The following is a 65,003-nucleotide window of genomic DNA, read 5'->3' as shown; positions in this document are numbered from 1 at the left end:
ACCAAACATGTTTCAGTTAGGATTTGCTTGGCCACAATGATTGGAGAAGATCATATTTCCAGACAGGAATGTCGTCGTAGTGGCAAATAAGATTTCAAACCCGAGTGGTGAATCCTTGTACAGGCCTCACAGCGCGTGTTACCTACTGCTGAAAGGCGCATGGAGTGTTCCGAGACCTAATCAAAGAAAACAGCAACCTTGTGACGGTTGAATAGAAGATACTGATGCCACCAAAGGATCTAACAGACGGTGACCGGGAATGAGAAGAAGTAACATATCTTCATATCCACAGCAAGCAGAGCTGCAATCACAAGCTCCCCATAAACAAATGATCCCTAAAACCATACATGATCATGACCAGTTTTATAGTCAAGTAGCATAGCATATGTATGTATTTGCGAGATTTCAATCTTACTTTTTTCTACCAAACTCCGGTATATTTTATTACATTCATCATATATGCTATACTTCTGAAGAGCCAAGCACATAATATGCCAGATAATAGAAAACGCAGCATCTGCCGAGCTCTTGTCTTAAATGCAAGGACATCCATTTTCAGTACCCTAAATATTCTGTACAAAGATACTTAATTGTGTTTCTCAAACAAAAGGCATAAGCGAGAGCATCATTCACGTATGACCTCTTAAGAATATTATGAAGTAGTATGTATCTTGCAAAAGGGTAAACTGAACAGTTAAATCAACGATAAAACTTTCGTTGAATTCCTAATTCGTAGATTATACGCCCTTTGGAAAGGGGTGAGAAAGCATGGAGTGTGGAAATTGGAGACTTGTGGTGGAATTTATGAGAAAGATTAGACGCTGTGAGAGAGATGTGAGAGAGAACCTAGCAAGAGTCACTGGAACCTACCAGGAAATTTCATATCTGATTAAGTACTTTTGTCATATTTAGGATGATATTCTCCCATCCGCTCCTTTCATCTTCGCGATTGGGGGTCAAAAAGAACACCTAGGAGCCCGTTATACATGCGTCACAGGGATTGAGAGGTTAGTACCTGTAGCCTTAAGACACTTACGAGCTGTGAGATGTAATACGTTATGCCATTGTGCCTACTCATCGTACTTGCAAAGATGATTACCTAAACGGTGTTAGAGAGAGGTGGCTTCTTGTGAATGCGACATGGATGCACTCACCTACTTGATCACGATGCCACTTAATCCATATCCAGCCAACAGGATTTTGGCGCGATTCCAGTTGGCGTGGATAAAAATCAAGGAAAGTTAAGGCCTTTTTCTCAATGGAAGCCTGTTAAAACGGATCGGAGATGGTGGTGGCAACGGATGTCGCGTCCCTATATCATCCTCTGTCAGGTTGGGAGAAGTTGGGCCATCGCTAAGTGCCCGCTTGGGCACTGACGGATGGCTCGAATCCGCGGATTCGCGAGCCCAGTTATCCAGCGTCGATCTTTCCTCGTCATCAACGTTTCTTTTGTGTAGGTGAGTTGCCGTTTTACTGTCGAAATTAGAGTACAGTAAGACTCGGATGTCCTCCCCGAAGTCACGGATCATTTCAGATACATGAATTGCTGTCTTGTAACGTCTAGACACCCTGCGATGCCCGGAAATACCATTGCAACTACACTTCAAATAAAAAAATCAAGTTAGCAGTGGATTTTACCATATGCAATGAGGGTATACGAGAAGCATCCTTACGTGTACTTCCACACTTCTTTACCTTCCTCGCTACTCTGTATTTCGGCCGCCATTACATCGTGTTTAGCGCAAAAATGAAGAAGAAGAAAACCGAAAATTTTCCTGGAAAGTTTAACGAGAATTTCACAAAAATAAAAAACCGACAAGCGACTTTGCACAATACAACAGGCCTTTGGAAGAGTCTTTTAGTTCGACAGTGATGACGCTCAGGAGGGGTGTTCCGCCACTACACCTATCTCGAAATTCAACCTCACTGGCTAAAAATTTCACTTACTTTGATTATTTATATAATATGAATTAATTCTCCGTTCCTTTGTTTTGATAAAGGCCAGGCTGCTGGTTCGTTTCTTTGATTGGGTGTCGCGGAGCTCAAAGAGACCGACAAAGAAGAACGACCACCAGCTTGCGCTTGGATACAGAGAAATCATATACCGATACCACCAAATAATTCAAGAAGCAGCGGTCAAGAGCAAAATGAAAAACATCTTCAATACCTTTAGTATGTGGAACTACAAGGACGAAACTCTCAAAAGAGAACTCTTTGTATGGATATGCCGGGTCCTGGAAAAAACTTCGATGACGGCAGTTCTTGCAAGAATAACATGACGTAAATATGTAGAGGGCTCCTCAGCTACCAAATGTTGAAATCTTGGGCTTCGCCTATGACAATTTTGAATCTTTAAAGCCCTGCGATAGTTCTAAAGATATAGTGTTATAAATTGCGCGAGGAAGTAAAGGCTGAGACTTTGGTGTCAACCATTCCGCCACAAATGGTTCAACCTCAAATTCTAGACGTTACATACAACAAGAAAAGATATTTCCTGCTGTCAAATTCAACATAGCTTAGGAAATCACTGCCAATCGTACGCGGCATGACTGCATGTGAGAGGCTTGTTGTGGGGTGCAGACCTCTTCATCTACGGCCAATGGTACGGTAAGAATATTGCCTAAAATTCTCAAATATCGGTTCAATGGCATTACCAGAACAGGTTAACCATAATGATTCATGCCAAATCATCCACAAAACCCTGAGAGAAACTTCCAGCAGCGGCCTAATGCCGGCTCATTCGAGCCTACATGCGGCTAGGTCATCGGGTGGTCGCGACTGACCTTGCAGATCTGGGGTGCGTCCGGCTGAGGAGATGCAGATTAGCCTACCAATCGCAAATCTAGAATTCAGCACCTCTATGCTGCTAAATTTGCTGAGATGTTACATTATAGTTGCTCTTTGCTACTTTACCCATAAATGCATCCGGCCTTATTAGTATACGGCTAAAATTGTACTGCCCGTCAGCCAACCTAACTTTCGGTTTATTGAGGAAGATAGACGTAATGAGGCCTGTATTAGATAATATGGAAACATTAGCACAGCTGGTTGGAATATTGGGAGTAGCTTAGCCGATATAGAGAAAGCTTGTTTGCATATTCTAAATTATATGAAATGAATCTTTGCAAAAAAAATAAAAAAATAAAAAAAAAAATCACTGGGTATATCTTTATGCTACTGTGAAGTTTTTAGAAGAGATACCAATACCTACCTAGTAAGTTCAGTAACATGTGTATACAATTAAGTGGTTAAGGTGATGTCTCTTTTCAGGTATTGTAAACAACTATTCCCCTCAATCACCTCTGTACCAAGCCGCAATTCTAAGGGCGTTCCTAGCCAGTGTTTCGCGTGTTGATTGCAATTTCCACTAGTGATGGCATTACTTGAAAAGAGTTGGAAATACGATCCCTGCTGCGAAATATTTAGTCGGTCTTCTTATGGGGATATTGCTTACTTGTCGCAAATAAAAACTCAAAGCCAGCATTTGGCGCATGCGCCTGCGTTAGCTCGGCAAAAAGCAGTGATTTCTCTGTAACTATTTAACAGAGGAATGGGGAGGCTGTTTGTCGGCTCCTCGGTTCAAAGGGTGCATTTACAAAGACTGTTGATGGATGAGCCCCCGCCCTCCTGCCCTTGACAATGCACCTTACATGTTGTTCTTGTTGCGTATTCCATATTTCAATCATATACAATCGCAAATTGAGAAGTCATTCTTAATTGCATGTGTAATACGCTTACTACCTATTTTGATAGCAAATAGAATACTCTAGAGGCCAAGTGTTGAATTAGGATACATGGCTACTATGAAAGTTGATTTAGCCTAATTCCGCTCACCAGTTTGCCATTGTACCTGTAAGGATGAATGGCTGGGGGAAGGGAATACAACGCTAACTAGAACGAATTTGGACTTGAGTATTGAATGATCTGAGAGCGAAGAGTAAAACGGGTGAATAATGTCAGTAATTGATGTCGACATGTATGGAGGGCCATATTCAGATACCCGATACTATATAATCTCCTATTTGCCCTGAACGTCATTCATCTCTTGAATGATCAGTATCTCGCATCTTTGGCTTCCACTTCCATAATCTACCTCTCTGTTGTAAGGTAAAAATGCCTTCAGTTAAGAACGCTCTCATCCTTTTACTTGGTCGAGCTCTTCTTGCCGCTGGTAACCCAGTGGATGGTGAGAGAGTTGTGAAGCGACAGTGCCCAGGTATTCATGTCTTCGGTGCTCGTGAAACGACTGTAGGCCCGGGATATGGCTCCTCCGCTACGGTTGTGAACTTGGTCATCGCCGCCCATCCCGGAACTACATCCGAGGCAATTAGCTACCCAGCTTGCGGCGGTCAGGCTTCTTGTGGTGGCATCAGCTATGCTAATTCAGTTGTGGCTGGTATCAACGCTGTGGTCACGGCGGTGAACAACTTCCACAACTCCTGCCCAGACACTCAGCTGGTGTTAGTTGGATACTCACAGGTTTGTCTATCTTTCTTTTTATCTCTCGCTCGCTCTCTCTCTCTATCCATATTACTAGATACTTACAAGTGATAAAAAGGGCGGCCAAATCTTTGATGACGCGCTTTGTGGAGGAGGCGACCCTGGTGAGGGTTACCCTAATACTGCTGTTCCGCTGTCTGCTGGAGCAGTCTCTGCCATCAAGGCTGCAATCTTTATGGGAGATCCTCGAAACATTCACGGACTGTCATATAATGTCGGAACCTGTACCGCTCAGGGTGTAAGTATTCACCGCATTACGAAACTCGTTAGCTTTGTAAACTATTGTTTTCTAATTTTACCATTCTTAACCAGTTCGACCCACGCCCAGCTGGCTTCGTTTGCCCTAGCGCGTCCAAAATCCAGTCATACTGTGATGCACCAGACCCATACTGCTGCAATGGAAACGACGCGAACACTCACCAAGGTTATGGCCAGGAGTATGGCCAGCAAGCCCTCGCTTTTATCAACAGCAAGCTCTCCTCGAGCGGTACTCCGAGTGGCACTCCGACCTCGAGACCCGTCGCCTCCAGCACTGGAAGCTCTCCCAGCGCAACTCAGACTCATTATGGACAGTGTGGTGGTATCGGATACGTTGGCCCCACGCAGTGTGCTGCCGGATTCACTTGCCAGGTCCTGAACTCATACTACTCTCAGTGCCTGTAAATGAGCGTTAGAGAGGGTGGTTTGTGATGCAATTTTTCAATGTTATAAGACATGGTACATACAGGTATCTTTAGCTGCGTTTAGGGTTGGCTTCATTGAGCCTACTTCTGATGATGATCATGCACGCTTCATGTTGTTTATATCAATGGAAATTCTCTGCGCATCGATTTTCTTCTAGTTTTGTTAGAGCAGTGTTGCTTCTAGGGTAGGCTCTTATAATAGAGGTGGCTTGGATAACTTTACAAAATCGGTTACATTCTCCACGTGAAAATCCAGCACCGCATAAGTCCTTTTCTTTGACAATGACTCGCTAAGCTCCCAATAGATTTTTCGGTAGGTGAAAAGCCATCAGCAATCTCGTTATTCATACCTCTGTACTTGTACCGAATACCATGAAATAGAAGCACCTATCTAGATACTTGAAGCAGTCAATCATGTCTGCTGAAAATTAAAGCGGACAATCTGGCCATCAACCGGATGCCAGCTGTCCCACCAACCACTGATATCCCCACCCAATCTAACATGCAACAGATCACACTCTCTCAAAGCAACGGTACTACGTGAGAGATCCAGGATAGCCTGGGTAATTGTGGAGGCTATAATTAGTAAATCCCAGGGCCTAGACCCCCACCCATATTAAGATAGGACACACCTCCATTTCAAAGAGAGTCTGCTACCCTGTTTGACTCGAACCATTTATGTTCCACAGCCCATCATCCATCATTATAAAGATGTGTTGGCCCCAGGCTGCGAATATCCACCCATATTTAAGGCACGTAGCCAGCAGCCAGGGAGGGGATATCGGATTCTTCTTGGGTTTGTTGCCTCACAGCATTTAATTTCGTCCGTAGTTCCATTACGGACTCGGGGTCCCCATCTTGAACAGGTTTATTGTAAGCAGCAGAAAAATTAAGATTAGTATTGATCTGCCTCGGAGACTCAGACATATCTTGTGGACCTATAAAGTATCGTTTGTATCTAATAAATGATCAAATAATTTCGGAAATAGATACTTGCATGAATCTTGCTATGTACGAGTACTATCGTTTCACGGTACAGGTACGCTACCACCGGAGCCTATGGGACCGCGAGTTTTGGCCTCCTCTAGAGCGTTTTCTAACAAGTCTTCCCGTTTAGTCTTGAGCTCAACTGCTAGTTCGGTGATGTTAGCCTTGTTTGCTGCCTCGGTGGCATCGGCGGCATCGGCGGTTCTGTGTATCTCTTCCAGGTGCGATTGGATATGTTCTGGTAGTAGTTGCCCCGCTAGCTGCCGTTAGAACATGCTTTTCATGAACACCAGCAGGGAAAGGGGGTTGGTTAGTACCGCTCTACTTTGTAACGGGCATTTATATTCTTCATTTTCTACTTTGGGCTTTTATTCTAAAGATGTTTGGTAAGGCCAGCTCGACTTGGGTTATACGAGAAATGTAAATTGATCCATAATGATGAAGCGGAGTCGATATCTTCATTCTAGGCGCACAAACATCTCATCGCTGTTTACGAATAGTGTTTACTTAATCAATTGATATTCAAAGACCAATAAAGTTCCATTTTCGCTTTAGTGTACATTTTGTGGCCAGCTGAAATGACAAATTACTGGCTTGAAGTTTCAAATTAGGCAAACATGGCTGGGCCAACTGCGATAGATTGATGACGTGGCACCCAAAAAGCCGTATCCCGAAGAAAGAAGTCTTGAAAGGGAATGGCGTAGCACAATTCCTCTTTCTCTACCGATCTGTGAAAAGGAGAAGTAGACGGTATTGTGTACCGGTTAGGACCAACAAGCTGCAGAATTGAGCCCCCATTCTTTGTAGGCGGTTCGATTTTAACCATTCATATTAACGGATAGAGCATTGCTGGAAGGTTTTTTGGACCAGGCTTTTTGACCAACCTCGTGATTAGTTTATTGTCAGGATCGCCGATTAAACTGAAGTCATCCGGCTTCCTGTCATCACAGCCAGCCGAACTATTTGCATCAAAATAACACCCGATGCCCCTAGCCCCATTCCAAGGGAATGCCACCACAGCTGCTAAAGCAAATGACTCCTTTTTATGACCAAGCGCATATATCGTCGCATCAATTGGCCTGCAGGGTAGGTAGGGTGTAAGAAGCATTGGCCATGGCCACCAATCAGAAAGGTGTTAACTTTTCAGTAAGCGAAGATATATACACTTCTCTACGCTTGTTTAGAATAGTTAGATAGCCAGCTGATATTTCCCCAATGAGATTGAATCTACTTGATACTTTTACCAGTTGGATGATAAGTATAGCCTGATTAAATGTATCCAGCCTGGCTTAGTGGTCAACTGGAATCAGAATATCAGATGTCCTGGTGCGAAGAGAGGAGTGGTGAATTCAAAGAGTGACTGAGCAGATAGCCAGCAATAGGTGTATAATATTAAATGTATTATCTATGACCTTTTCCAAAACAAAGGAATTGTCCTCTTCTTTTATAATGACTTATAATTCAAGCCACAAAAAACTAGCCGCAACCTAATGCTTCCCTTTCAGCCATCTTGCTTCTAGCCTCCTGATACAGAACGACGGATTGTCTATTGGAAATCCACATACAAACTAACATTTAGGTACACAGTCCGTTGATGATTTGTTTTCATACAATGGCCCTGAACTTGTTAGAGAAGTTACATTTTTGGTATAACGTTTGGTTTGAGTTGAGCAAGCTTATGTTCCGTAATATAATAGATATCAACACTTTATTCTAGCACTGTGACCATGCCAGTCTCATAGGTTAGTATAGGATAGGATACCTGTTTACAACAACAAAATAAAAAATAAAAATAACAATACACGCCCAGATTCAATTTTTTTGTTTTTGGCGGATCGATTAGGTCGGCTATGCCTAGTGCAATATGATGTAGCTAGTAGTCGTAACTTGTAAGCAAATTTTTAAGCTCATTGCTATATTAGTAACTGGTTATCTAAGCTACCTAAACAAGCGTACAGAAGCAAGCAAGATGCCTCCAATCGCCATCATCACCATCACTGAGCAAATTAAACTCGATGGCGCCAACGGAGGCGCTATTGGCTGCAATTGAAGATCTCCGTGTGGCTTCGTGGTTCCGGACCAGTCCATCTCGGCTCAGCCGTTTCGTCTTTCTACGAGAAAGAAAAACACATACGAGTATATAACTACTCTGACTCGCAAAGAAGCGGAGCACGGCAATCCCTTGCCTAGTCCGTCGCTAGTGTGAAGATGTATCAAAGCTTAGCTGATCTACTTCTTCGTAGTATTACTATTTGGCGTTATAAACCTACTAGTCGGTCCACAGCAGAGCGATGTGTTCCAGATCAGTCCAGGGGCTGTCTACACGTAGGGCGAACCGGACCCCTTTGTGGGGAGGTCCACCCTTAGCTCAACCAGAATCGATAGACGCATGTGGTTGCTGAAATAACGACTATCAATGGGGCTATCAACTGATCTCGACACTATTCTCTTGATAGCCTGGACACTACTCTCTCGATAGCCTCATGCAAGATGCCTCGGTAGCCTCATAAAGAATGCCTTGCCCCGTTTCAGGGTACCGCATCAGTCTCTTGCTCCGCGACTCATGGAATAGCCACTAACAGTCTCTTCCAGAGTCAACACCATATGCAGCGTCTTGTATCGACACTGCCTCTTCCTTTCCTAGATTCCACCGAGTGAAAGTCTTTACTGTAAATAATATCTGCTTGGGAATTACAAAGTACGTAGATACCGAGCATTCGTAGGTGCTCCTTATAATTTGTAATATTCCAACTAAAAACTGTATCCTCCGCCGCGAATCGACAAAGTGGTAAAGGAACGGCTACCGTTGATAGTATGTCGGTCTTATTTGACACTCTAGGAAGAAAGGCTCCGGCTTGCAATTCTGTTCTTCCTAAGATTGCACCTCTCACTGCATAATTATACGATAAACACTAGAAGGCAATAGTTCTGAGTCGAGACTGGACTGGAAAATTTCAGCTCAGCCACAATTTTCCATCACCAATAGCTAGCGCCCGCTTGACAGTACGGGTTCCTGGTCCAATATAGGTTTCCGGCCCATCCACACATCTCATTGGCCAAGGCGCAAACAATGGGACGTCAATGCCGAATCTTCGGATCCGTCGTGGTGTCGGGCCATAGACAATAGCTCGGCCGTGATGGGCTGACCTAGATACTCAGGCATCAGTTGGAGTGGAAGATAAGGCTCAAGCATCACGCGACGGAGGCGGGGGTCCATCTCGACTCCAGACTCTCCTTCAGGAAACACGTAGAAGTGATGACTGGGAAGGCCCTCAAAGCAGCGAATTTCCTTAAGTCACTCAACAAAACACAGAAGGGCTCTCCCCCAGACGCAGTCGCACTCGCAGCCAAGGCCTGCGTCGCCCCAGTAGCTCTATACAGCATAGAGGCCTAGTGGCCCAGAGACAAAAGACAAAGCGCATCCTACCCCTCCAGACAAATAACCACCGACACCTCAAACCTGGTGGAGAAAATGGACAAAGCCTTCAGAACGGCAGCCAGGGCGGTCCTCCCCGCCTGGAAGACAACCAACACAGCGGTCGTGCACAGAGAATCCGAAGTCCCCCCTGCGCCCGTGGCACTCACCCAGGTAAAACTCCGGACGTCAGCTAGGTTCACCAGCCTGGACAGGAATCACCCCGTCAGCAGACGCATCGATAAGAAGCTTCCGCCCAGACTCCCTATAACTAGACTACAACGTACGGCCTCTTTAATCAGTAAAACAGTTAAACCCTCCCTCTTCACCAAAAACAACAGAGCAGTCCTGGCAGAGCCAGACTTCCGCAGCCTGCCTAAAGCTAAAATAGCGGAAAAACACTTTAAGTTACTCAACGCCCTTCCCCAGACTACACTCCTGGCATACTCAGACGGGTCATAAAATAAGACGGAAAACACAGGATAGGGCACCGTCACGTACCACAACTACAAGTCTACCTTATCTTACGGTTACCTAGCAAACGCTAAAGTCTACAATACAGAAGCAGTCGGGGCCTTCAAAGCCATAAAACTCACCAAAACGCAAATCGCATCGAACCCAGACATTAAAGAAATACTCCTTTTCTTAGACAACTCCGCAGTAGTAGATAGGATCCTAGGGACTACACCAGCGTCATCACAAGGCGCATACATAGGCCTAAGAAAAATAGCTAAAGAACTACAGCCATACGTCACCACTAAAGTAACATAGGTTCCCAGGCATAAAGACATACTGGGCAACAAAAGAGCGGATAAACTAGCTAAGGAGGGTTTAGAACTCCTAAGACACACAAGCAGTTGCGCCACAATTACCCACATCAAAAGGTGGGCGAGGAAGGAACGGAGGCTAATACTAAAAGCCTACTGGGACGATAACTCCCCGTCATACTACAGACGCTAGCAGCTCAACGCCCTTACGATACCACCTGAGCTCCACCTTCCGCGCCCTATCCTCCACAGACTTCTGGCTGAGAGGTCCGGGTACGGTGACTTCATAAAATACCACGAGAGGTTCGGCCATGACACAAGACCTACTTGCAAGTGCGGCGAGCCCAGGACCCAGGGACACTTCGTGGAGTACCGGATGGTCGCACCCTTCCTCCCAAATATCCCGGAAAAAGACCTCCTATTCGGAGCCATACATCTTACGTACCTCCTAGGCTACAAAGGCTATAAGGAGTTCCAGAAACTAGTGGAGGAAACAAGCCCGTATGGCCCCCCTCCCGCAGATATAGACTAACACTTCCCCCCCTATTTCTTTTGTCAAATTGAAACGTAGCGAACGCAGGGTCTGAACAACCGCAGCTCCTACCGTCCTAGTGCCCAGATGAGGACTTATGTAACTAGTTTACTTAGTGGACGTTAATAATAAAACAAACAAACAAACAAACAAACAAACACGCGACGGAGGCAAGCAGACGGCCATAAATACGTGCTGCTCGCTACGCCTTTGTATTGTCTCCTCAGTGCACATTGCCTCCATCCCTCATTTTCTGCGTCTTGGGCATCGGACTTCATCCGAATAAGCCAAAATGCTGTCCCAAAATGTGCTGCTCCAGCTGCTCCCGCTGGTGGCCTTCGTCAGCGGCTCGCCTGTCAAGAAGGCTCCCGCCGACTGCTTCACTAAAGGATGGACCAACAATCACCTACTGTCCTCAATGATGAAGCCGGCCTATTCGCAGACAGCCCAGCAGATCTGCAGTGCCGTCTTGCTCAAGACAAAGACTGTTGATGTCACCCCAACATCCACCTTTGATGTCACCGTCGTCACGACGGACTACACGGCAACCTCGTACGTTGACGCCTATGTCACGTCGACTAAGGTGCTCTCGTCTACGACTACATCCACACCGAAGCCAACCACGATCAACGTTCCTAACATTGTCGCCACGAGGACGCTGACTCGCACCCACACCACCGTGGATCATGTGGTCGATGCCGTTACCGTCACCACCGCGACTGATGTTGTTGATGTTACCTACTCAACTAAGATCGTTGACCTGACTACACACACGGATACCGTTTACACCGCCACTGTTATCAACACTGCTTATACCACAGATGCTACTCGTGTGGCCACTGTCACTACCTCGACCGCTACTGAGCTTAAGACAGTTGCTACTGCAGTTGCAACTGATGTTGTTTCCACTGAGATTGACACTGTCATGCAAACCACCACAGTCATCGATTCAACCTCGTGGAGCCCATTCACAGTCTACACGTCCACGGCCACCGTCTCGGACGCCGTCAGCACTTACACCGACCTGGTCGTGACCGCAACCGATGATATCACTAGCTACACGGGCACTAGCATTATCCCCACGACCGTAGCAACTGATGTTATCACCACTACTACCACAACCGGCTACACTACGGACTACACCGGTGTAAGCACCATCATCACAGTTGTTGGAACAAACACCTTCACCACTACCGTGCAGACCAACACAGAGACTGTTTACACCGGCACCAGTGTTGTCCTGACTGCCGTCGAAACCGACGCGGCAACCGTTACCACAAGCACCGGTTACGCTACCGTCTACACTGGCACCGACGTGATTCTCCAGCCTGTTGAGACTGACATTGCTACTGTCACCACTGGCACCGATGTTGTCACCATCACCTCCATGTACACCTCCTTGGAGACGCTTACCACTCTGGAGACTGTCGACGTGCCTACCCCCGTCTATACTCCCGTCACTTCCACCATGACCGTCTTTGACAAGCGATCTGTTAAGCGGAACCAGGAGTCTGTCTGGGTCGACACATATGGTATGGCCGCTGTGAAGAGTGCTTGCGGCTGCGTCATCGGTGCTGCTCCCACCACCACTGTGACTAAGGCTGAGCCTGCTGTTACCGTTACTCAGACCGTCTCCAAGACTGTTGACGCGGTGAAGCATCTTACCACCCATGTGACTGTCCAGGTCACATCCACCTCTGTTCTGACCAAGACTGCTAAGCAGGTTACCAAGTACAAGGCAGTTCCTATCACTTTCACTAGCACAGTTATTGTTGACGCTACCAAGACTGCCACATCCTTCAGCACCGTTGGTGTCGACAGGACTATCGTGGAGTCCATCGTTGCCACTAACACTGTGGATGTGGATGCCACTGACTTCCTGGCTATGACCAAGACCACTGTGATTGACAAGACGGCGACCGTTGTCACGGGTGTTGTTGCTACCGCCGAGGTCGATGTTACTGCCACTTCTACCTACGATGCCACTATCACCAAGAGCGTCACAGACGTTAAGGTTGTGTCCACGGACGTCGTTAAGAGCACCGAGGTTGATCTCGTTGCCACTGTTACTGCCAGCTACACGGCCACTGTAACGGATGGTGTCGTCACCACGGTTACCGAGTTCAAGGAGTTCTACACCACTGTGCCAGTTACGGCCACAAGCATTGATGACGTTGCAGTTGTTTCGGTTGATTATGCCGAGTCTTACACGACCATTCCTACAATTGCCACTGCTACTGATGATGTTACCGCCACCGCCACTGTGTTGAAGGAATCATTCAAGACGGTGCCGACCACAATCACGACCACTCGGGATGTCGACGTTACTAAGACTGCTTGGCTCGAGGCCTCCGTCACCGTTGCTACCACCGTCACATCAACATTGGATGTAGACCTGCACAAGACTACTGTCGATGTCATCACTACTGTTGTGCCTAAGACTACCGTCACGACCTTCACCACCAAGAACACGCCCACCACCGTCACAACTACTGTTATGGAGACGGCTACTTGCACTTCAAAGCCGGTTGTGAACGGCGGCTTTGACACAGGCGCAATCGCTCCCTGGACTGCCCTGGGCAGCTCGGTCGGTGCCATCGTGTCGGGCGGATCTACCCTTGAGAAGCCCAAGTCCAAGTACTCATTCCAGTGCTCATCGTTCAACAAGAACAACAACTGTGGTGTCAAGCAGACCCTCACCACATGCGCTGGAGTGACCTACTCATGCCAGTACGACTTCTTCTTCAGCAGCGCCGATAGCTCCAACGGCGTCTCCCCAGCCGTTGGCGTCTACGTCAACCCCAAGACAAATGCTAATCCCGTGTCTGCTTCTGCCCCTACCATGTTCAATTCTGGCAAGTGGACACGCGGATCAACCTTCACATTCACTGGTACCGGAAAGGATGTGATTGAGTTCCAGGCCACAACGCCAAGCAAGACTGCTAACTCGTTTGCACTCGACAGCATTGTTTGCACTGCTGTGCAGTCAACTGCGCGTACACTGTGATCATTGAGGGCTAGTTATTCACAGAAAACTCGATGCGGCAGCGTGTGGCATTAGTATTAGAACACATTTTCTTCCCATGGTCTAAATATACTTGGACATAGTCATTCTTTTTTAATAATTTGTATTTGATTTGAAACATAATTAAAGCTACCTGAGGCCTCGCCAGAGCGCCGAAGGTGCTTTGGCATTGTGAAATGAGGTCTCTATATGTATTTAGCGATTACATAGTACTCTACATAGATATGGAGTGGCGTCACTTTGGCGCAGTCAATCGAATTCTTTCCTTTTTCGCACTTTTTTGCAAACTTCTTGTGTTACAGATGTCTTCGCCGAGTGTTTCAACCAGCCGCTTGGATGGGATGATGACTACATGTGCTGTGTCTGATTCCCCGTGCTTCGACAACAACGTCTGGTGCAAATCGAGGGGCATTGCGGCTGACTGCAAGGACCAGTTGAAATTTGGCCACCATTCCATATAATTAGACTAGCCGATAAGGGTTTGACAAGGGTTTGGACTGGCGGCATTTTGGCTTCTCTAAACTCCAAAAAGAGTGGCCAAAGCGTCCAAGTAACTCCCTTAGTTCTGTTGGCAATGCGAATTCAGTCTAAAAATGGAGCATGCTTGTTTCTGTTGACGAGGTCATGATAATGGTCAAGTTTCTGGCCACAAGTATGTTGAAGAGAGGACATGGAGCCAAGAGGAGATACTGAGGCTCGGGGTTACATGCTCTGAGCAGACTTTAATTCATGCCTTTGAACTACCTGTTTCATCAACTGCAGCACAATACCGCGGCAATTCATCTGATGAGAGGTTGAGTTTAACGTGTCGTCAATAACTTCATTAAGCCTAGTGTTTCGTCGCTGTCTTGGCAGATTTCATAGACGTCTTGGCAGATTTCCTAAATATGCCAAGACAGCCTAAGGTACCTACCCAGGTAACGATAGGCGCTATAATACTCCATACCTTGTTTTGGCATAGGGTCCGCACAAAAAGATATAAAGGGCTTCAACTACCCACTCTAGCACATACGACCATAGGTAGAGGAGAATTCGGGGTCCCGTCTGCTCCCCCATAGACAAGCCTCTAACCGGCAGATTAGTAGTTGAGTGGGTGACCATCAGCGAACACCGGCTGTTGTATGTTTTTGCTTTTTTGATATCCTCAGTCAAATTGTCCAGTTAAGCCGAATTACCCCTGTAATCGAGCACATACGACCATATCCATTAGAATATACGGGATCCCGTCCGCTCTCCCAGAGTCAAGCTAATGAGAGGCAGATTAGTAGTTGAGTGGGTGACCATCAGCGAACACCGGCTGTTGTATGTTTTTTTGGTTGTTTGTTCTCTTTTTATATGTGTATAAATGCTTGTGTTGTGATACACGGCCGTAGCAGGAGTCAGGTAGCCACTTCGTCTTGGTTTACTTTGTTGAAGTCACACTTGTGTTAAGCGTTAGGAAACATCGGGTCCATAATTCGCCTATTGAAAGAAAAAATCATTTCTTTCGACTGACAGTGTTGAGAGTGTGCGAGAACGAGATGTATCATGTTTCATTCGATAGGAGACTATTCTGAGTTGCCTACCAGAAGAACTCCTTTAGACGACTTCCTTGACCACTCATGTGAGTTCTTTCTAGGCCTATCGCCTGCTTCAAGCTATCTGTATACTAAAACAGATGATAGAATACTACATACGTCCAGTAGTATAGAGAAGCAGAAATAAGGAGTATGCGTTGACATGCTTAGAGGTTACACGGGCAAACGTGAACCTGATGCTAGCATACTAACTATCATCACTCTGCCTAAACTAGTGCCCAGAGCCATTGCAACTCCCGTTGGCGGCGTTTCTGGCGATATACAAGGCGATATACAAGGCGATATACAAGGCCACAGTAATGAGGCTGAAAGCTGGTATTCAGACGCAAGCCATAATATATTATGTTTACCCCATGTGATCCAACTGCTGTCGTCGCTCAAGCCGTACCATGCTGTCCTGCCATCTGAGAATCTTTAGCATTAGATGCGTGCTGGGACTGATTTTTAATCACCCTCTCATCGATTACAAGTTGGGCATCGGGCCGAGTCTCTATGTCTAATTCAATAAGACCTCCGTCAGTGTATAGGTACGAGGCGGTGTTGTCGAACGGCAGGGTTTTGAATGATGTGCCGACATGAAGAGTGTGCTGCTCTATCCCCGTCGTCGCATCCCAGACCCTTATCATGCTATCCTGTGACTCTGAAGCGAGATAACGGCCGTCCGCTGAAAAGGCAACCAAGTTGACCCAATCTCTATGACCTTTAAGGATCTGCTTCTCTTTGCCTGTCATTGTATCCCAGATTTTCACAGTACAGTCGTCTGATGCTGATGCAAGATAATGACCGTCACCTGAAAAGACAACTGAGTTAATCTAATACCAGTGACCCTCAAGAGTCTGCTTCTCTTTCCCAGTTTTTATATCCCATATTTCAACAGTGCAGTCATCTGATCCTGACGCGAGGTGATAACAATTCGCGGGGAAACGGCCAAATTTACTGAGCGTGTGTGGCCTTCCAGCGTATGTTGCTCTTTGTCTATTGTATCCCAGGTCTTACTTGTTTGATCGTGTGACCCTGATGCGAGATAATGACCACCTGTGGAAAAGCAAGCGAGATCACTAGGCTCCTAAGGCCCTCGATCATCTGCTTCTCCTTCAAAGGGATTCTTTTCAAAGAAGGACTAGCATTAATTAATCAAATAAGCCATAGTAATTTATTATTCGAAAATATATGAACAATTGTACTCCGTCCAAGAACATTACTGCCAGAGTAATCACAAGCTGTTTGTCTTTAAGAATTGGACCATCTTCTGGAAGCTATCCGGCCCACTCTTGTGGGCGGCAATAGAATGACCGGCACCCGTTGCGATGTACGTTTGACTTCCTTTCGGCGCCGCTGGATAGAATGTCGACATAGTCACGACATTTTGATCCGTCGGGTAGAGACAGTTGCCGCCGCAGAAGACGAGATCATGCTGACCGTTGACAATCTGTACTGGCCCAGTGAACTCTGTTGACGGCGCAACGATGCCTCCCAGCGTAAGCAGGACTCCCAGCGTATTCGTCTGCTTGTTAGCAACCTGTTTTCTGAACACATCCTCGTCATAGTTTGGGTACCGGTAGAAGGCAAACTGGATGCCGGCAGCCGACTGCTGCGTCAGGAAGCCCGCGGGCAAGTTTTTGAACTGGGGTGCCGGGTCTGTGGTTGCGTCAATGAAGTTGAAGGCTGAGACGGTTAGTGCGACCGAGGCAGCACTGGCGCTGGTGCCGGACAAGATTACGGCGTCGAAGTCCTGCGGATATTGCGTGGTGATGCCCTGGGTCAGCGTACTTCCTGCGCTGTGCCCGACACCTACGACGTTGTCGAAACTGTAACCGCCAAGTTTGGCCTGCCGGAGCAAACCAACCAGCTCGTGCGCGACGGCGACCTGGGCAGTTGCCTGCACAATCTGGATGGGATCTGGGTGATCGGAATTCCCCACGCCCAACTGGTCGTAGGAGAGCGTGGCGTATCCTGCTGCAGAAGCCACGTCGACGTAGCTGTAGCCTGGGGCTATGTCCCAGTAAGTGTGGTCGAGAGTGGCTCCGTGTGTCAACAGTTGGACTGTCTTGACCTGGGCCAACTTTTCTGGGTCTGTGGGTAGGCAGAGCTTGACGAAAATATTATAACGGCCGGATATAACACTGGGCCCACCAGCGATGACCTCGGAGATCCAGGCTGCGTCCGCCTGGAACAACTCCACAAATGACTCCGTTACGGCCCTCTGATCTTTAGGTGCCTCGTAAAGAATTTTGGTGCCGGTTGCATTGATAGATACCGCGACGTGACCAGAAATGCAAGTCGAGCCACCGCCGGACGATGGGCCAATGACAGGATTGGAGAAGCCATCGGTGCTGCAGGTGGCTGAGGTAAAGCCAAAGAACGGGTTGAATACATGTAGGAACGCCATTTGGAGCAAAGCAGAGGCGTTCATCTTGGTGGGAAGAAGATGGAGATGGAGTCAAGGTGAGCACACTTTGGAACACAATGGCTGTTTTTATACTAAAATTCTTGTCTTGAAGGCGGTGCTTTGAGGGCCTTCATATTGAACAATTACCTCGCATCCCAGGTGCAACTCCGCTTTCCCTTGCCAGAACGCGTAATGTGATACAACCAACAGCTTGCCAAGTCCTTAACACACTGAAATATGTCGTTAGGTCTGGAGGTCTGTCATTTTTCCGTAAGCAAGGAAGAATCCTTCGCGTTGAATTTATTAATAACTTACATAGAAAAAAGACGTGAAAATGCCTCAAAGTTATTTTTGACTTGTGGCAAGACCTATATCAAATTGAAGCTACATATTCACAATGTGAACTTACACACTAATGCCAGCGGCGATGGAGTCATTACTATTCAACCTTAAATTCAAGACCGCTACAAAGGCCCGGGCCGCTTTAAACGCTGCTGGTAAGACTATTAGCTAATATAGTTTTGTCATTTAAGAACCCCAGCATCAGCAGTGACATATCTCTGGTAGTCACCAGAGTGGGAGGTTCGAGTGCAATCCTATTTGGAGAATGTTGTTAGCAGCTATGAATCTCGCGGCGGCGTACCAAGCGGCTTCCCCAACCCTGTGTTTAAGATTTCATGGACCATCTCGTCACTGCTTGCAAGTGGTTTATGCTGCTGGCTCCTACAATTTATTGGCTGTTGAGTGTTTATGCTAATGGCTCGCTGAGAAATCTCGCTGCGGATGTCATCAAAATAGACGTACCTATTGTCCTCGCCCAGTTCCTCTGTCGTGTTCTTTGCGAACAACAAAACAATGCGTCGTGGGGAGACTCAGTCGAAGGAACTTCGTATGGGATTCTGCCGATCTCGTACGTTCTCAAACTGCCTTGGTCCCTTACCATCAGACAGCACGCCGAAACCGCCTTCTCCAAAACGAGTACATACTTAGCAGCTCACTTTGACGAGCTGGCAACTAACGACTCTTCAAAACCCACAACACCAAGATGGCAAAGATGGCCCAGCTCTTTAGCTAACTTCTTCAAGGACTCTCGGCAACAACCATGGCATTGGTTATTCATGAAGCAGCAATTTATTCAAGCCGTCTCAAGAAAGTAGGCCTTGATAGCTTCTTCCCGGAGACATGCCGATGTCAGCAGACAAATATCTCGCGTACATCCCAATCGTGTGGACAATTGTCAATACCGCGAACAGTTTCGGGCTATCTAGAGATGTGAGAGATGATGGTGATCCCGATGTTGAACTATCAAGTGGGTGAATACATGGAGTCAGTCGTCGCTCCATTCAGACACATCCCAGTGGACAGTTTCCAGCCCTCCGTCATCTGACTATGACTCACCTCGCAGCTCCCCGGCGTTTGAGGATCTCGAGAAATATCTGCTGGCGCACATGTCGAACAACGGAGAAGGCACCAGCATGATAGAGGCCGGGCACCGGTCGCCTGGCACGATCAAGTCCCCTACTATGATTGGGTCCGTAGGACCGGTGCCAACAGCACGAGTTGTCCATATGCATTCGCCTTCATTCGTCTTATTTTGCTGCCTCATAAGCACCATCAGCTCTCACTGCCTAGCCTGGATGGAGCAGAGGTACCTCGCAAGGGAGATGTGCTTGCATCATGCCACCTTTTACCGCCAGTACAATAACTACGACTCTATGAGGCGAGATGATGCGGAAGGCAACCTCAACAGTCTGCACTTCCATGAGTTCACAGGCGAAAATGAACAGAGCCTGTATTATCAACTAACAGTTGAAGACGGCAGAAGAGAGATACCTCTCAAGAAGGCGAAAGGATTTCTGATGAAGGTGGCTGGCGTAGAGAGAGCTATTATGCAGGTTTGCTGGGGCACGCTCTCGTCGAGCCTTGAGAAAGATGTAAGAGCTTAACCGAAGGTATTCATTGCTGTGACAGATCTGTTTGGCCAGATATATGCGGCACTAGATATTGCCAGCAAAATGCAGAGATAGTGGACACTGGAAATTGGTTCAATATCCATTGGATTATTGATCTCGAACAGACGCAAGGAGCAAGCAACTGGGAGTTTGCACTGTTATTGATAAGCTGGCCTATAACACTAATGGTCACATACGACCATAGGTAGAGGAGAATTCGGGGTCCCGTCTGCTCCCCCATAGACAAGCCTCTAACCGGCAGATTAGTAGTCAGGTGGGTGACCACTGGCGAACACCGGCTGTTGTATGTTTTTTGTCATTTTTTGCTGCCTTTGTTCAAATGGGTTGACACTTTTTTTTGTTTGTATTCACTGTCTTTTTTTCAGTCATGGGTGGGTGGTCAAAGTGGCCGGGCGTGCTTTTTTATTCCCGTTGCCATCATTTATTAGTGACTTTAGGCTAATCATGTAGGCTAAATCCGCCGCCGTTTCATTCACCATTATATCCTCCTTTCCGTTTGTGCTGCTTCGAAAATAATATGCAAGTAATACGCTATCCAAGAATATTGCCATCAGTAAACTGGGCGAGATATTCGATCATCGGGCACAAAGTGGACTGCAAATTTCGCATAAGCGAGCCCGTGGCATGTAGGCAGAGCATCTTGCGCCTTGACAGCAAAATAGCATTGATGTATAGCATGCTTCTTGCTGCTATTCTTTTATTAATTATTGCCAAAATACTTTGATCCAGTCTACCATGGCTCCATGGGTTACTTAAGTATACTCTTGTAACATACTCGGGATGTTCATAGCAATGAACCAGCTGGAAAAGACTGTTGGGCGTTATATGAACTTCGTAATATGTGAGCAATAACAGTGTCAAATAGGTATTCTTGAGATTACGGTGTGTTGGTCTAGTAATATTATGTTAGAGAAGTCACAAAATGCAGAAGGAAAATATCTACATCCAGATTTCTGCACTTTTTCCGTACTTACATTTTCCAATCGGGTAAAAGCTACAAGTCTTCCATGCCTTATGGTGAGTAGAGGCGGGATTGTTCTCGACTGGAATCGCCTTCACCGTCCACCATTATGGAGTTGAAACTCTCGACGCGGATTCTGAGCTTGCAGACAGTAGTTCATGTATCAGAGATGGCATATCCTGAAAAACTCCAGGAAGTTGCTTCATTGCCAGCCCAGCTGGGAGAATCCCTTTGGAGTTTTCATCCCGGGGTTGTTGGAGACCGCAATGCAAGTTTCTTTCCTGCTTGCATATTTCGATAGATTAGAGATGTATCTGCTTTCAAGGCTGCCCACAAATAATGCGTCTCTACACTGAGGGTTCGTGGCGTACATGCTGACCGCAGCCTAGACCTTCATAGCTGTATATACTGAGTCACCCATACCGACAAAGCCAAAGTGGTCGCTTAATCTGCTGAAGTCAGTTGTAAAGGAAGAGACGTATCTACCCTCAAAGCATGTGATAACTTGGATATATATAGCCATTGACAAATATTGCACATGTGTAAACACGTGCACCACCGTTTGGCAATGATTCAAGTCTTCCCACTGAGAACTGTCCAGGATTGTCTTTTGAAATGTGCAGCTGCCGCGACACCGTCCTTTCTCCTTTATTCGAGAAGACGTAATTGTGGCGATGGTTCGAAAAATTGCAATTGCCGTAGTTAGATACTAGAGAATACAGTGTACATTGGCCATGTAATTGATGGTAACGAATGACTACTCGTTGCCAATGGGCCTATTTTGTTATCCTCAATGAACATCGAGGTTAAGTTCACAATTACAGTCCGAATTCTCTAAAAGCATATCATCATTATTGTAATCTCGTTATATGTGTGTATTTATTATTCCCATACAATGACTTGTAGTTGTTTCGCTAGCTATAGTTACGTATAGTACAAACAGTGAGTTTTTAGCTTACAAGATGTCGACAAATAGAATATGCAAGTTAAATGTTGCTGCTATAAGCTTAATTGGCCCGGTACTCCTAGGCAAGCGGGAAAGTCTCCGGAGAACTACTCGGTATTATGGAGTTGGACTCTCTATTTCACGTTCCGGACGGTCACTTGTACTGCATCCAGCAGAGATACTTGTTTACAACTATATTCCTGCGTTAGCAATATTACGGATAACCTCAGGTTAGATAGGCCATATAGGTTCTTATCTACTACTCTATCCTTTATGTGCCCTTCTGAGGATGTTTTAGTAGGTTACTACATATGGAGAATCTCAGGATAACTCTGCCAGTTACCCGAGTTGGGTTTACTAACATCACTAAAAGTTATATATGCCTTTACCTATTTGGTAGTTATTTCCCCTTTTGTGTGTATTTCAATCTTACTCGAAGTCTGCTAGAGAAACCACAGTTTAAAAGTAGTTACATAGACCAAATATCCTATATCTTTGATGCAAAGGAAGAGAAAAGCTACAGAAAATAACAATTTCCAATTTTTTATTAAAAAGCATACCGAAAGATCTACCTACCAGGATCAACAAGGATCCTGCGCCAAGTAACTAACTTGATGTCGCTTTTAGTTTTCTCCTGACAGAGTCAGTCATGAATGAGATAGCCAAATCCTCAGAGACACAAGGCAATATCAAACGAGGTGGTAAAATTCAAAAAGTCAGTAGATGATTAGAGGTCTTGCATGCACTGTCATCAAGCCTCTTGTACGAGATGAGCATGCTCATTGGAGTATTAAAGCCGCCACTTGTAGACTCTGGGCACGCGCTCAATCCCATGTGGGGCCTTACGCATCACCAAGTATAGCAACTTGAGAACTTATAAATATTGGGCAAAGAACGTGCGAACAATGCGATACCCACGAAGATACTCCTCGTAGTTGTGGACATTGTTGAAATCGGCGCTGTTATTCTCTTCCATCAGCGTCGTCTTGTTGACGTGTACACACAAGGTTGCAGCTCAATTATTCTTGAATTTCAACACAGATTACGTACCGAGAAGTCATCCATCCATGAACTTGGTCAGTGAAATATTCCAAATAGCTGCCCGGGTTATTGGCTTGGAGGTGTCCAAACCATTCATCAATGAGCTAGTATTCCCATAAGCCTCTAGTGCAATGCTAACAGGCGCATCATAATTTGAACGTTACCTTGGGGACCTCGTCTTGGCTAGGCAATACGCACATAGGTACAGCCACTTTCTTCGCATCTTCTGTGTCAAGTAACGAAGGGTGACACTGTGCAGCAGCCTTAAATGCAGTGCCTTTCTGGCATACCAGAGAGGCTATCTTTCCTCCCCAACAAAATCCAACAATAGCCCATGACTTGATCTCCGGATGCTTTGCTTGGATATCGGCCAAAATGGGAGCAATTAACGGAACTGTCTTAGGAGGATATCCATATCCGTTCATGAAGTCGGAAATGGCTTTGAATTGCTTCGGTGTTTTGGGTGGGAAATTCTGCAAATCTTGTGGGTGGCTGCCAAAAAAGTCGGGCATGAAGACTTGAAATTTGCCCGCGCTATCAGGCAATTCATCGTAGTTATGTGCCAATATATCAGCACCCTTCAATGACTGAATATAGAGGCCAAAAACGTCATAGATGACGAATATTCCCCTCTTTGCACCACTGTCACCAGTCTCGTCTGTTGGATGGTAAGTTTTAACACCTTCAACTAAATAGCCCAGGTGAGCAGGGAAGAATAATACTAACAAGTTTTCAGACCGTTGTACTCCGTGTATCTTCCCTTAAGCTCATAGCTATCGTAGCCTCCGGTGAGAGTTACCGGCGGCCGGGTACAGCAAGCCTTGCTTTGAATATCCATTATAGAGCCGGCTCGTGAATTTACAATCCCGATCTCACATTTAATTGTGTCGCCCGGCTCGCAGTCTTTTATACAACGACGAACTAGTAATACTTCAGCCACCGCCATGTAACTCAGCGTTCATAGTTGACCCCGAAGAACTTGCGATCACAAGGTTATTTGATCGGCAGATGTTAAACGCCCGTTGCTCTGCCCCGCATCCGTAACACGAGCGACTGGTCGGGAACACCTATATTTACTTTTTATATGTGCGAGGCGGCAGCCATCTGTTTAACCCCACAAGTTGAACTCTATCGGCAGAGCAAGGCTATACATCCACGCTGTGTGCATCCAGTAAAACAACGACTGGAATATGCCTCGACCACAGATTGAACTTTATCGAACATCTGCGAAAGAGTTTTATCGGATAGCTCGGATCGCTTAACGCCAATAATTCATCACAGTGCGATACTGGGACGCGCAGATGAACTTCAAATCAGGCGGATAGATCGTTGTACCTGCAAAAACGGTAGGAGGGGGTTTTCATAAATTAATGCCAACTAGCCAACCTCTTTATAGGCAAGATAGAGACTAGTTTAAGAGGAGATAATAATATCTTAAAACTATTCACCTGCTGGTATTACCGTCAGTAATCTTCTTTGCGCTGCCAATCATCTGGCGGCTTTGCCAGGTCCAGGAAGACGACCCCCGCCCGGTCCCCAGGTATGGGAAAGAACCGCATGAAGAATATCGACGGAGGAGAGGTCCAGAGTAAGGCTATAGTTGCCAGCAGCGTCGCATTATCATAGCCGCATCACAAGGCTCTAGGGTATTGAATCGACTCTTTGCCACCCACACACACACACACACGCACACTTTATTACGCCCGGTGGAGTCTCCTCCAATAGGGCAACTATTAATTTGTGTTAAATAAATAGCTGCTAAGCTATAATATTTCCTTAAAATATCCCATATATTAGCACAATCTAGCTCCGGCTCTTTATTATTAATGTCCTGTCTCTCTACGATTTCTTGCGCATTAGGTATTAATTATCCGCAGGCTAGCTTAGAGTTATTTTTCTAAGTGTTTAACGTCCTATCTACAGCAGCTGAAGTAACGCCAGCTTAAAGTAGCATAAGGTGAAATAAAAGGTATTAGGGAAGGTAATGGGAGTTAGTTATCGAGACAGCCTGTGGCCATTATAAACATATTATTGCTTATACAGCTCTTATATCTAGCCTCTACTTAGGTCTGTCTAACAGTAATTTCCCTCCTAAGTAAAATAAGAGGTTTTCTCATAGTATATTCTTATACTAAGTCATTACTTCTTTGTATTTTATTCATTTACTATATCTAATAAAAATATACTACTACCTCTTATTCTCTACCGCAGCTGTATTAATCTAATACTAATCTTTTAATTTAATATAGATAATTGTTTAATAAAGATATAACTGTTCTTAGCTGGGCTAGAACGCTATGTTTTTTCTATAGAAGTTCGTCGTAAAGCAGCCAAGTGTAATTTCTAGTTAATGCTGCGTCTCTGTAGTCCCTAAACATTCCTTATCGGGCATTTCTGCGAGACTCCAGACAGACCCTTGAGTAGCGAACTTTATTAATGTGTCTCCTTTTTTATCATTGACAACAATACTCTTAGTGTCTACATATTCAAGCGAGCCTATTATGCATCTGACTAATACCCATGGATCTTCACTTGCTGACTGTGATATTCAATTTCAAGCTAGTCGTGATTCGAGTGCCGAACCAAGTCTTTCTGTGCGCCTATCATAGAAGTAAGTATAAACAGAGACCATAAGAGAAATTAAGTTGCGTGTACTAGTATTCTTGGTACATGATTTTCTGTTCATAATGCCAAGATTGCCAAAATATAATGAATTGTTCGTAGATATCAAGAAAAGGCGTCAAAAAAAAAAAAAGAGCGGGACTTCTCTCATACAATATGAATTAACCCTACCCCATAGGAGTATGGAAAGTTTCTTTATTCAAACGGTTGTACTATATAAGTAAACTCTAACTATCAAAAACAAGCCAGGGCTATACTTTATGAAGTCACCATCAGCTTTTAAGCAATAGGTTGGAGCTTAAAATTCCTTGAGCGTATTCTCAGTGAGACGTCAATATACATATTAACATGTAGTGAGGGCCATTTTCTCAATTGGAGCAAATATTAAGTTATCCACGAGGGCTAGGTATAATGTTCTGCGACTGCGAATTGTCAAACTCTTACCGGCCAGTCAAAAAATTGGCCCTCATATCTGGCACTTTGGAATTGCCACCAATTTATTTTCATCAACCCAACGGCAGACAAAAACAATTGACATCGGTCCATAGCACCATAGACGACTGTATCCTGACCATTCAGCAAATAGGCCCTCGTCCGAGCTGCTAAAATTACCAAGGGGCCAGCTATACAAGTAGGGCATGAAAGCATATAATCCGGGCAGCCTTAAATGAATCTCCTTTACTCCGTATTCCAGTCATATGTAGTTCCTCTTGTACTAAATATTTCTAGCTAGCTAATTGCTGCCTAATTCAGCCTCAATAATAAATATGTGCATGCATAGTGACCAATTAGATAAACGGCCCTTGTGCCACAAGCGGCAGCGAATCAGGAAAATGGCCCTCTTTTAAGCCTAATCCAGCAGTAGTGCGACCTATATCTACCGGTGACTTGTACCTATCTACCCTTTTCTACCCTTGAATCTCTGCTTTTTCACTCCGTTGTAGTGTCTCGGGGCTCGCCCTTCGTGGAGCTCGCCCTTCGTGGCTACCTTGGTGAGTCTAAATCTGATGTGCGCAAGTTGTCGATGGAAGAGAGAGGAATGTGCATTGTAACTTAATGGCTGTGCTTTGAATTATAGATGCTTAATTCGACTAATATCGCGACTCTCTAGCTTCTATAAATTTTCAAACAGCCTTCGGCTCCATGCCAGCGATATATGGAGCTGATCATTAAGATTCTTGATTTTTTTTCTTCTGCGCGTTCCTAAGCAGCCGGGCTCACCGGCTTGTGGAACATTCAGAGTCACAATGGCGATCACTCCACCAAGCGCGTATACGATGCCGATGAACACAATCTCAGATGGTACCTAGAAGACTTAGAAGTATATTCCGGAGACACCCCCAGATCTAACGAGTGGCATGACGCCGTCAAACCGTGGGGCAATTTATGCCAACTATGGCCTGCTGCCACCGAAGGCGACGTCTCCTCTGCTATTACACATGATGACGACCCCGACTTATCCTCACAGTCGTCCATTCCTATTATTAGTTCGTTCACTCTCAAAAGCGAAACTACAAGTTCGCTTGGACCAGATACATATACTTTGCTGTCAACAACTTCCACAAATCCAGATTTGCAAGTGGCATTGAATCTGAGTCCCACATCGCCTACAACACCAATTCAAACGCTGTCACCTGGACAGTTCACCTTTCATGTCTGCAACTTCTGTGCCGAAACCTTTCTAAGTTTAAGCCAGTTTGTGGATCACGTCGAGCTGAAACACCCACGAGGCAAACGCTATCACTGCGGAACTTGTAACGCCGATTTTGGTCTGAGAAAGGACTTTCGACGCCACCTTGAAACTACGAAACGTCATCAATTATCTGTCATTCGGTGCCGATGTGAGAAACTACTCCGCAAGGACAAGTTCCGTAATCACCTACAACGCAAGAAGCCCTGCGACGCTGTTGTGCACTTTCTCTGCTATTGTGGGCACAGCGTGGACAGCAGCGTACCGGACGCAATATCCAGGATAATGCGGCATATAAATAGCTGTGGACGAGGCAGGCCAGGCCGGCCAAAGAAATGATCCCCACGTAGGAATGGATGGCTAAGAAGATGAATCGCACAAGAGATGAGTGTGTCGGCGTGTATAGTGAGGGTTACGTATCTGTGTACAGGGGCGATGACTATCGCGGTTGTTTACGCGCCACGATCAATTATAAATTGACTGTGGTGCGAGAAATCTGTGACTATACTTCTTGGTTGATGGTCGATGTTTGAAGGTTCCTCGGGCTGTTGGATCATCTGTCTGAGATTGTGTTCATCGGCGCGTGGACGCGCTTGTTGGTTACATAGTCAATATCCACCGAGTGCTCACCTTCATTTCCTATTTTCTCATACTTGAAAACCTTCACATATAGGTAAGGTATTTGCCATCACGGCAGTCAGAAAATTAAATATGTTTCCACTGGGGTCTCATGATAAACAGTGTGAGAATGGCCCTCACCATGAAGACTGTGTTTCCCGAGTCACCCCTGTCAACGGAGTCAAAAAGATCATATGGTATATTGAAGCCAGCTACGAAGGGAGAGAGAGATAGTATATCAACGTTGAAAAGACCAGCTGCATGTAGACGATTTGTCAAGTCAGCAAAATCTGCATATACGAGTACCTACCAAGAGTTGGCAATGGCTTTCGTTCGTGAGAATATCGTTCGTGAAAATTAGGCTCAGCATATCAGCGGTAGAGTAACGGCCCTTGTCTCCGTTGCGAATTGCTCTTGGATTGAAGCATTGTGGTATGTGAACATGGAAAATAAAAATTAAGAGGTAACAGGGACACCTTTGGCTATCTACCTAGGTAGATATGGGAGCCGGTCTTTTTTTTTTTTTTTTTTTAAAAAAAAAAAAAGATTCTCTCCTGTTCATGGATACGATGAGGGGCTAGCTAGAGTGTAAATGGTTTTAATTGCAGGTGACATTTGCTTCGATATAATAGAGGAGATCATTAAATTAGTTCTAGTTTTATTCTAGCCCCACATCACGTTCAAGCATCGCCATCATCCAGCAAGAATAGCACGAAGGGATGGGATTTTCGCTCTGACTTGGGGATTTTGGGACACTTATACTTCTCAATTAAGTTTGCATAATTGGCCACCCAACAATTAAATAAGATCAACAAAGAAGTTTAATATAGAATGAAAACAAGAATAAAGGGCTATGTTTGCCTTATCAGGGACGGCACACAGCAATCGTGTTGTGATCTCCAATCTGGTAGTGTCCGTCGATGGCTGCCTCATCCTACACAGCCAAACCTGCTACTTGCCTTTGGGCCTGTGGATGTTCTGAGTTATACTTGGCTTGGCCTCGAAAAGATCAATTCTTTGGTTTATTTTGGGCTTCCTCGGCTGGGCTTGGTATCCCGATTATCTAATTTCGCAATGAACGCCCTGGTGACAGACTTTGAACAATTCTCGACATTGGAAGGCGGTCATTTCGAATTATCAGTGATCGGTGTGATTCTCTCGCGTGATGCTGAATATATCCAGGTAAATGTGAAGACTGTTAACAGGAATACTAATCGACAAGTATTCGTCTTTGTAGTCGCTGTATTAGCCATGAACGTCCCTAGCATCCGCCTGCCCTCAACTTTGGGCTATCTGCAAACCCTAGCCAGCATATCTTCTCAAATCAAAGTCTCATTAGGGATTTTGCCAGGATCCAGACTGGTTTTCCTTGATCATAACTTGTGGCTTTGCACCTACTTCCTTGACTGGGCAACACATAGCGGCACGATAGAGTCATACGATCGACAGTATTTTATCCCTCGAGACTGGATTGGGACTATTAGTATTGAGCGCTGTTACTTAGCGAAGGATGAGACTCTGTTCTGGCCTAGAGATGATGGGGCGGCGCTGATAGAGTGCAATCTTGACGAGCCAAGAGTGAATTACTTCTATCAACGATAAAAAAAACAATTGTCGCTGCTCATTCTTGGACTAGCAGGCAAATTCATTCTGATCATGATTGTACCTGAATAATGATATTAATTTCTGGCACGAGCTAGCCAAATATTAGACCCTATATCTAACACCATCTTCAACTTGTGCAACACCAACGAGGCTGTTCGGTTGTGCGTCTTCTAATGTTCCACCAGTCCAGACATAACCCAACTAATAAGCCTAAGAAGAAACAAGACACAAGTGTCCAAATTCTTCAGGATTCTTTCTGCGAGTTACCACCTTCTTGATGGCTTGAGAATACACAGCCAATGGTCAATATCATTTCAGCACGCTTTGTCTTATTCGTGGCTGTTTTAGTTAGGCAATCTCCTTGCGTACATGAATATATGTTCTTTACTGAGTGCATTACTACTCAGCTATATGATCTCTCTTATCCACTTGGCTTGTCGAAGGCAGGCAATAGCTACATGTATCTTACCAATTACCCTTCAATGTATATATCATCTCCCTAAATTAAAATTCGCAATCACGGCACTTTCTTTAATAGCGCTAAATGAATAGCCGTAACTAGTGATCACTGAAAGGCCCAGTGAAGCATCGCCTCCTCGAAGCACAACTGAGCTAATGCAAAACCAGGATTTTATGTTCTCCTGCGCGAATTAATAATTTCACATATTAAATAGACGCGTCATTGTGATTTGGGTGCAAGGATTTTGATCCTGCAATTGCTTGATATAGTTTAGACCGCGGTCTTTGGGGCAGCAGTGGCGATCCTTTTGGGGGCGGATTGTGAATGATTCGCCTCCGTTACGCCTCAACAGGCCATGAGGTCTGCCGTGGGAGAGCAATTGAATCCTGGGCGCTTGAACGAGCGATCTATCATAAGCGCTATACACACCTTGTCGTGAGTGAGTGAGTTCCAAATTGTATCGCTTATATACGGAGCAGTTTCTCCGCGTACGCAAAAGCTATCTATTCACAGTGATTAACCTGCCGCCCTCTTCTCTTGCTTGAAATTGTACAAGCAATCCGTGAGCTTCCTTTTCCATGGCCGTTTCACCCTCATCAATGCCAGGCATCATAGGTCGTTGATCAAACCCGTGAAAGAAGACGGCCAATATATTGTTAGTCCACGGTACCAGACCCGCCTTTCTCGTTTTCATCATTACTATTACCAAAAATACCAGAGAGGCCACCAATTCGAATGCAGGTAGAATGAGCCATTCCCACGTCACAACGGCGTGGCTAACTGGAGCAAAAGCTTTACCATGTATAGGTGATGGCTGGTACGATGCACTCCGAAGGCTGAGGGATAGACTATTGGCCAGATTGTCCATCAAGTCTGTAAATCCCATCTCTGAGCTGTTCATCGCCGTTCTCATTATTTGAGCTAGATCCGAAGAAGCGGAAGATTCGAGTGAGTCGATCAGGCTTGAATGTGCACTTCCACTAAGTAGGGAATTGAGCCACAGGCCGGTCGCGACCTTTGAAATGGCCAAGACACGGAATTCGCCTGCATGAGGTGGACGCAGAATGTAATGCTCATTTTCGGGAACAATGCCTTGTGTTTCGTTTGTCCAGACCGAAACGACCGTCTCGTGTAATGTACCGTTAGCAAAGACGGCACTCATGTTGCGAACGCAAAATTGCAACATGCACTCAAAGGCTACTGGGGCCGCATATATCCCTCCCGTCATCTTTTCGGATGGCACTCTGGTCTGGTCTGGCTGCTCGGGGATTGTGCCAGGAGCAGCAGCAACAGCGAAAACGCTTATCAACACTGACCCATTGTGTGGAAACGCGACGGAGCTCCAGTCATCCGGTGTAATGGTGGTGGATACGTTGAGTACGCCGTTTGTGATGGATGAATCGACTTGGTTATTCATTTGCCCTGTCTGGATGCCAGTCAGTCCAAAACCATTCGGCAAAGTGTATACATTTGTGTCGTAAGCCTCGTCAGTAAGGTTATGAGGTATGATGCGTATTTTATCTCTTTTGAGTTTCCGCGACAAATTTTTGCAGGTATTGCAGAACCCCAACGACTGATAAGAGCTCCATGTGCAATTGCCAGTGCTGCAGTGTGCCGTTGCGGTGAAGTTGGTACTCGGAGGGTTAAAGAAGGCCAGGTAAGGGGCTGAAGTGAGCACGGAATCGACATTAGCTGTGGTCCCTCCATTGCCAACGGGCGCCGTACCGACACCATTCATATATTGTGCAATAGGAATCAGTGCATTTCCAGAGGCCGGGTAGATGGTATCGTAGTTCAAGGCCTGTTGAACGAAGGTGCCGATGCCCAGAGCAGCTATGGTGATAAAAGCACCCAGAGAAGCTATCAAACTGCGAGAGACAGAGTAAGAAACGATATTAATGCCCAGTAAAGTACATATGAATGCAGGTGTCATGCTTACCCGCCTCTGCGACTAGCAATGAGCACTGCGCTCCCCCAAGCCCCTCTGCTGGCCTCGTCAATGACGTGAAAGTCAGCCAAGGGTGTCCTTTGCAGCGCATTTAGCCACTTTAGCTGTCCAATTCCAGAACCAAAGGATATCTCCAAGAAGAACTCGCCGACTGGCGCCAGGAGTAATACCAAATCTCAACTGAGGCAGGGGATGACCATCAAACACTCTCAGGGTAATAACAAGGGCAACAAAGCAGCAGGCACTGGCAATCCAGCTAAGAATCTCCACCTTCCAAGCTATCGAATGCCAGTTTGAGCGCAGGCGCTGACGCCGGCTTGGCGGTTGCACCCGCGCGGTTGGAGGCTTGTCTGGTGGTGCTATTGCGGAGGCAGAGCTATGGTCAGCAATGGGAGGAGACTCTTCGTCGCCGTTTCCAAGAAGGTGCTCAAGGTCATGCCCGGGAGAAGGAACTTCAAGATCGCGTAATTCATGGTTGTCTTCCATGTTTGGCATATGGATGCCATACGTATCCTTGTTGCACTGACCAATCCAACCGATTAATGAGCGAATGACATGCAAACACGAGCAGAAAATACTCCGTAGATGTGAATGGAACAAAAACTGCCGTTTCTAGGGGCCTTGGCGCTGCATTTATTTAATGCTGAGCTCAAGCAGTAATACTACATGTAAAACCAGGCCGCAGATCACTCTCAGCCGGTTTGCTGATTGATAACACGAAGGATTGGGACTAACTTCAATATTGGTTAGAGGTAGCAAATAGCTGATGGGTCTTTCTGAACCAGAACAAGTTATCAACACTTAAGTCGCGACTTAGCGTGTTTCTCTTTATATGCAACGTAACGCTCTTCTGCCATCTTGCCGCCATGTATTAGCCATCCTAAGGTTAGGATTGACAGCGGTCTTTCCAAGTTTCAATAATTGGCGCAAGTCTCTCGCCACTCGATGCTGCAAGCGCCTCTCATCTAATACCATAAACTTGGAAATAGCCAAGAGCTTAGCTTGAACGCTCCTTTTCACCCGCTGTTATAAGAGCCATAAGCTTGGGAAGCACAGAGAATACAAGCGTCTTCGTATACACCAAGGCTCTTACATTCAGTATTTGCTCTCAGTAGTAAACTGTGCCATCCTCGCTATCTTCTTAAGTAATTTGTTTAGTCTCTCGGCAATTTCTTCTCCCATTTTAAAACTATGCAACTGTTGCTCTCACCACCGCTGATCTCCTCACCTGTAGATTAAGAGCTATAGCTCAGCTTCACTAAGAATCGCTCCATTTTCTCCGTTAGCGGCGGCTCGGCTCGACATTCCGCACCGCTTTACTCTCATCTCTCTATTGCGACGAAGTATCTGTTTACAGATGATGGGCATTTCCTCCACTCATCAACAGGCATCGGCGGTAATGTTTCTCTCTTCTCGATTGATTAATGAGATCCGCTATCCAGGATTGATAGCGTCGTGATGACTACTCGCTATAAGAGCACTAAGGAAGTCCTATTAGCCAAATGGATATTTGCGAGTTAAAACATCTAGGCTTACTTGCTTACTTGCTTGCTTCCCCTCCGCGCACATGCAAAATTAAAATCTCTGTGAGCTACTCCGTATATGTGGCCTGATAATCTTCGTCTAGTTGAATTTCCGTCATCGCGAGCGGCACGAACCCATGAATTGACAGCATTCATTGGGGTTAATGCAATCTTGTTGACTCATCGTTGGCCACTTCATCACAGTCCACAGGTCCCAAAAAAAAAAAAAAAAAAAAAAAAAAAAAAAAAAAAAAAAACCTTTAACAACCCGCATCTATTTCATTATAAATCAGCAGAGTTCAAAAATTCGCTCCATGTTCCAGTAAGGCGTGCTCTATCCCTTTCGGAATCATCAATGGTGCAGTTAGTACGGGTAATCTACCAGCGCAAAGGTCGGTATTTGAGGCTGAAAACATCTGGTAGAACGGTAGAACAATTAGATTCAATATTACCAGTTCGTCGAACAGAATGAATTTCCTTTTAGTTTAGTCCCTCCTAGTTTCAATATTGCCTCTATTGTCAGTTCTAAGATTGATGCAAAATTGTCCACGTGAATAAGATGCCAAGATACATACCAAGTATTCGAACTACGCTAGAGGGTAAGCTTGTAATACCAGAGTATTGCTTCTGAATAGAACAGATGGGGTGTAACAACTTGAATGTTGATTCAAAAGGCGTAGAAAAATGATTTGAGAGTATGTGCGCGTCATCTTATTTAAAACCACACTCGCTGTCTGCTGAATAGTACAACATACACAAAGAAATAAAGAGACAGAAAGGAACAAAAAAGAAAGCTATAGTGGTACATTATTACATTACTAACTTTTTTTTTTTTTTTTTTTTTGCATCTTCGCCTTGAGACCTTAATCAGGAATATAGCGAGTATAACCACATGGTGTGCAAGATTCTACCAAGATACTTGCAGACTAGGTCCTTAAGATCAGGTTCTAGACATCTAAAAAGAGAAAACAAGCGTTCCTAATTGTAGCGCAGTGGGATTGATACTTCGGAGGTTACTAAATCTGGTTATTTGCGGATTTGAAGCTGGAGCTGACAGGCTTATTGCCGCCTGCACATACACCGGCAGTTGGGCTGACAGTGCCAAGTCTATTCTGCAGGCGTTCAACGAGGCATTATTGTGGCATGATTTGCAAATGGAAACCAACCAATAGAGTAGATTGGCAACACACCTATTTTATTCTATCACATTGTGATAATGGGCGTAGTTGGAAACTATGCTTGAGGCTGTGTCTATTGTTTCTGCCTAGTTCAACTACTCGATCCTCATTTCAGAGTGGCATCTGCGTCAAAACATGATTCTACAACCATAGGACGCATATTCTACCCTTTTCGCTATATAATTGAGAAGATAGCAAACATTGACAGAGTCAGTCTAATTCGTTCAAAATGTCCTTGCAAAGTCCAAATGGTGTTGGGAGCTCTGAATTGCTCTACCAGCAACTCCCGTTAAACGAACTTGAGATCCGTCTTTTGAGGCTAGAGTCGGGCGCGGGGTCAACAGAGATTCGAGCTTCGCTGATCAAATGTCGCCTACTTGACATCAAGGCTGGAGGCCCCTTTTTTGAAGCCCTGTCGTATACCTGGGGCCAGACTTCAATTACCAAAGATATCATCATCAATGGAATAAAGTTTCCAGTTACCGAAAATTTGTACGCATTCTTGGAAGAATACCAGGAGGCGGGTTTAGATGCCGACCTATGGATAGATGCAATATGCATCAATCAAAAGGACCTCTTGGAAAAAAACCATCAGATCCCAATGATGAACTTGATCTACTCAGCCGCCAGGGCGCTAATTATCTGGCTTGGAGAGTCATCATCCGATAGCGATCTGGCAATGGAATGGATCGACTATCTAGGCCGTGAGTCTGCCTATGACAAGATGCCCAATATACCAAACAACGCTTGGCAAGCTATGCAGAGTTTGCTTGAACGCCCATGGTGGAGGCGCATCTGGATAGTACAAGAACTTACTACCGGCGCAATGGGGAAAAAGCTGGAAAAAGCATCGATTATCTGCGGCCATGCCCGCGTTTCGTGGATATCCGTAGTAGTTGCCGCTGCTCGCATGAAGGCTTACCAAGACGACAAGAGACAAGTTTTCCCAACTATTACGGAAATTCTGGAGCTTGATAGTTTGCGCGACAGCGCTGGAAACTACCTTTCGAACCAGCCAACGCCCAAGGCTTTGTTTGATCTGATCTGCCGGTATAGACACTTCTTGGCCACAAACGGGCGGGACAAGATATATGCAATCTGGAACATGTTTACAATATTGCCTTCACGCCGACTTCAAACAAGATATGACCAGTCTGTGGAGGAGGTTTACGTCGACTTCGCCACAGAGATGCTGTCTAATGAGACCGGACTAGAGGTGCTGCGCCATTGCGTGAATGGTAGCCCAGACATACCGTCATGGGTGCCGGATTGGTCCGTTCCACCCGGCTCGTTACCATTGCCTTTTCGAAACATTCAGCGTTACTTCGACGTTCCCTGGTGGGCAGAGCCTCATTTTGAAGAGCCCAGAGCTCCGATTCGCGCTGATGGAACTAGAGAAGATAAACAAGTTAGATACTACGTGTCTCCTCTGGTAAATAGTGCCGAGACTGAAAAAATGCGAGAACGCCGAATCAAGCGACTAGAATGGTCTGCCACTGGCTCCTCAGTCATAAAAAGCTTAGACGATATTCCGGAGCATTTTGCATTCCACAGCCGTTTCCCCGATGACATCAAAGAACAAATCAAAGCGCTACTCCCTCGCGATGACTTCCTCTTTGTGGTTGCTGATGAAAACCCCAATGTACCGGAAAATCCCGACGCAGTACAGCGAGGAGAACTTGTCAATGAGCGCAAGATGAAAAAATGGCTTCTGCAGGAGCTGAGGCACTCCACTGCAAAGCCACTCTACACAACTGCCACAGCGGTCAACGCCAATTTCAAGATTATCAAGGACGAAAAGTGTCTGCAGATTAAAGGCATATTGTGGGATGAGCTCGAAGTGTGCCATGAGAGTTTCGTTGAAGATGTCGACAGAAATCTCGCTGATGCAACCCATTTTATGGTTGCAGTAGGTTGCTGTAAACAACTTGCGGTGTCCAACAGGAGTTCAATAAACAAGTATCCTAATAACGCCGAGCTATTGGAAGCTTTTTGGTCGACCTTGATTGTGGGACAAGCAATAGAAGACAAGACCACGATCGAACCGCAGAACCAGCCACGTTACGAGGATTGGCTCCCAGAAATTCCAAAGACATGGACATCGAGTCAGCCTCCTGTGACGGCAAAGACCACAGGCTTGGTCGACATCGCCGAGGTTACCGAGGCTATCGAGCGCTCTACGTCTCTTCTCCACGAGAAACAGGAAGACGACGCCCCCAAATTCGTGCATCAACTCCACCCTCAGCTACGCGAGCGGGCATTTCCACCCCACGACGCCGAATACGTAGCCCTGTTAAACAAGCTCGCATCAGCATGGCACCAGCAGCCCTATGACCTTTACCATCGGCCTTTTGATCTGTTAAACGTGATTTCTGATCCATATTGGGAATCTAGACGCCAGAATGATGAAATCGCTAAGCAACAGGCGAAAGAGAGAGAGACAAGATTTATCAGGTCAAGTGTCGAGTCAGTTGCAGATTCCCCAGATCAAGAAGTCTTGCGTCAGACTTACGACGCTGTGGATGAAATCTTGAAACAGCAACCAAGTCTGGTGCCACAGGGCACTCTACCTGCAGGCATCGAGAAGTATGCTCTGGGGCGAATGTTTTTCATCACGAGAAAGGGATATTTTGGCCTAGGACCGCAGAAGTCAGAGCCAGGAGATAGGGTAGCCGTGATTTTTGGCTCCGGCGTACCTTTTGTGATTCGAAAATGTATCACGGCTGCGGGGAAGCGAGCTTGGAGGATTGTAGGAGAGTGTTATGTGCATGGGATAATGCAGGGCGAGGTGATTCAGAAGTGGGAACTGGGCTCAGTTGAGGCACGGATGCTTCTTTTGATATGATGCAGAAATGGATTGCAGAGTCGGGTTGTTAATATATGAATATTGGGTATCTGTCTATAGCTAGATGAAGAAACATTTGGTCTCCTCTTTGTCTCGACAACTGAAAGAAAAAAGAAACTCATTTAATAGCGGGGTAAAAATATGTCTACTTTTATGGCATGGTTTTATTACGACGCCGGTCGAAAGAATTTCTAGCGGCGAATTAGAGGATAAGAGATTTACCGTCCGTCAGACGCAATAGCTAGTCACGGATGCGCAGCTCATCGGGAGTTGCCAACATTGATATGATACACATGTTCCTAGAGATACTGCTAGTCTAATAGACATATGGGATCCCAATCAAATAGGACAAAGCCTTCCGGCAGCGTCAGTCGCCCATTTCTCACTCCCAACATTCGTTATCCCATAAAAGATGCCCTCAGGATCCCACTTCTTCTTGATTTTACTCAGCTTCGGATACGTTCCGTCATAAAATGCCTGTTGAAAGTTCTTTTGCGCCCAGTTCGCCTCGTTTTTATAGGCTCCAGCGTCTGGCGCTACTTTCTCCAGGATGGGCATGATCTTGTTTTGTATCTCGTTCTGCAACGCCTCCGCGCTGGGCCAGTCTAGGTTTTCGGTCCCGGTAGGGTTGATGACAATGGAACTAAACGCCGTATGGAAGTTTGGTTGCACAGCATTGGCTGCAACTGGAGGCGCCAGGCGGCTTCGATTCTTGTTCTGGACGTTCAAGGACACGAAGCTGCCATAATAACGACCATCAGACAAGGCAGCGCGGAGAGCTCGATGCCATTCCGTCGACTTGGTCTGAAGAATCTTGCGTGGAAGAAAGCGACCGGCGAAAGCATATGGAAACACTGCAGCAGCCAGCGCTGGCGCTACAACGGTCTCATACAGCTCGATGTAGCGGTTCCAATAAGATACGCTAAAGCTCATGGAGTCTTTATTCAGCGTTGGCGAGACTTTGGTAAGGGCATCAACAAGAGGTTGCATGGACGAGGCCAGCGAATCGTTTTTGACGCCCGGTGCAATCAAAAGACCCATGGTCAATGTGTCGTTGGTGATGAGATATTCGGCGACTACGCCATCGTCAAGCAGTGGCTGGAGCTGCTCCTGGAACACCTGGACAGCCTCCCAGTATTTGTCGACGCCACCAGCTTTGGAGACGTTAAAAATCAAGCTTGCAATCGACGCGTCTGCGTCAGGAAATGCCCGAACTGTCATGGACAAGACGACGGCAAAGGTTCCGCCACCTCCACCACTGAGAGCCCAGTACAGATCCGGGTTTTGAACAGGCGTGGCGGTCAGATGGCGGCCATTAGCAGTTACCACTTCCCATTCGAGCACGTTGTCGGCACCAAACCCATAGATCCCCGAGAGCAAAGAGTGGCCACCACCCTGTGTGTAGCCGCCGGCAGGCTTGACAGTTCCGCATGAACCAGCCACGATGCGGTATCCATAGGATGATGTAAACGAGGCAGCTTCTGAACCAGACACTCCAGATCCGATCTGAACAGCTGGCCCCTTGTAGAAGGAAGACTTGTATGAGGGTATGAACTTCTTGGACTTGAGATTATGAACCCACAGCAATAGAGAACCCTTGCCAGTGGATCTGCCGTGGACGCTGTGATTCTTGTCAGTTGCCGAGCATATCACGATTCGGGTTTGTCCAAGCCACATACTCATGTCCCGAGTTCTTGATGACTAGTCGGATGTTGTGTTTACTTGCAAATTGCAAGCCAGCTAGTGCGTCGCTAGCAGAACGCACATCGATAGAGTAAGCGGCGCGGTCACCAGGCACACAAGGCGTCGACGGGTCTGTGAGAGGAGTACAAGTGTTGTTCTGAAACCAGGTCGACATGAACTCTGTCGGATATTTCGCACTAACAAGACGACAATTAGCAATATGAAATGCGGATAATAATAGAACCCGCCTTACTCGAGAGCCGCTAAACCCCATTGTTTCCGCAGGTCATCACACGCAGCCTCCGAATAGGTTGGCGCATGACAAACTTCGGCCAAGGGAACCGTGGCTATAAGTCGACCGCCCACTGTGCGGTTCAACTGAGTCCAGGCCTGTGTACCTGGCCATCCCGCATCGCCTGGAATGTTCTTACAAAGCGGTGCTCGCCCTGTGATGTCGTCCGAACGAGCAACGACACTACCCAGAACTGGTTGTAGGTGAACCGCCGCAAAGGCGGAGTATGTGACAAGTTGTACTAGAGACGGCATAGTTCATTCTATTCGAAAGAAGCCTGACGACAAGTCTGATCTAAAAGCTTTCGAAGCAATTCCTATCCTCAACTATATATCTACTACACAGTCTCGAGCGAAGGGATCACCGAAGACCCACGCCGAATACCCACGCCGATGATCCACTCCGATGGCCCACACTCCAATATATATAACTTGCTCTCAGAGCTGAAGCTGAGCAGGAGAGTGCAAGGCTGAGAATAAGATTGCCTTCCCGAAGCGTTACAAAGCGTCAGCACAGAGCCTTAATGCTTATAGACCAAACCAGGAGGACGTCGACTAGGCAAATTTAGGGATGTCTTATTGACCATCCATCCTAGCTTAGGGGTGACCTATTGGGCATCCAGCGTACATTAGCGCGCTATCATTCTGCGTCACGATAGATGGTAAGCATACAAGCATCAAATCATGTAAGCCATTCCCATTTACAGTTCCAATATATGCAGCCGAAACTCTGTGTCTCTTTGATCCAATTACATGCGTGTTATTAACCGACTGAGTGTGCGGAATAGTCACATGCAACCACAGGGACATTTCAGAGTCCCGTCGAGTTCTTTATCATAGGTAGGTAGTTCAATATCTAGGTTCCAATTTTTAAACCTTTGGTTCCAAAATTAACCTTACACGAGTCCGGTTTCTAGCGTTACTCTATTCGACTTATACTACACCAAGTCATAATAGTGGCGCCCAGCTGTTACAAGTTTATTGAACCTCTCATCTTCATTTTTAATCTAACCTGTATAATATTGGCACTAATCAGATCAAATAGGCAAATATCGCGCTCATGAGGAGAACTACTATATATAAGCGTTTTTAAATCATTCAAGCAATTTTATAATTCATGCATAGCTTACTCGGTATCAGGACCTGACTTTGGACTATAAGTCAAAATCGTACGTTCGCAGCTACTTTGCAGTATAGACGCTGCAAAGCAGATTCGTAGCTGGATCAGGCCTCCATGGGTTAATCAACCTCCATACAAACATAGAAGGCTCTCATGGGAAGGTATATACATTGGCGTTTCCACCATGCAGCCTATTCGCCAACTGCATAATTGCCCCAGTCTAAATAGACAAGTTCTAGGGTCAATTCCTTGATCTCTCTGCCCCAAGTCCCAACCTCCATGGCCACCGCCTTGCTTTGGCTTTCTTGCCATACAGTATCCTGGTCGACCTCTTAAAACTTTTGTGCCAGCATATGGCGTTCAGCGGATAGGCGACCAGTCGCCTTTGCCTATGGGAGGTCATCCGGTTTCAGAAGCATCATGGTGCACTCTACGTTGGAGTTCGAGGATATGGTTCCGCCGACGTATCACGGGACAAGGCTGGGCAGAATAATTACAAATACTACTTATAATTATCTGACACTATATCGTCCCCCAGGCAGATAGGATCAGTACGCTCTATCTACTGAGCTCTCACGCAGCCGGAGCGACGGTATGGCTTACCTGTTGATTCCTCACGTCATACGCAGTGACAGTTGTAGCGACATGCTCGGCGGAGGACGAGCATCTGCGGAAAGCGGCAGAATTGTCCATTGAGAGGTTTTGGTGTTTGCTGGAGATTTTTCCGGGTCGGACCTTTACCATCCGGCCGACAGTCGAAGTCGATGAGCCTCATGTAATTGAACTCTTGATACTCGCGGCCGAGTTGAGAAGCAAGAGCTGCTCCGCTTACGACGCGGTATACCACTCGGGGATGCCCCATTTATCCGACTTGATGCCATTCTTTCTTGCTTGCCCTCTGACGAAGGGTATGTGCAGGCGGGAGGAATCAGCTTTCTGGCTCCCCCACCTGGTTCGCCTTCCACCCCGCTGCCATTATCTGACGCACGGATCCAGATAGCATCAAGCTTGGATACAGGCTCGCTATAGCCAGCAAGGTCTCGCTACGCTTCTGCCAATTGACGGCTTTACCTGTGCTCCCTCTCTTGCATGTGGTGATGACGAGGGGTTATACCCCGCAGTGTGGAAGTGCCTGTATGAAATATTTGATGCCTTGCCAGCCGCCTTCAGTAAGAAGACAAGCATTGAATTCGTTCGTCATTTTAGACAAACAAGGCTCTTGATTTTCCAAGACACCTTCCAAGCGAGTAACATATCTCATACTACCTTCTTTTACTGGATTACATCCTCTATTTGGTACCGCTTTTACTATGGACAGCCCCGCAGTGTTACCAGTTGACAACCCAAGCAAGTCATACTGGCTTTCAGAACCATCTAAGAAACTCCAAGGCTACCGTACCACGGAAGACTTGCCGCAAGTTGCCGATGTCCTCATCATCGGGAGCGGAATTACTGGCGCCTTGGCAGCCCACTTCATCAAGGGGAAGGCCTCCAACCTGAACGTCGTCATGCTTGAGGCAAGAGAGGTATGCTGGGGTGCTACCGGAAGGGTAAGTCTTTTATTCTATTCAAATCTCGAGGTATTCAAATCTCGAGGTAATACACCAATGGAAAGTCCATCTAGTGGCGTAGGGAGAGTGGATGGCGCGAGAGCAGTGCGAGCTGCAAGTGGTGTGATGGGGAATGATGCTCTTACCGCTCCCCAAGGCAATTTGCGTTTAGATGGCCACGAGAAATCCTCAAAGTGCTATACCAACTCTCCCTCCCCGATGAAGAAGAACAATTGCCCTGTATTCTGATAGTTCTCCGCTAATAGTTATGCAGAATGGTGGTGATTGTCAGCCAGGATACTACGCCTCACCGCCGCACATCGCCAAGTTTGAGCATCGAAATTACTCTTACCTCAAGGAATTAGTCGAATCGCACTCAATTCCTTGCGATTGGCGCACTACAACTGGCGTGCACGGCTATTATTCTCCGGAGCTCTTTGCTGCCACAAAAAAGATTATTGAAAAGATCCAGCAAGAGAATCCGGATATTGGTGCAAATATCATAGTTGTAACGAAGGAGGACGGCGAACCTCCTTTATGCGAACGGGAAGGTGAGAGAGAGAAGTTTACATTGAAGGCTTTGCGAGTCGGTGCTGCCGAAGGCGCCGTCGTGCAGCAGAATGCTGCGAGCTTCTGGCCATATAAGCTTGTTGCCTTTGTGCTGGAACGCCTAGTGGCAGATGGTGGCTTCAATTTACACACGAAAACCGCGGTTACCGGTCTGAAAAGAGTCGACCTACCAGCGAAACTATCCAGCTCCCACCCTAACGACGACAAGGCAGCATCTGGAGGCTGGACAGTTCACACGTCCCGTGGCGACATTTTGGCCCGCCACGTTCTCCTCGCCACAAATGCGTAACTTCGCATCTGCTTCCCCAGTTTGCAGATATTATCGTGCCGGTCAAGGGTCAGGTATCTAGCCTCAAGCCGCTGCCCGCCAAGGGCCCACTGGATATTGGGCACACGTTCTATTTCGTGTCTGACCTCGACGACCGCCGGGATGACTACTTAGTGCAAAGACCTCCGCCTGGTGCAGAACTTATTTACGGCGGTGGACGCATCCGCGCAGAGGGTCACGGACTCGGCGTGTGGGATGACAGCACCATTGACGAAGGAGTGGCGCAATATCTTAAGGGGGAGCTGAGCGGCTTGATGGATCTCTCGATACGCGAGCAAGGAAATGTACAAGGCGAGCATGAGATCCACCTGCAGAAGCAAGATATCAAGCCGACATTTGAATGGTCAGGCATTATGGGCTTCTCCCGCGACGGCTGGCCTTGGGTCGGCCCTGTGCCAGACAGCGCCGGTGGTGGAGATGGACTCTGGCTGTGTGCCGGGTACTCTGGCGGCGGCATGCCTAACGCGGCCCTCTGCGCCAAGGCAGTTGTCGATATGATGATTCCTGGCCACAAGGATGGGGGCGAGGTGGTCGACATGGTAGATCTCCCCCGCGAGTATCTGCTTACTGAGGATAGGCTGGAGAGGGCTAGAGCACGCGAAACCGTCGCGGAAGCAGACAAGAGGGGTGCATTAATATGATATATTTGTGGAAGTATGGTGTACTCGAAGCATCTAGCATTTCGACAAGGCACATACCTCTTCCATACCTAGCTTATGAGAGTTTCGCAGGTGAAATATGTTCATTTCATGTCACACTGTGGGCCATAAATCTTATCGTGAACAGGAATACAGTCAACAAATGTGTATGTTTTCGTCGGTCCTTTGTAATATATTGAAAATAGAGGGCACCTGTTAACGAGAAAGATGTTGAATCAATGCTCAAATTACATGCCGTATACCCTATCTGATACCACCCATTATCCTAAACCCCACGACTCTGTTACCTTTTCATTCCCGGGAGATATCTTCTGGGTAAGCCAATGCCAAGCAAGACACTCTCTTCAACATGACCCCCTTTGATGAGATATTCTGCTATTTCTTGCCTCTGCCTACGATGATCTTCGTAAATCCAAGGCGAATCCGGCGGCGGACTTGAGGACAAGATGGTCGGGTCCGCCTCTGCCTCCTCAATCAAGTACTTGACCATCTCAACGCTTGGTATGTACCCCAATATCGCAGCTGCCAAAACACTGCCATAATCTCCGCTGAGGTGCGCATTCACTTCGGCTCCTTTTGTCACGAAAAGCTTTGCACACTTCAGCGAACCCCAGTATGCGGCTCTTGCTAGAAGACTGCCGCACCAGTTTCTTTCAGTCGCCAAGTTCACATTTGCTCCGCATTTTATCAGGAGCTCTGCTGAATTAAATTTATCCTGGTAGGCAGCTGCTTCCAAGGCGCAACCAAACATGCAGCGTGGGCAGGTGATGTTGGGATCCGCTCCGGCCTCAAGAAGAGGTTCAAGCAAATCCTCTGCAGCCTGAACAGCCTGAACAGCCTGACAGAGTGGACTTGTACCGCTTCCGATAAGGTTTGGATCAGCACCCTTGTCTAGGAGCAGCTTTACCGTTTGAATTTGTCGCCCATGAATAGCTTCCATCAACGCGCTTCCCTCACCACCATCCAGCTTTTTATTTATATCGCTTCCCCGGCTAATGAGCTCAGAACAAAGTTCATCATGGCCGTACCTCGCAGCGATTGCGAGTAAATCCAGTCTCCTGCTATTGACTTGCGAGACATTAATGTCTTTATCCCACCAGCCCTTGAGCAACTTGTGGAGGCCAAGAATACAGATGCCAAAGATGGACTTCTCTGATGGCCGTATATCCCTATGGTGGTCGTGAACAAGATCATAAGTGAGGCTCATGTGTCTGCACCATGCTTGATATTGTCGGCTGGAGGATTTTTGAGGACCATTCGCTCCCAAAAAGCATTTGAGAATCTCTGATAGACCTGTCGCCTCCTGGCTCTGGTTTGGAGTGTTTTGCAGATGTTGTAACCAATATCTTCTCGCATATAATTGAAGAGGATGTCGTGGATCTAGATGATTTTCAAGATCTGGCGTCATCTTGAAGAACTCTTCAATCTCATCATCCGATTCAGGCAGTGTCCATTTCGAGTAGCAATCTATTAGAGACGAAACCAGCAGAATTGCCACATCTTCAGGAGCTTTATCTATCCAGCTCTTGTGCTGATTCTCAAAATACTCTGCAACTGATGCATGCGGAAATTTCCACACTTTCAGTTGAGTGTCTAGGACAACCAAGTGTGAGCAGATACTCTCCAAGGTTGACTCGTCGATGGGATCTGATAGATTAAGGGACTGAATGTTGCTCTCGCCGAGGGGATTCGATAGAGCAAAGGACCGGAGATTGCTCTCCAAGCGAATGGCTGTTAGAAGGAGTTTGCTTGTCAATGGCTTTCTAGCGCATAACACCCATTTGACCACCCGTTCCAACACGTCCTTTTCTTCATTCTTTGAATAGATCTCATCGTAGGCTTCTGTGAGACTTTCAGGGAGCTTTCCAAGCCGCTCACGGATGCGTTCGTTGGTTCTTAACGTTTTAAGCTGCTGCCATTGCAGGTATGCCCACCGGAACCTGTCAATTGATTAGTATGGTTCAAAGTTGCTAAAGTAATTAAAGCAACGGTCTGGTACCACACGCAACTTACATTCCATCACTTTTCTCTCCAATCGTTTTCTTAACTTGTTCCTTAACATCCACTGAAACTGACCTCCATGCACCGCCAATTTTGGTTACCTCCTCTTCAATATACTTCTCAATGTCATCCTTATTATCGGCGGTAGTAATCTCAACCAGCCTCTGCAAACCAAGGTATTCTTCAATATCAGCCTCTTTGCGGCTAGCAATGAAAACTTTGACAGTGCCTTTACCCCTGCCGACGAGACTGCAAAAAATGCGAGCAAGCGCCTCTCTAGTATCCATCTCGCATTCGTCCAGAGCGTCTAAGATCAAGATGGTCCGAGAGTAGAAGTTTATCAGCTCAAGCAAAGCCGTCTCACATTCGGCAGTACTAAAGCCTCTTTTCTCCTTCCTCGCCTTAAGGTATAAGGTATGAACTTTTTTTTCTATCATGGTTGGATGGTTTGGTACCCTAGCAAGCTGAGAAATATAACTTCTAAGGATAAACTTCGTCTGTCGACGCACAGGATCTGATCGACTGCAATAGAAGTATGCAAAACCTTCATCGTCCTCGACTTGCTGCTGACGGGTGGCAGGAAGGTGATCAATTACTTTTGAGGTAAGAAAAGACTTCCCTGCGCCAACTAAAACATAAATAAATTACAAAGGTCAGTTTATTATATTCAGGCTCTGTTATCCTTATACTAAGGCGAATAGGGCAGAATTACATACCATTGCCTTGAAGCCATAGAGTCGAAGAATGACTTGATCTTTCCCATTCAATAAATCTAGAATGATTTAATAACCATTCGCATGTCGTAGGGGTTCTTGCTTCACGTTTTTCTTGCTGATGCTCGCCGATTGGTATGTCGCTAATATATTCTAGCGCTTGTTCCAATGCACCATCCTCAATCTTCTCAAGCAGCTTCTTTACGGCATCTTCAACACTCCTCAATGGTTCATCAAGATTCTTGAGAAGCTTTTGGTGTTCTTGAGACGCAACTGCACCACAACCTTGAGCTGCCATTGATACCTTACTTTCTTGCTCCGCCAGTGCCGATACTAGCTTTGCCCCCTCTCCACCAGAGACGAGGGCGCGCAAGAACTGCTTCCCTTGCCCTTCGTTTAAGCGCGTAAAGGCGTGAGCTAAGAGCTCCATTAATGCCTTGTATAGATCAACAAGCGCATCCTGTAGATTTTGTGTTGCCGTATTATAAGAGCCGTCACTGAGGTATACCTCTTCGTATACATTGCCATGCCTAATAAGCCGTAGGACTTTTTCAGCACATCCAAAGATAGCCGTAAGGTCCTCGCATTGGGACACATTTGCCTGATCGGATATTGAACAGTTAGAGAAAAAAAATCATCATCGTGGTTATAGTCTTACCTTTAAGAGTACTTTGACAGCTGACCAGACAGCCGAGGACGGTGCTGGGGCAAAGTTGATGGAGATGTCCCCAATTGCCGTTACCCATGTCACCACCCTGTTGGCATAGTCTCTCCACATAATCTCAGAATCACCAATCCTGAGCTTCGGAGTTGCGTCCTTATACTCCTCTTCTCTTTTTCGAACGAGTGTGATGAGGTCTTGGCTCCTCGCCTCACCACTCTCGTTTTTGGACGCATCTCCGACCCATTTTTTGGTCTTGTCATCCAGCTTTTGGTAGGCCCGAGACCACAAGTCACAGCCGTTATTTTTTTCTTTTCCAATTTCAACTATCTCTCCAGTTTCTTCGATTGCGTCGGTTCGAGATTCAATAGATTGGTCGTTTATTGCACCCCTTGTTTCCTGGGATGTAACAGGTGGGATCAATGAGACTGCACTTCTAGCTGACGATACCTCGGCATCGGACACCAGGCTTGGGGATTCTCGCGTTACATCATGTTTCTTACTCTTTGGTTTCAAGTAAGAAGATAGTGCGGTGCGAAAGCGACCCATACTTATGTGGACGAACTTTCTCGAGCGATTGGCTCCTGTCAAGCGAATATCAGACGCAATGTCCGATTCACAAAATGCAAAATCACGGTGCTACCAGATGGTAGTAGTTAGAATATTTCGTAGAAAACAAGTTATACCGCCAGGCTGAGGGTCAAGTTGGGCACAAATGCGGAGATGACTGCCACGTACGCGACCCCTCCAGCCAGCTGAGCACGTTCGTGACACGGCTTAAAACGAAAGCCTATCAGAATTCAGGAACGAGATCCCTTTCACATTTGTCAATACGACTGCATAACCACTAAACAAGCAGTTCACACATGTACACTCGGGGGGCCACTGGCCAAGCCTTCAAGCGGAAGAGTCAGTCGATTTTGAGATTGCTAGAATCTATCTTAATTGAAGACGATACTATTCTGCTGAGATTAGAGACTGATACCCCCGTCCTAACTATATGTTGCTGTAGCCTTAGTAATTTCTTCTTCGACGGCAACCTAGCCTTGTCGCTATTCAAGGAGCAATATCATCGCTTCCCTGTCATTCATTTAGTTCCCAGCCACAGCCTGTCTCGGCAGCAGATGAAACCAACGCCCAACTTACATCATCCTCCAGATCTTGCATTAACTGCATCTGCATTTACTATAAACAATCTAACACCCGCCAAATACTACCTTGCATTAAAGTAAACTCCCGCCTTGAGTAATAGGGTAAAACCGGCATAGATAGAGGTTAGTATTGAGTCACATCTATCCACTAAACCTCTTGTAGGTTTTGGAGCGCTGAGCCGCACGTTATCGCCCAAGGACCAAAATGCAGCGCCGTCTGATACGCGGAAATCTGAGCTGCAGACCCTATGCTCTGTTTTCAGACCATAAGCCATTGTTTAAATCCATTGTCTCTTGGTTTTGCCTAAATGCAGTGCGAAAAAAATGGCTCTGAGTCAATATCTCTTGATTGATGTACTAGGCAACGGCTAAGCCAATCCAATAGTTATAAGCACATGCATTGCCCGGTATCGCCATGACCTCACCGCGAAGATATGTCCCTGTATCCGTAAACCATAACTGTCATATTAGGCAATGCCTAAACTAATGGTTGTATTCTTAGCTAATTGTTACATACGTTGTTCGGCCCTACGTTAACTGCAGCGGGGAAAATAACTCCGCATCAATACACCTCAACCTTTATATTACCTAGGCAGTACCCGTGCAGTTATAGGATGCACTAGCTAGGTGCGCTTTAACTTACAGTGTTAAAAAATAACTTTCTACTAGTATGCTTTTTCTATTTATCAAGGCCGACCCTAGACTAGTAGTTATAAAATAAGGATAGTCATCAATCCGGCCATCAGCGCTGCCCAAGCGAGGCGAACATGGCTGAAAGTACCCATGCCGGATGATGAGAACGCTTCAAGGTGAGGGGGATGAAAAGACGAATGAATGACAAATTGACGGGTAACCCGCACTGTTAGTTGGCTGCTTAAGGGACAAAAATGAGCGAAAAGAAGAGATTAATTAATTTGAGGCGGGAGAACATTGTGAAGAGGAGAAAGTAGAAGAAAACAATTCCCAACTCGTTGGTTGCGATGTGTCTTGTTGGCAGCGTCTTCCGAGTTGGCGCATCACATGCGGTAGGTAATTTCAACTAGATACATGTACAAAGTTCACTTCTCAGGGGTCTTTGGCTACACCAATATCCCGTATGAAAAGCACGGCTTCGCGGGAAAGACGGCACGCCAGGAACTGTTGGTTGACCCTTGTCTTATAAACTGCCGCTCTTCTGGGACTTTGGATCCCCACCGGCCGGTTCAATTGTAAACCAGATCCGCATATTAATAGCTTCTTACTGCTACGGAGGAGTATTCTGATATCACCCCAGAGCCTTGTGTTAATTGAAATAGGCCAAAAGAGTGTTTAGCAATTGAATCAATGTAGAGACCCAGCTACCTATATGAGATCAACAGCACTAGAACATCATAGTTGTATTTTTGTATACACTCTGGGTGTAGAGGCCTAGATAAACAATTGAAAAACAGCAAAGCCAACAGGAAAATGCTAAAAAAAAGAAAAGGAAAGAAAAGGAAAGAAAAGAAAAGAAAAAGAAAAGAAAAGAAAAAAGAAGAAAAAAATGCAATGCTTTTTTAATCATGAGATGAGCGCTTTCCACTACAGAACCATTTTCGGGTCTAAAAACACAGACTAGACCGCTGACCAAAAACCCAGGATCCCTTATTCTAGTGTCGATTATCGACTTCTGATATAAGTGCATGTGGCTGCATTTACTGTCACATACGACCATAGGTAGAGGAAAATTCGGGGTCCCGTCTGCTCCCCCATAGACAAGCCTCTAACCGGCAGATTAGTAGTTGAGTGGGTGACCATCAGCGAACACCGGCTGTTGTATGTTTTCTTTTTTGCTTTTTTGATGTGTTTATTGGACTTCTGACTTGCCGTTCTAGAATATCTGTTGTCTACTTGAAGGAATTTAATATTGTCTTGACTTTTGGGCTCCTGTAGGAATCTCGTATTTCAGCAAGGAGGCCTTGGGTCGAGAAAGCTGGACTGTTCCCTGCTCATCATCCTTGTGTGTATGGCCCGTTGGTTATCAGCCCAGCATTGCATTGTTCAACACGGTATAATTCTTCCAACTCTACAACTAGGGCTAAGCGGATAACAGAGGGTTTCGGGGCTCAGCGAAATCTCGGGAAATGCAATGACTCCATGTAGGGTATATAAGATCTATAAGGAAATAAAATAAAATATGCTTTTGCTCTTGACTTGGACGTTGAACGTTGCATACATAGGTACTGATTCGCAAAGGCGTCCTTGATCGAGGTAATATCAGACCAAGTCAATATAACCCCAACTCTTGCAATCGGCCGCCTTGACCATTGCTGCACTAGGTCTTCCCCAGAACCATTCCTGCAACGGATGTTGTTTCGTCACTCCTGAGGTCTGTTCAACGGTTATTTCGTCGGTAAGCATACAGGGTGATACGACCGCATATCTCCCTCGCCCATCAGAGCTCTTGCGAATAATGTATGGCAGTGTCTCGCCAGTCAATAGTATAATCTCATCTCCTTCGCGGACCGGCACAGGTGCTACCCCAACCGTCCCAGCAGCAGTAAGAAAGAAACAGTGGTCTTCGATTTCTGACACAAGCCTCTTCAAATCCTCTTCCATTGATCTGGCCTTGCGTGGCTCCGCCCGAATGCTGTACCTGCATGTGCCGTCCGCGTCGTAATCAAAGGCTTTCATGCTCTGTAATAAGCGATTCCACCCCAGGTACATGAGACTCATTCTGTCAACCATTGAGTCAAGCCGATTAAGGTATTCAGCCCCGTTGCTCATCGCTCCCAATTTCTCTATCCAGGCTTTGAAGACAGCGCAAGCCGCATGCGCGGCACAAAGGTCCTTGAAGTTATAGTCGCGCTCCCTCCCAATGGGAAACAATTTGGGAATAAAGTCGCTAATTGTGGCTGTAAGGCTATCGACTCGAAGCGCCTTAATTTGGAGCACATTTCCGTCCACGTTTTTGGCAACCAGCGCAGGCTGGTAGAGCGGTCGCCCCGTAGCCCGAATACCCCATATCCACCTGTGCTTGTGGATGGGTGTCCAAGCCGGGACCCAGGTGGGCAACTTATCGTCAATGCCGCCGTGAGAGGCAAACCGCATAAATCGAACATTGTGATGAGCGTCGAGGAGGCTACGGGCGGCGTCCGTGAAGACCTTGGCAGTTGTCTGAGAGTAGTCGGGCGTGAGCATGCCAAACGTCTCTGGGAAAAAAGCCCTCACAGCAAAGATCTTGTCAACGTCATTCGTAGCCTTCTTGCTGCAAAGCCGGCGCAGTAAGTAGTCTCCCTCATCGCTCCTTGAACCGCTGTGCAAGCGTGAGTCATGGCGACGCATGTGTAACTCACAAACTTCGGAAGAAAACGTCTCTTGCTTATATTCTTTTTCTTTAAAAAGAGTAAAAATAGGCATGGCCCGGAAAAGTATCTGGCAGTGGAGCGGCTAGGGCGATCCGCAGAGAATGAAGCAGCTTGGATTCATGTTGCTCTCTTGTATCGTCCACACTCTTTCCCAGTACGGCCTCGACTCTAGATCGGCTACTCCATCTGCAAGCATTACCTCTAGGGCTACATTCAGCATTAGCAGACGTCAGGACTAAAAGTTAGAGAGAAAAGAAAAAAAAAAGGTCAATAGAAGAGACGGGGACAAACCTTGCAAAGGCAAATAAGTAGTAGGCAAATAATTAAAATTTTCAAGTCCAAATAGAAGCACTAAAAAAACAGGTATGAACCATGTCGCAAACGAAAGATGTCTTTCTCGAGCGTGAATCGGTCGGGGAATCAAGATAGAGAATTTTACGCTCGATCCAAAGAACTGGCGCAAGAGGCAAGGTAAATAACCGGGACGACATAAATATAGAACGGCTTAACTGATTACTTTCACCAAGCCAGATATTAACTCGTGTTGCCTTCTTGTATATCTCAGCCATCATGGCCACCTGTGAATTCTTTTCAGCTATATCGTCTTGGTTGATGCAAATTGCGTCAATCCACAGGTATCGCGATTTCCCCGGTTTGAGGCGGAGCTCTTTCATGACAGCTTGGACGTTTTTAGTAATATAAAGTTTCCCTCCGCCAGTGTATACGACTTGGTCTGGTATTTGATCACCCCATGTGTATGAAAGAACTTCATAAGATGGTGGGTTTTCCAGAGAGACTGTTGCCAAATCGATGTATATCTCGTCATCTCTGTTTGCAGCGCCGTGAAGCTTGATCAGACGGATGCTTCGCTGATTAGGAAGTTTAGGAAGGGCGTTGTAAGTACGATCCATTTGACTAGCATGATGGACCATAGAATAGCGAAGGTCTGCATGTCGTTGCTCCCGTGTAATAGTCCCAAGGCGTAGGTGGTCGTAAATGGTGTAACCGAGAAAACAAGACCCGACTGCCTTTGTAAACTTTGATCTCGAGGCTCTATACAATAACCGCAGCATTGCTTGTATTCAAAATCTCAGGCGTTTGACTAACAAGCCCTGTGCGGCCTAGCCAAAAACACAAAAAATCTATTGATTAGTTTTGCATGTAGTTGAACAAGTTCAAGGTTCTTACAAAAAGCGATTATCTTCTGTTGGGCGCCATTCTGCCATTAAATATTCACGCACCCTTGATACGCCAGATCAGGCATCGTTAGGTACACTTGATATACCGGCGTTTGTATTTGGCTGAATGTCCTGCACAGGATTGGCACCCATGCTCGACCTGCGACAACATTATTCGCAGTAAAGTACCGGCTTGAGAGTGCTGAGTTTGTGTTGGCGTTCTCTCGTCCAATCGACTAGCATTTCGGTGAAGTGTGGCTTGATACCATCGTTTCCTCTCACACAACTGACCTATAGAATCTCATAGGCACAGACAGCTGCGGATAAAAAATCTGAAAGCTATCGTTTTTTCCCTTTCCTTTTTTTCCGTAAAGATATTCTATCTAGTGCCGTGGGACATTTCTGGTGTGCTGGCTATATAGATAATGGATGTTGTTCTTGTACAACTGCACTGCATATCTTTAATATAATTGCAAATGAAGTATTGAATAGTATGTCATTGCTTTTGAGGTCTCCAGAAAATTCCAGTATTCAAACCTGCAAACTCATTCATCTCATTCTGCTTGGGATATTCGTCCTCCATGGGCTGAAAAGGGGACGCATAGTTGAAATAGATCAAATGCAACGTAGTATATAAACCAATTATTCTTCTTGTACTATCACATACGACCATAGGTAGAGGAGAATTCGGGGTCCCGTCTAGTTCTTTACTGCAGTTCAATGTCTTCTGTTTCTTGCGCCCCTGGGTTCTAAAATTGGAGCCACACGTCTCCGTTTTCCGAGGCCCTTGAACTTGCATAATAGCGCTAAACGAAATTAAAAATTCCGTTTTATCATGTGATTTGGTTTCAAAACGGGCTTTGGCTACCGGCTTTCTCTTATTATTTCAAGCTAAACCAATACCAGGATGAAGGGTGTATAAGAAAATGCCTCATACTGGAGACATTCCTATATGTGGAGCATGACTCTGCGACTGCTACGAAGTATGTGGGGCCCCTACGCTGCTTACATACACGTATGCCTTAAAATTTATCCTGGCCAGTGACGTGGACAACTGTTTCTGCCCAAATCCGTCAGGCAACGAGCAGCGCTTCATGCTCCTGCGGTCGAGTCTGCAGGATTCCGAGTCCGACTTCGCAAGCCTAACAAATTTCAAATATTTATTTATAATACGTATTATATAACGCCTTACTCTTATATTTGTAGACTCATACGGAGGTCGCTACCAAAAGTCCTGTCTCACCGCCTATTTTTCTACCAGTAGAATCCATACATAGGGAAATTAGGCCGCATTCCACCCTAACAATAATAAAACAACGCCAAAGGTTACTACTGCTGTTAAAATAGCTTTAACTTCTTCAACCTATTCAATTTCTTTAACCTATTTAATTTTAACTTATAGTCCTTTACAATATAGTAACGCAGGCCCAGGCCTTAGCGTTAAAGCTAACCAACATCTTTAATAATTAAATTTATTAACTAACTAAGATTTATCTTAAAACTGTAAATTTAATCTTAGACTAGGCTGTTAAACGAAGCCTTAATTTAGTAAAGCTAATAATCTTAGATATTTATATATAAAATACTGCTAAGTTTAGCTGGCCTTAAAAGTAAGCTATAGTTAAAGATTATATAGTTAAAAAAAATATAGCGCAATCGTTACAGTAGGGAAAAGAACTGTATTTTAATTTTAAATAAATTAAGCGGCTTAATCTCCTTAATAACTATATAGTAAGTCCTTTAATTTAATAGCCTTTAAAAAATAAAGTTAATAAAAAAGCTAGGCCTAACAGTTATAATAAAGAAATAATAATTAAAATAGTACTTTATATATAAAAACTAAATCTTAAATAATTAAAAAAAGGTTATTTAGTTTAATAAAACTACTATTATACTATTATATTAATAAAAAAGCTATTAAGTTTAGTGTTTTTTAATAAAGTATATAATATACTTTTATATTTATAAAATAAAAAAAATATATTAAATTTTAGTTTTAAAGTTATTTTTTTTATAATAAAAAAAGCTTTTATTATATTTAAAAGCCTAAAACTATTAAAAAATAAGCTAATAGTAAAAAAGTAATTTAAAAAATAAATAAAAAAATTAAACTTTTAATAAAAAAAATATAAAAAGTTATAAATAATATATATTACTTAGCACTTTATAATAAGCCCAGCTTTAAGTTAGTTTAAAAGTTTACTATAAAAATAAAAAAGCTTTTTTATAATAGCAGTAGTAGTATTAATTAATAATATTACTAATAATAAATTATTATCCTTAAAATTATTTTATTTATAAAAAAACTTAGTTTTAATACTTTAATATAAGAAAATAATATTTTATTATATAGGTATTATATATAAAAGATAGTCTATAGTAAATATAAAGTTTAGTAAATATATTAATATTTAAACTTATTTAACTTTAATATAATTAAGCTAATGTAGCTATATATAAAAAAAAATACTATAAAGTGTAATATATTAAAGTTATTAACCTAAGCTTATTAAGCTTAGCTAGGTTATTAAAATAAAATACCTTAAACAAAGATATAGGCTTAAATTAAACAAATCCCTTATTATATACAAAAGGTTATTTAGCTAAAAGGTAAAAATAATTATATAAAAGGAAGGAAAAAAGACTATTGGCTAAAAGCTAGCGTTGTAATTAACCTAAATTAAATTTTCTATATCTTATAGTATTATTTTTATTATTTTCCGATAACAACAGGGGTCTAGGCGGTAAGACAGGACTTTTAGTAGCGACCTCCGTACAGACCCAATCTAATTGTGGCGGCGCAACCTGCCTGATTAAAATAGATAAATATTCCCTTATTTAGGCGAGAGTCACGTTATATGAAGTATAAGTGCGAATACTAAATGTGGCGGCGATTATAGTACAGTATGCGTAATTGGATTATAAGATCTGTCTAATTCTGTGGCTTAGGGGGTACTGCTACATTACTTAACAGGACCTTCAAATTAATAACTAAGCTAGGCTGCCACCAACCGGCTTAAGGCATTTCCGTACAATCTCGCGCCTCTGGAACTATCCTGTACTTAACAAGCAGGGAATTAATAAAGATGCTGACTCTTTATAATGGCGCAGGCAGATGTGGTTGCATTTAATATTGGGGCGTTCGTCTCAACACTCTTTCTCCTTGAATTCGGTGCCGATAAATTTATCGCTTATACAGCTGTTGTCGCAGGCCGTATAGGCGTGTCTGAGGTAATCATTGGACTCCTTACAGTAGGCGCAGAATGGGAAGAGGTAAGTATTAATACATTTTATTTAGAATATTTGCTAATATAACTAGCTCGCGGTTGTTATCGCGTCTCTGGCGCAGGGCCGATCATCATTAGCCATTGGTAATGTCATTGGCGCCGCCATCTCCAACATCTTAGGCGTATTCTCCCTCGGCCTGCTGTGCTATGAGAGGGGAAAGACAGTTGAATTCGACAGGAGCTCCCGGATTTACTCTCTTATGACTCTTGTCCTAACTACGTTAGTGACTGCAATTATTTATTTTTCGACGAGAATCACCTGGTTGATTTGCGGACGGTTGGTGGCAGCCTAGCTTAGTTATTAATTTGAAGGTCCTGTTAAGTAATGTAGCAGTACCCCCCAAGCCACAGAATTAGACGGATTTTACAATCCAATTATGCATACCATATATCGCCGCCACATTTAGTATTCGCACTTGGATTAATTACAATTACAGTAGAGTAGGCTCGCCCTTATTTGGAGGATTTGAGCATTTGCATTGGGGTAAATATGAACTTAGGCCTGGCTTAGACCTATGAAAGTCTGATTCAACTAACGATACTTCAGAATTTATGATTTATAGGCAAAGCCTGGACCTGGGGCTATTAAACTATTTTAACAAGAGTTACTTACTTACGGATTTATGTATACTTAGCTATCAAAAATTAAGCAGTCTAACTCCATAGTACCAGGTTAGTTACCCAGTAACTACCCTCCTCACTCTAATTACCCTCAAGTGCAACCTTAAAGGTGAGTTTATAACGGCGAGGCTCACCCAGTTTACCCTATTGGCCAGGGTTGGTGAGCCGAGAAAGCCCCGTGTGCAAATCTGTCGAGATGGCAAGGCAGACGAAGAAATGCCTGCCGAGTAAACTGCCGAGCTATCTGATAAGTTTGTCATTTGAAAACATTGAAGACAAAATATGTGCATAAATACGGCGTACATGGTTAATAAATGAGAACACTCCCTGGCCTATTAAGCTTTCCTCCTCCTACAGTGTTACTAACGGTGTGGTGGGAAGGTGGTCGTCCGACTTACATTATAATGCGTGCTGCGTTGTGATAATTTTGGGTCGTCGCTGATCATCTACAACGCTCATATTGCGAGGAACAAAATGTTTCAAATTGCTTCGGAAGAACAAGCCGAATAAGTGACTAATTATCCGCGGGTCGGGTTCGGCGAGAGTTAACTTTTTGCAATGCCGCCCGCGGCATAACGCGCACAATAGGGCATTGTGGTCCGCGGCAATCCGGATGACTAGTCTGTCAAAGGGCTAGCTTTGCTAAAAGTGATATCATCTCAGTTTCTGCCAGCGAACTAACCTTTCCTCGAAATTCAGTCAGTCCCTCTAGAGCCTTGGGTATAAAGGCGCCGTAAAAAATGCCGTTTCAAATATGTGACTAGCCTAGATACCAATTCGTACCGAAGGTTTTAAGAAATTCGCTCGGCATATTCCCCCCATTAATCATTTTGTTGAACCCACGATGCCCTCGGCAGCAAATACCCAGCCCGTTTCTGCCACACTGAAAAGATTGAAATCCCTTTCCAAAGATTCGGCGTCGTTACCTGAGGTTGGACATACAGGTTTCGCCGCCCATCTTCGAGAATCAATGGACGAAGAACAATCTAAGCTACTGTGTTTTAAAGAAATATATGCAAGGGTTGGGTATTATACGTTTCCAAAAAATGGCCGTGCAGCATCCCATAATGATGGCACACTTTGCAAGTCATTCGTATACCTCGGTTCACTAATATTCCTTTAAGAGAGATGTAAAATCCTTTACTTGGAATCTAACTATTCTAACAACCTTGCAGACGATTTTTACGTGCACGAGAATTCAATACGAGCAAAGCTGTGACGTCCTGATCCCTATTCCTAGTATAGGGTAAGGGTTCCCAAGGTAATAAGCCTAGGTCGTAGGTTTATGTTGGCAGAGAGGACAGGGAGTAGCTTTTGAGCGGTTATAATCACAAGTGCGTAAGAGTAGAATAGAAGGTGTAGCTTGTATTCAGTCTTGATACTTTGTTAACGACTGGCTATCTAAACTATCTGAATGAACGTAATGAAGTGAACTTATATATCCAGTCGTTCCTTTTGGGAGCGATATAGTCCATCGCTCCATCGTAGTATGGAGCGCTCGTGTAAGTCGCTCCAAGTCCGGGAGCGCTGCGCTCCGTCGCTCCTATCCCTGATTGGTCCTTCGGTCCGTGATATTTTCCGGGTACGTACTTCTTGGGGTCGCATAAGAGGTTGGGTCGTGACAAAAGCGTTCGATTTGTTCAGCCTCATCGAAGACTGAAGAATAGAGCATTCTATCAAGGAGTTTTACTCCCACATGGACGTAGATCACTACGAGGAGTCCAGACAGATGGTTTGTATTGACCCTTCTTATGATGTTGGCTGATCCCTCTTAACGAGATAATCGTTCCTGATACTAATTCTTCAATCTTTTGCTAGTTTGCGCAATGAACGGCCGCCGTGATTACCAGGGCCTTCCAGTCTATGTTTTTCCAGTTAACCACTTTACTAAGGAGAGGATGGATACCTATATATCCAAGTTCTCTTCATCTATTACAGGAGAAACGCATCACACAGAACTTCCGGGCCATATTCTTAACTTCCACGCCTTGTATGAAAATTTACTAGACTTTGTGATGCCCCTTCGCTCCCAGCTGCCGCGGCCAAATATGGACGTTTCTGTTTCTGCTAAAACGCATATAATCGATATCACAGACGCGGATTTTGGCCATTTCTGGAAGATCAGGCGATACTTGCGAGAGGCCAGCTCCCTAGCAACAGCATATTATCCTGAGACCCTTGGTCGCATATTTGTATGACATTTCTGCTCCTTCTGGTCAAGATTTCTTACTCTCCTCTTTTTAGGTTATTCAAGCTATAGAGCTAATACTATGAGGTATCACGTCTGGAGAGGTCTGGTGAAGTCGGACATCTAGGTCACTATAGCAAGGGACCAGGAGATGTATGAAAGATGACTTGCTCCTATCTAACCTCTGTGGAGGTAACTACCTAATATATATACCTATATATTAGGTATCGGAGGTCATGTGACCTCACAAATACCGTGCTTTATTTAGATTGTCGGATCTTGTCCGTCTTTTATAAAAGCCTGGGCGATCGCAAAAAATTGGTTCGACCGAAACATCCTCGCTAAAATATACGTCTTGTCGCCACGCGACGCAACATCAACACTATTAACTTACATGCATAATTCGAGCTTACCTGAAGAGTATGGCGGTACTCTTAGATGGAAATGGGGAGATATGCCAGATTTAGACGAACCAGCGAGGCTGATCGCGTCAAGCTTATATCAGTCCGATGAGAAGGGACAGAAAAGCTTCATCAAGGGGCCCGTTGCATTCTGCGACGGTAGAGTGCAAGTTTTGGGCATGGCCAATGGAAGGCCAAGGGAATATGTTACCTGCTGAGCTATATATTTGTGCACCAAGCCTACCAGGGATACGCATCGACACAGACCATTCCTAGGATAAGTATTTACAAATATGGTAATAACTAATCATGAATTCTGATAATAATGCCCTTTTATCAAGGGACAATAGTCATTCATTATGTTTGGTAATTGTGATAATTAGTTATAGCAAGGTAGAGAGATAACCCATTCATGATCAAGCTGGAATCGAGTAAATGTGGAAGATAATTTGTATATTAAGCTGCTCATACTTGATTTAGCGATTCGAAGAATTCGAAAAGCGAAGCTTCGTCTATAAGCTCGTTAACAAGATTATCAGTTATCGCAATATCTAGTCCTGGGTCATCGAGCGTATATGTACTGCCAGTTGTCAAATCTGGAGCAATAGGACCAGCAGTTGCGCCGGTCGCAGAATTAGATGCGTTGGTTCTTGGTGAATAATTGGGAAACAATTGTTGTATGGCTTTCGTGAAAACTCCACGATATAGAGAAGCCGTTGTGTATGTCCTCTGAAACTCTTCCATGACTAACATGCATACGTCGAGTTTGAGAAACCCGAGGCGCTGAGAGAGAGGGTCATCCGATTTACAATCCAGTAAGTGTGTCTGCATAGCAGGAACCAAAAGTGGAGGACTGTTCAAACAGAGGCATTAATACAAGCGTGAAGATATGCGAAGCCACGGTCATTGGGAACAGCGCTAGACGGCAGCCAAGTTCTCGAGGTACTCACGTCATAGGGCCGGCAAACGCAAGAAGTTTGCCCTGAACAAGCGCATCGAGAACCGCGTTGCTCTGCGATGCTGCGAGGCTGGCTTTAAGTCGCATCTGATGCTGCCAGTCCGCTTGGCGAGAGATATCGAGGTCATTAGGGACTGCTGATGCATAGGGACGATGAAATGCTATTAGAAGGGCCCTGCCAAAGTGAAATTAATGTATGATTTATTTATTGGGACAGGGAAGTATTAACTGGTAATGTAACTGGAGATGAAGCCAGTAAAAGGTCGCTGATGGCGTCGGATCATGATTAGATTGGTCTGGCAGCTTATATTGCAGAAGTTCTGCCTCGAGGCTCTCAATCTGACAGATTGACGGTTTGGAACCTAGTGTCTGGTAATTCATGTTGATAACGGTGCCGAGGAGCTTACTTAGTTCGATTAGTGAAATCCAATACTTTGCTTGAAGCGCTAAATCCTTCGGCAGGTAAGCAGCGGATATTGATTGGTGTATGCCATCGACGTCGCTGAGCAGATCATCAGCTGATGGCATGGGTGTATCACAATTTTTGAGGTTGATCCGTAATGGCCTCCCAAGAGTTAGGCTAAGCCAAGAATCTCGAAAGAAACAGCTCCACCACAGACGACGCCATAGATGTCGTTGTCGATCAGTGATGGATGAATTGCGTTTTGAGGAGTCTGGGTCACGGTGTAAACCGAGCACCTGGCAAAGACTAATAGCAATACCCGTCCAATACCACGGCTGCATATGTTCGTCCCTATCCGAGTGCCAGCATCCCAATAGGAGCGAGGATTGCAAGAGAACAATTTTATCTCTCTCCCCGCCAATGCTGTACATGCACTGGTATTGCAGAGCGGGTCAGCAGAGTGTAGTAGAGGAGGTGCGGTTTTATTGCCCGCAACAAAAGTTACCTACTCTTGCGCGAGAATACATGGTAGCTTTCATCTCCTTCCGGGATGTATACCCTTCCTGTTCGCAGATGTGTGCTGGAATAAACTGAAATGTCTGCTTAGTTGAACGTAAATTGACTAGATCTTTGGGTGGGCTTACGTTTACTGCAACAAGAAACATACTCCATAGAAGTAAGACATTATATTCGTGAAGTTTACCAGCTTGGTGATACGTTAAAACAACGTCGGCCTCTATGATAGGCAAAATTGGATGAGCATGATTAAAGTAAGCACGAAGGAGGCTATCACAGGTTTCTTTGCCAGGCAACGTATATACGCCCTTGAGTCGAAGATAGTTTCGATCCTCGTCAGGCAGGGATCTCGATACATGTGACGGAATGAGGAAGTGTTTTGACAATGACTGATTGGACATGCAGATATCCAGGGCGGACGTAATCCCAGTGTGTTCTCCTGAATAGAATGTTAGCTTCTGTATTGCTCCGTTTGGTATCTTTATTGCGTTATTCACCGGTATAGAAAGGTACCTGTCCGACTGCTTGAGGTCTTCCTAAAGCAGCATCTGCAATTTCGAGCCCGCTGCGCTCTTCGTCGTTAATATTGTTCCCTCCGAGAGCAAGGGGCGTTCCTCCAGGAATGTTATCAGATGTAGCCTGAAATTCATTTGCATCAAATGTATCGTGACTACTTCTTGAGCCAGCAGTCGAAGACTGATGGGACAGGTTGGTGAAATCGCCATTTGAGACAGGAATGTCCGACGGCCGCTGACAAAGACGGGGAAGTATTGGCGGGCGAGTCCGATGGGATCTTAGACACAGCTACCATTAGCAACATGGTATATAATTATCTTCTATATGGAATTCCCCTCACTTTTCACCTTTCCTTGGATCCACGACACAATCGGTCTGATCCTGAGCACAACCGGCGCACGGTACTCCAGTTACGGGAAGACTGCAACGTACTTTGCGTCGACGGCAGGCCTGGCATGCAACTGTAGACCGCTGGCGACGGGCTGGCATCTTAAGGGGGCTGGGCGGCATGATGTTGTTGGAGAAATGGCGCTCTGCCCTTGGTTGAACTTCCGAGGATCGAAGAAGCCTATGGCGGTTCGGCGAGGTCCATTGGAACGCTCCCTATTGGCTATACATTACCGGCTAACCGCGGAAGTCGGAATCGATGAGGGAATGCCGATGACGTATAGACATCTTCCAAGGATTGAATTGATATTAGTCAAGCCAGAAGGTCAAGTGATCGAGCTTGACAACGTTGAGAAATATGTCCGAATAAATGAAACTGAACCACTGAAAGGCATAGATTCCTTGAGCATTGTCTGATAAACGAGACAGTAGTAGGGCCTTACTTATGCTAGTTACACTCATGGTATTACCTACGAAGCCCTTCAATGGCCCACTCCTAACTACTCCTTGGCTCCAAAAGCAAATACCTTGTGGAAGCAAAATGGCACCGGAGGGCTGGCCCAGTGGAACTGGCTTGCCGGATCCTCGGGGTACTTAACCACGGGCGCTAAGATACGCAAGTCTTTCCTATATACTATCTGCAAAGTGGACGTAAAAGTCCTCCTCCCCTGTTAGTAAGTAGGGATTTTTCTCAGTATACTGGTCCTATGCCGCTACGACTCGGTAGTATAGCTTAACGATAAATAAGTTAGGGGTAATACGTCTATATCCAAACCTTTTCTCTATGCGCTCTACTACGTCCCTCTAGTATAACCCTACCTACAGCTCTAGCGTTATAGCTTAGTATGCGGTTAGACTGGCGCAACCCCCCTAGGAGCCCCCTAGCCTGGCCCGGTCCTGAAGTTATAACGTCCTGATCCCTATTCCTAATATAGGGTAAGGGTTCCTAAGGTAATAAGCCTAAGTTATAGGTTTATATTAGCAAAAAGGATAAAAAGTAGTTTTTAAGCAGCTGCAATTATAAATATATAAAAGTAAAATAAAAAATATAGCTTATATTTAATTTTAATTTTTTTTAAAATCTTAAATAATTTAATTTTTTTAAAGTTTAATTTATTACTTAATTAGTTTATTTTAATATTTAATATTTTATAACTTTAAAAATATTAAATTAAATAAATTATTTTTTTTAATTTTATGTTAATTAATATAATATTTTATATATTTTTATATTAATCTAAGTAAAATATATAGGTTTTTATTTAAGTTAATTATAAATTTAATTTATATTTATATTTTATTAATATTAAATCTTTTTTTTAAGATTTTATATATAAATAATATAAATTTATAAAAAATATAAAAATAAATTAATTTAGTAAATTTTAATTTAAAACTATTATAATATAATTATATAATAAATAGTTTTTTTAATTAATTATTTTATTTTAAATTAATATAATATTATAAATATAATTTTATAATTTAATTTATTTTTTTAATTTATTTATATTTATAAATAATAAATAAAATTAAGTTTATTATTTATTTTAAATTTTATTATTAATTTTTATTAAAATTTAAAAATAAAAATCTTTTTATTTAAAATATTTTTTTTTAATAATTTATAATTAATAGTTATTATTATTTTTATATAAATATTATAATAGGATACTGCTAATAACAGCCAGTTAGGTAAGTAAAAGTATATTAGTGTACTAAAGCTTAAGGAGCTAAGTAGTTGTGTTTAAAGTAGAGTTTATAAAGAGAACCTGGCGAAGCCCTGCTGATTATGTGGCTTAACCTTTGCTATCGATAAGTAAAGTGCTGAGGTTATTAGTGCGGCAAAACCTTATTATAAATATATATAAAGTTTTTTATTATATATAATTTTTTATATAATAGAAAATATATTTACTTTATAAATTTATTTATTATTGTAAAAATATTATTATAAATAATTTTTATAAAAAGTTTTTATAATAATAATAAGTTTATAATATAATTAAAAATAATAATTTTTTAAAATAGTTTTAAAATTAATAAAAGTTATAGTATTTTATATAATTTATATAATTTATATTTTATTTATTAATAATTATTATATATTAATATAATATTAACTATTATTTTTTTAATTTTTTAAAATAAATATATTATATATATTTATTAATTTATAATTATAATTTTTTAATATTTAAATTAAAAATATTTATAAATATATTTTATAACTTTCTTTTATAAATTTAATAATATTTAATATTTTATTTTAATTATTAATTATCTTTTTTTAAATATAATTTATAAAAAAAAATTATTTTTAATATATTTTTTAATATATTTTTTAATTTTTTTTTAAAATATTTTATTATATTTTTTAATTTAATATATTATATATAATTTCTTTTATTTTAAGTTTTTTTATTTATTTTTTTAAAAGATTTTTATTAAAGGATTTAAAATTTTTTAAAAATAATTAAGTTTATAATTTAAAGTATTAATATAATTTTTTTTTATTTTTTTTATAATATATTAATTTATAATTATAATTAAATAAAATATTAAAATATTTTAATTAATATTTAAATAATTTTTAAATAATAGTAAAAAATATAATATTTTTATAATTAATATAAATTTTAATTTTATATTTATTTCTTTAATAATAATAACTTTATTTATTTATATAGTTTTTAATTTTTAAAATGTTTTTATTATAAATAAAATAATATATTTTAATATTATTTAATTTTTTAAAGTAAAAAACTATAAAATAAAGTTTTTTATTATTATCAAATTAATTTATTACTTTTTTAATTATATATTTTAATATATTTATTTTAATAATAATAAGTTTATTAAAGTTATATATTATTAAAATAAATATTAAAGTTATTATATTTTTTAATATTTAAAATATTTATTTTTATTTTTTAATAAATTTAAATTTTTTTTTTATTTTAATTAAAAAAATAATTATTTTAAAAAATTTTTTAATAAATTATTAATAATAATATATAGATTTAAAAAAAGCTTTATATTTTTTTAATAAAGTTAAAAAGCTTTTATTTTTAAATTATAATAATTTTTTTAAAATTTATTTTAACTTTTTTAAAAATTATAATATACTTCAGAAATTTACTTTTTTATAAATAAAACTTATATTTTTTTAAATTAATAAATAAATTATTTTTTTATAATATTTATAAA

General features: G+C 44.1%; 15 protein-coding genes across 15 annotated transcripts; 6 read left to right on the top strand and 9 right to left on the bottom strand.

Moving 5' to 3' along the window:
* Window positions 1-4,113: 4,113 nt before the first annotated feature.
* Window positions 4,114-5,163, top strand: TRIVIDRAFT_51211 (carbohydrate esterase family 5 protein; the record flags this gene model as incomplete). Its single annotated transcript, XM_014099661.1, has 3 exons — window positions 4,114-4,479; window positions 4,559-4,738; window positions 4,813-5,163. The coding sequence occupies 3 exons, from the start codon at window positions 4,114-4,116 to the stop codon at window positions 5,161-5,163; spliced, it is 897 nt and encodes a 298-aa protein (XP_013955136.1).
* Window positions 5,164-16,094: 10,931 nt separating this feature from the next.
* Window positions 16,095-16,298, bottom strand: TRIVIDRAFT_8607 (uncharacterized protein; the record flags this gene model as incomplete). Its single annotated transcript, XM_014099645.1, has 1 exon — window positions 16,095-16,298. A coding segment is annotated over one exon (204 nt), but the record flags the coding sequence as incomplete, so codon positions are not given.
* Window positions 16,299-16,591: 293 nt separating this feature from the next.
* TRIVIDRAFT_180756 (uncharacterized protein) lies at window positions 16,592-17,875 on the bottom strand (the record flags this gene model as incomplete). Its single annotated transcript, XM_014099660.1, has 1 exon — window positions 16,592-17,875. One exon carries the CDS (start codon window positions 17,873-17,875, stop codon window positions 16,700-16,702), a length of 1,176 nt encoding a protein of 391 aa, XP_013955135.1.
* Window positions 17,876-18,552: 677 nt separating this feature from the next.
* Window positions 18,553-19,902, top strand: TRIVIDRAFT_69951 (uncharacterized protein; the record flags this gene model as incomplete). The annotated part of the gene is made up of 3 exons (XM_014099659.1): window positions 18,553-19,028; window positions 19,281-19,809; window positions 19,861-19,902. The coding sequence occupies 3 exons, from the start codon at window positions 18,553-18,555 to the stop codon at window positions 19,900-19,902; spliced, it is 1,047 nt and encodes a 348-aa protein (XP_013955134.1).
* Window positions 19,903-22,629: 2,727 nt separating this feature from the next.
* On the bottom strand, window positions 22,630-23,634 carry TRIVIDRAFT_192435 (uncharacterized protein; the record flags this gene model as incomplete). The annotated part of the gene is made up of 4 exons (XM_014099658.1): window positions 22,630-22,714; window positions 22,806-22,853; window positions 22,956-23,454; window positions 23,523-23,634. 4 exons carry the CDS (start codon window positions 23,632-23,634, stop codon window positions 22,630-22,632), a joined length of 744 nt encoding a protein of 247 aa, XP_013955133.1.
* Window positions 23,635-30,290: 6,656 nt separating this feature from the next.
* Window positions 30,291-32,225, bottom strand: TRIVIDRAFT_69949 (uncharacterized protein; the record flags this gene model as incomplete). The annotated part of the gene is made up of 3 exons (XM_014099657.1): window positions 30,291-31,659; window positions 31,731-31,890; window positions 31,937-32,225. 3 exons carry the CDS (start codon window positions 32,223-32,225, stop codon window positions 30,291-30,293), a joined length of 1,818 nt encoding a protein of 605 aa, XP_013955132.1.
* Window positions 32,226-34,669: 2,444 nt separating this feature from the next.
* On the top strand, window positions 34,670-35,242 carry TRIVIDRAFT_153440 (uncharacterized protein; the record flags this gene model as incomplete). Its single annotated transcript, XM_014099656.1, has 1 exon — window positions 34,670-35,242. A coding segment is annotated over one exon (573 nt), but the record flags the coding sequence as incomplete, so codon positions are not given.
* A 2,382-nt stretch (window positions 35,243-37,624) lies between these two features.
* On the bottom strand, window positions 37,625-39,521 carry TRIVIDRAFT_59399 (uncharacterized protein; the record flags this gene model as incomplete). Its single annotated transcript, XM_014099655.1, has 4 exons — window positions 37,625-38,906; window positions 38,965-39,165; window positions 39,222-39,414; window positions 39,503-39,521. 4 exons carry the CDS (start codon window positions 39,519-39,521, stop codon window positions 37,625-37,627), a joined length of 1,695 nt encoding a protein of 564 aa, XP_013955130.1.
* Window positions 39,522-41,689: 2,168 nt separating this feature from the next.
* TRIVIDRAFT_192433 (uncharacterized protein) lies at window positions 41,690-43,597 on the top strand (the record flags this gene model as incomplete). The annotated part of the gene is made up of 5 exons (XM_014099654.1): window positions 41,690-41,929; window positions 42,204-42,764; window positions 42,809-43,111; window positions 43,142-43,420; window positions 43,541-43,597. The coding sequence occupies 5 exons, from the start codon at window positions 41,690-41,692 to the stop codon at window positions 43,595-43,597; spliced, it is 1,440 nt and encodes a 479-aa protein (XP_013955129.1).
* A 343-nt stretch (window positions 43,598-43,940) lies between these two features.
* Window positions 43,941-46,990, bottom strand: TRIVIDRAFT_132427 (ankyrin protein; the record flags this gene model as incomplete). The annotated part of the gene is made up of 5 exons (XM_014099653.1): window positions 43,941-44,266; window positions 44,345-45,426; window positions 45,500-46,115; window positions 46,204-46,801; window positions 46,859-46,990. Coding segments are annotated over 5 exons (2,754 nt in total), but the record flags the coding sequence as incomplete, so codon positions are not given.
* A 3,257-nt stretch (window positions 46,991-50,247) lies between these two features.
* Window positions 50,248-51,315, bottom strand: TRIVIDRAFT_223395 (uncharacterized protein; the record flags this gene model as incomplete). The annotated part of the gene is made up of 1 exon (XM_014099652.1): window positions 50,248-51,315. The coding sequence occupies one exon, from the start codon at window positions 51,313-51,315 to the stop codon at window positions 50,248-50,250; it is 1,068 nt and encodes a 355-aa protein (XP_013955127.1).
* A 355-nt stretch (window positions 51,316-51,670) lies between these two features.
* TRIVIDRAFT_51242 (uncharacterized protein) lies at window positions 51,671-52,249 on the bottom strand (the record flags this gene model as incomplete). The annotated part of the gene is made up of 1 exon (XM_014099651.1): window positions 51,671-52,249. One exon carries the CDS (start codon window positions 52,247-52,249, stop codon window positions 51,671-51,673), a length of 579 nt encoding a protein of 192 aa, XP_013955126.1.
* A 3,369-nt stretch (window positions 52,250-55,618) lies between these two features.
* On the top strand, window positions 55,619-56,655 carry TRIVIDRAFT_202330 (uncharacterized protein; the record flags this gene model as incomplete). The annotated part of the gene is made up of 5 exons (XM_014099650.1): window positions 55,619-55,789; window positions 55,836-56,023; window positions 56,470-56,475; window positions 56,521-56,533; window positions 56,563-56,655. 5 exons carry the CDS (start codon window positions 55,619-55,621, stop codon window positions 56,653-56,655), a joined length of 471 nt encoding a protein of 156 aa, XP_013955125.1.
* Window positions 56,656-58,111: 1,456 nt separating this feature from the next.
* Window positions 58,112-59,231, top strand: TRIVIDRAFT_153411 (uncharacterized protein; the record flags this gene model as incomplete). The annotated part of the gene is made up of 3 exons (XM_014099649.1): window positions 58,112-58,160; window positions 58,243-58,616; window positions 58,881-59,231. Coding segments are annotated over 3 exons (774 nt in total), but the record flags the coding sequence as incomplete, so codon positions are not given.
* Window positions 59,232-59,478: 247 nt separating this feature from the next.
* Window positions 59,479-61,916, bottom strand: TRIVIDRAFT_192431 (uncharacterized protein; the record flags this gene model as incomplete). Its single annotated transcript, XM_014099648.1, has 5 exons — window positions 59,479-59,866; window positions 59,964-60,146; window positions 60,201-60,808; window positions 60,884-61,426; window positions 61,839-61,916. The coding sequence occupies 5 exons, from the start codon at window positions 61,914-61,916 to the stop codon at window positions 59,479-59,481; spliced, it is 1,800 nt and encodes a 599-aa protein (XP_013955123.1).
* Between the last annotated feature and the right edge of the window lie 3,087 nt (window positions 61,917-65,003).

The sequence above is a fragment of the Trichoderma virens genome, assembly GCF_000170995.1.
Source record: "Trichoderma virens Gv29-8 chromosome Unknown TRIVIscaffold_76, whole genome shotgun sequence".
NCBI classification, from domain to species: domain Eukaryota; kingdom Fungi; phylum Ascomycota; class Sordariomycetes; order Hypocreales; family Hypocreaceae; genus Trichoderma; species Trichoderma virens.
The sequence above is the reverse complement of the archived record's forward strand: the minus strand, read 5'-3'. Positions and strand labels throughout refer to the sequence as shown.